Source organism: Tasmannia lanceolata, unplaced genomic scaffold (genome assembly GCF_043159265.1).
Source record: "Tasmannia lanceolata isolate RefF3 unplaced genomic scaffold, GAP_Taslan_0.1 ptg000007l, whole genome shotgun sequence".
NCBI lineage: Eukaryota > Viridiplantae > Streptophyta > Magnoliopsida > Canellales > Winteraceae > Tasmannia > Tasmannia lanceolata.
In genome coordinates, this window is record NW_027518684.1 from 25,846,668 (window position 1) to 25,918,756 (window position 72,089).

At 39.1% G+C, this 72,089-nt stretch overlaps 1 protein-coding gene and 1 pseudogene across 2 annotated transcripts; one reads left to right on the forward strand and one right to left on the reverse strand.

The window, feature by feature from the left end:
* Positions 1-6,384: 6,384 nt before the first annotated feature.
* Positions 6,385-9,273, reverse strand: LOC143881182 (pentatricopeptide repeat-containing protein At3g26782, mitochondrial pseudogene; annotated as a pseudogene).
* A 13,308-nt stretch (positions 9,274-22,581) lies between these two features.
* PARP1 (poly(ADP-ribose) polymerase 2) lies at positions 22,582-54,950 on the forward strand. 2 transcript variants are annotated; one of them, XM_077385871.1, is made up of 20 exons: positions 22,582-22,802; positions 25,771-25,820; positions 25,968-26,148; positions 27,755-27,941; positions 28,289-28,628; positions 29,342-29,537; positions 29,650-29,796; positions 30,308-30,368; positions 30,498-30,561; positions 30,788-31,045; positions 45,031-45,268; positions 45,355-45,470; positions 45,552-45,628; positions 46,125-46,285; positions 48,248-48,439; positions 48,603-48,711; positions 51,863-51,945; positions 52,073-52,210; positions 52,913-53,095; positions 54,560-54,950. In XM_077385871.1, exons 1-20 carry the CDS (start codon positions 22,659-22,661, stop codon positions 54,605-54,607), a joined length of 2,973 nt encoding a protein of 990 aa, XP_077241986.1. In that variant the 5' UTR covers positions 22,582-22,658; the 3' UTR covers positions 54,608-54,950. The 2 variants fall into 2 exon arrangements, with proteins under 2 accessions (XP_077241986.1, XP_077241988.1); XM_077385873.1 differs by having other exon boundaries at positions 27,755-27,911.
* Positions 54,951-72,089: the final 17,139 nt, after the last annotated feature.

Genomic DNA, 72,089 nt, shown 5'->3' on the forward strand with positions numbered 1-72,089 from the left:
CTGCCATAACTCGTCTGTGTCGTGCCCGTGGTCCCTGTGGAACCGACAATACTTCGACTTGTCTCTCTTATTCCCCTTGGAGAGCATTCTGGTCGGCCACCTTACGAATTCTTCTCCTCTGATTGTGGCCACTATGTGGCTCCGGGAAGTGTTAAGAGGGGTAAAGTTTTCTTCCCTCCTCTGGGGGGACCTCTCTCTTCTGGGGGCCTTATCATCCCTACGCTGCTTGGTAGGGTTCTTTTCTTCGAAGGTTCTCCTCCGGTTTGAGTCTAAGGCCGCTAGAGTCTCCTCCACGGCTATATATTTCTCGGCCCCTGCCATCGGATCCGCTAGTGAGTGCGGGTTCTGGCGAGCAACTGATCGGCAGAAATCGTTGGATTTGGCGCCTGTGAGGAGCGCATTCATGGCGGCGGATGGATCCAAATTTGGCACTTGAAGAGCCTCTCTGTTGAAACGGCTGACGAATGTTTTCAGAGGTTTATTATCCTCTTACCGCAAGGCCATCAAGGATGCTGTTGTTTTCCTTGGCCTCCGGCTGCTCATAAAATAGCGGACCAGGTCGTCCCCAAAGTCCTCAAAGTTGCTAATAGAGTTCGGCTTGATCCTTGAGTACCAGTCCCGGGCTGCACCGGTCAGTGTGGTCGAAAATGCTCTGCAGAGGAATCCGTCAGAGGCGCCGTGGAGGAGCATCATAGTCTTGAAAGTTTCCAGGTGGTCCACAGGGTCGATGGTTCCGTCGTATTGTGGAACCGTCGGCATTTTGAACCCTCTGGGTGCCGGCGCGTTCATAACATTATCTGTGAACGGAGGTCTGCTTGAGTACGTCTTCGCAGCGGGCCGGCCTTGATCTTTTGCCAGCTCTTCTATACGGTGATCTATCTCTTCTATCCTCCGTAACATTGGGTCAGCCCTCCGGTCTGCTCGGTCCAACGACTTGTTTTTCTCCACCGATGGGCTCGCAGCAGAGCCAGACTGACTTTCCGAACTCCTTCGATGATGCAGGGATCTTTCCCGCGGCGCGCGGTCTTCTTGGGCTCGATGCTTTTGCGCGGAGCTGGATCGTGACCTCCAAAGGTGGTGAGGCTCTGTATGGGCATGCCTGGTTCTGGATTGATGGACTCGCCTTGTGGAGTGGTGGGTCCGATCTCCACTGTGGCGCGCTGGCTCCCCTCTGTGGGCATTCGACCTTTCCTGTATAGGTCGTGGAGCTTCCGGAGGATGTTGGGGAGGCGCTTGGATCAGGTGTTGGTATTGACCGACAAGAGCAGTCATCTGTTGGAAGAGAGCTCACACTTGATCCGGAGTGGGAGTGGGATTGAGGTGTTCTGAATGAGCTGGGCTCTGCTCTGCTGTAGCAGAGGGAGCCACCACCTTCGAGGCGATTCGCTCGCTCCGGGTCCTGTGAGGTACTACGGCTCGGGTAGTTCGGACAGTTGGTACCCGAGCACTCTTCCGCCCTGCCATTTTGTATAGGGGATTCGAATAGCTTTTAGTTTGGGGTCCCACGGATGGCGCCAATCTGTTAGGCCTAAAATCGGTAACAGATACGGCAGTGATGTAAGAGCTGGGCTTGAGGACCCGAGGAGCGGAAGTGAAGGAGATTGAGTCCTGCACAAGAGCAGACGAGGTCAGAAGACCAACCCAGAGTCATTGCTCCGGACGGGCCCTTTGACACTCAAGTCAGTATGAGCAGGAGTGCAGAGCCAAATTTTAAGGAGTGGTAGCTTAGAAGTTATTCCCCTTGCTTTGAGCCTTGAGAGGCCTTTTATAAAGGGAGACCTGGGGTGGTTGGATTACTTACCCCAGGACAGGTGTCGGCGCTTTTGTGGGTTTAGGCTTACCTACTCTTAGGTAATTACCGGATTGCCCCTGGGCCGATACTAGATTTGTGGTGGGCCCTTCTAGGGCCACGTGTCGACAGGTAATTAGTTGTTGTTTTTCATACCCCATCACCGATGATAATCTATAACTGACCGAAGTAATCGCGCTAAGCGTAGCGAAGGGCGATAGTGATTTGCAAGATAGATTATAACTAGGACAAATTGCAATTAATTTTTTGTGGTATCATTAGACTTGTAGTCGTAGTGAACCGAAGAGTGCGCCAGAGATTAATTAATGGATCAATGTAGATTCGAAACCTGAAGACAGTTTTTTTTTATAGATTTCTAATCTTCCATTATTTTGTTCAACTCTTTTTTGCTTAAATAAAAAAATATTTTTTTCTTTTCTTCAAAATCTAAAACTACTTTCTTTCCATAGCATCTTAGCCTTCTAATTTCCTGTGGATATGATCTTTTTCTTACCACTGTTCTAGTAGTAATAATTAGGTTAATTAATTTATATTTGATCTGATAACGACTCGATCATCCACCACTGTTGCTTTAGATGGTGATGTGCGTGACAAAGTTTGGTTTGGCAAGGATGTCTCCTATAACCATCTAAGAGTATTTGGCTGCAAAGCATTTGTTCATGTTCCAAAGGATGAGAGGTCCAAGTTGGACGTCAAGACAAGAGAATGCATCTTTCTTGGTTATGGTTCTGATGAGTTTGGCTACAGACTTTATGATCCAGTTGAGAAGAAAATTGTGAGGAGTCGAGATGTTATTTTTGTTGAGAATCAGACTATAATGGATATTGAAAAGACAATATCCCAAGATTCTGATATGTGGGTTGATGTTGAACCAGCCCCATCCACCAAGTTGCAGAGACAGTTGCAAGATCAGGTTGAAGACTATACTCAGTATGATGTTCAGAATCAGATTCCGTATCAGATTCAGAATGACCAGCAGAGTGCAAATGACAGTAATGCTCAGGCAGATGGTGTTGTTGATGTTCAGCAGCATGCACCTACAGCTCCACCGCCTACCGCTTTGAGGAGGTCTACCAGAGATCGCCATCCATCCGTTAGATACTCTCCCGAGGAGTATGTGCTACTGACAAATGCAGGTGAGCCTGAAAGGGTTGAAGAACCAATGGAGGATACAAACAAGAAAGAATGGGTTGATGCGATGCAAGATGAGTTGAATCGTTGCATGATAATTACACCTTTGAGTTGGTGACATTGCCTAAGGGTAAGAGAGCTTTGAAGAATTGATGGATTTATAGGTTGAAGGATGATGGGAATACTTCACATCCTCGATGCAAAGCTAGGCTGGTCGTTAAGGGTTTTAGTCAGAAAAAGGGAATTGACTATGATGAGATCTTCTCGCCCGTCGTAAAAATGTCTTCAATCCTAGTTATTTTGGGGTTGGCAGCTAGTCTTGATCTTGAAGTTGAGCAAATGGATGTGAAGACCGCTTTCTTTTATGGGGATTTGGAGGAAGATATATACATGGAGCAGCCAGAGGGTTTCAAAGTGAAAGGCAAAGAGAACTATGTTTGCAAGCTAAAGACGAGCTTATATGGGTTGAAGCAAGCACCCAAACAATGGTACAAAAAGTTTGAGTCTTTTATGGGGGAGTAAGCCTATAAGAAGACAACTAACGATCATTGTGTTTTTGTGAAGAAGTTCTCAGAAAATGACTTCATCATTTTACTGCTCTATGTGGATGACATGCTTATAAGAATGCTTCGAGGATTGAAAAGTTGAAGCGAGATTTAAGCAAGTCATTTTCAATGAAAGACTTGGGGCATGCTAAGCAAATTCTTGGTATGAGGATCAGTCGTGACAGAAAGGCCAAGAGGTTATGGTTGTCTCAAGAGAAGTACATAAAGAAAGTGCTTCAAATGTTTAAAATGGATAAAGCTAAAGTGGTGAGCACGCCTCTTACTACACACTTCAAGCTTAGTAGGAAACAATGTCCATCGAGTGAGATAGAGGTGAAAGACATGAAAAGAGTTCCTTACGCATCCACTATGAGTAGTTTGATGTATTCAACGGTTTGCACAAGGCTAGAAATAGCTCATGCGGTTGGAGCAGTCAGTCGATTTACTTCAAATCTAGGAAGAGAGCATTGGAATCCAGTGAAGTGGATCCTATGATATCTCCGAGCCACTTCTAGTTTGAAACTTTCATTTTGAAGTGAGAAGCCGATTATTGTTGGGTATACCGATTCAGACATGGCAGGGGATGTTGATACCAGGAAATCTACTTCAGGCTATTTGGTCAATTTTACAGGGGGAGTCGTGGCTTGGCAGTCAAGATTACAGAAATGTGTTGCCTTGTCTACAATAGAGGCAGAATTCATTGCAGCAACTGAAGCTTGCAAGGAGTTTCTTTGGATGAAAGGGCTTACACAGGAACTTGGTCTCACTCAAGAAAGGTATGTGCTACTTTGTGATAGTCAAAGTGCTATCCACCTCGCGAAGAATTCCAATTTTCATGCGATGTCGAAATATATGGACGTGAGGTATCATTGGATACGAGACATCTTAGAGTCCAAAGAGTTGGAACTACAGAAAATACATACCGAAGACAATGGTTCAGACATGATGACAAAGGCGCTTCCAAGAGAGAAGTTTGTGTTTTGCCTGCTCTGGCCGGCATGGATTCCACTTGGGGAGTCAGTGTTGGAATCTCCCTCATTGGGCTGGAGGGGGAGATTTTTTGGGTTTAAGTCTAGCCCAATAAGGGCTTACTTGGAATTTGTTTGAACTAGATGGGCACTATGGTCTTTCTATACTCAAAGCATATCTCCAAGTGTAGCCCTAATCTTTGGAAACAGTAGAACAACACAAAAACGGAGGAAAAAATAGGAGAAATTGGCAGGAAATAGGGGTTTCTGCATAGCAGTGATCAAACCGACGATTGGAGATCGATCCGTGGTCCAATTGAGCTGATATTTGGACAGCATGTTCGTGACTTCTTGATCTACATTCTGAACGGTTGGATTTTGATTTGGAGTTCTTTAAATTAGGTTTCTGGGTCTTTTACAGACATCATATTTTGGGTGAGATCTTCACCATTTTCTTTATCTTTTTCTTCTTTGTTGGAGTCGATATTGTTGCTCTATCTTCACTCATATTTGTGGATTCCATTGTTGTTGGAATGGGAGATGTTTATCCCATTGATGATGTTGAGAATTAGGTTTTGTACCTACAGTATTATAGTTGAGATTTGGGTGGAGTCCGAGAAAGGTCCCGTGGTTTTTATCCTTGACGTTGAAGGAGTTTTCCACGTAAAAATTCTATTGCGTTGATTGTGGTTGTTTGTTGATACTTTATTTGTGGTTCGTATATTTCCATTGTTTGTGTTCAATCGTTTCCTCATAGGTTTGATCAAAGCGGGAAAGGGTTTTTTCCCAACACATTGCTCCTTCTTCTCTTTTTATTAATTTTATTCTTTATCATTCAAAAAACAAAATGGAATGAACTACAACAACTTGCTGAGTAACCATTCCTAGTCCATTGATTAGTAAAATAGATAATTGAGAGTAAATACTCTGCATGTAGAAATAGTAATTAATTCAACAAATCAATACCATTAATAATATTTACTTAATTAAAATTATACTAATGTCTTTCTTGAAAGAATTTTCTCAAGGGGTACAACTCCCTTTTTTGCTAATAATAAAATATAACTTAAAATAACTTGATTCACATATAGAGATTCAGGCTATGTATACCAAACCCAATGGTGGCCGACCAAATGGGTTTCTCCATTCTAGAACATCCTTATAGCAGTTGCTCTCATATCCACTGGTAGATCAGTTCACATTCCAACTCAAAGTAATCTTAGGGGTGTGCTCCCCCAAAAGTAAGCCTTAATGTATAAGTTTCTTATATATAACCATGATTTACAATTACTTTGAAATTATAGAAACTATGCTTTTGTCTTCTATTGATGAATTAAATACTTCTGTGAGTGGTGTATAATTAATTTAAAATTGTATCTAAAGTAGCAGTTACAGAAATTTTGTATTATAAATCATATAAGAAAAACGTAAAAAAAGGAGAAAAGGAAAAGTACTTTCATGGATTTATTATTGATGAAACATGCTGAATAGTATCCCATTCTGGATATGGATACACCAATGAACTTCTGAAATTTGAAAAAAAAGTATAATATATATAAGTGAACACCTTTTCTTACGGGGCCCAAACTGTCATCGACATCTCAGTGAAACATCCTTTTGACAACATATATAGATTCAAATCAGACCAAGAAAATACAATTGAGACGCTTTTGAGTGGCTTCGGCAAAATATGCTAATAGAAGATCAGCATTAGGTAAAAACCAATGAGATTGCCAAAGGAAGTCTATGTTTGAATTAAACCAACAAGTATCAAATCTGTAATCACCAAGTAATAGGATTAAACCAAGCAAAAATGAACAAGTCTAAGGGAGACAATTAATCAACCACCAAGAGAGCAATCACATAAGAGAACACCAAAGATTTACAATGAACACTTCCAATGAAGAGTGAAAAAATACGGGGACAAATCTGAAGAAAAGCTCCACTAATTAAAATGGTTAATGTAATACAACATCTCTCAAGCTTTTTGCCCAAAACTTGGAGGAAATACAAGAAATTTTAAGAATACAAAGATTACCTTCATAGGAACAACAAACCCCAATCTCTCACCACAAATATATCCTCCAATCTTTACGTTGGGGAAACCAAATCCTCCTGCAATCTCCGTAGTCCATACATCAAGAGGATTCAAATGGCAGTGAAAATTTTCAAAGAAAAATGCTCAAATGCCATAGGTTTTGATACCCAAAGCCAAACCTAAAAGTTAAACACCCACAACACTTTTTTTGTTTTGTTTTTGCTTCACATTCTACTTTTCCTTTGTCTTTATTCTTTCAAACTTCTTGTAGTTTCTTTTTTCACCCACACAACAATTAAGACCCAGTTGAACTATAAATTTGATTGTAAATTACAAATCATTCATAGTTTAATTTGAGAGAATTTTTTCAATAGCTACCAATAATCTCCGCAAGAACAAGATCCTTCACTGAAATGGTGAAACCTATTGCGGTCCCGTACAATAATTACTCTGCCATATATCTTGGAGAGAAGCTTAGTAACATTGTGACAGTCATCACATATTCTAAGGTTCTTAACAATTCGAATTGTTGTGTATGGAGCTGTACTAATCAAACTAAAAGCCATTGCCAGTTTCTCACTATGATAAGTAAGTGCACTTTCTTTCTCTTCCTCATCTATATTAAGCAACACAGCCGAGGTGTTTGATACATACCCTACCTCTTTTAGTTTCTTGCTCATTTCGGATAGCATTTCACGTATTTCCTTTGTTTGTGGGTGTGAATCATCTCCCATAACAAATTCATGAATAGAGCCATTCAATTCAATTGAACTCAACCCTGGTGCCTTTTTAATCCCTGTATCCTTCATAGTTTTTCTCACCTCTGCAACATCATTCCACCTATTTGCCGCTGCATAGACATTCGATATTAGTACATTGTAACCACAGTTATGAGGCTCTAACTCAAGAAGCTCTCTTGCTGCCAGTTCCCCTAAACTTGTATTCTTATGAAGCTTACAACCAGCAAGCAAAGCTCCCCAAACTATAGTGTTGGGCTTAAAAGGCATACTTTTTATCATTTCATATGCCTCGTTAAGTAGTCCAGCTCGACCGAGAAGATCTACCATACATCCGTAGTGTTCTACCTTCGGAATCAATCCAAAATCCTCCTCCATTCGACTAAAAAATTTGCGTCCCTCTTCTACCAATCCTGCGTGACTACAAGCATGCAAGACTCCTATAAATGTAATGTCATTTGGTTTCATCTTCACTTTCACCATTTGTGAGAAGAGTTCAATTGCTTCCCTGCCATGACCATGCATAGCTAACCCACCAATCATGGCATTCCAGATACATATATCTCTATTCGAAACCTCAGCGAAAATTCTACGAGCTCCCTCTATGTCCCCGCATTTTGCATACATATCAACCAATGCAGTTGCCAGTACAACATCAGATTTAATCCCCTGTTTGTCTATGAAACTGTGTACCCATTTGCCTAGATCAAGAGCTCCTGACTCTCCACACAGTATAAGGAGATTAACCATGGTTACCTCATTGGGCCTCATGTTCTCTTCTTTCATTCGAAAAAAGAGCTCAAAAGCCTGCTCAAGGCATTTGGCTTGTGCATATCCTGATATCATCGCAGTCCACGTCATAATATCCCTCTCATCAATACCATCAAATAGAGCTCTAGCACTCCTAATTTCACCACACTTCCCATACATATCAATCAAGGCAGTACCCAATACAAGAGACATAACAAATCCATGTTTTATCATGTAAGAATGTAGCCATTTGCCCAATTCCGAAGCTCCTCTAAACCCACACTCTAAAACTAGACTTAGCATTGTAATCTCATTTGGAAAGACATTCTCTTCATGCATCTCATGAAAAAGTTCCACTCCCTCTTTTAATTGTCCGCAGCGAAGGTAACCTGCGATCATAGCTGTCCATGACACAATGCTTTTATCCGACATTCTATTGAATATCCTTCTAGCTGGAATTATACTTCCACACTTGACATACATGTCTATCAAAGCAGTCTTAATTTCGACCCTTTCGAAACCGGTGTTCTTTATAACATAAGAATGCATTGTCCTCCCCATCTTCAAAACCCCTATCTCTGAAAAGAGGTTGACCATGTTTATCATGGCAATCTGGCTAGGCTTTACTTGCAAATTATACATCTCTTTGGTCAAATGGAGACCTTCATTGAATAATCTGGTACGACTATAACTTCGAATCATGGTACTCCAAGAGACTACATCTCTTTCAGGCATTTTATCAAACACCCGCCTTGCACAATCTATGTTTCCGCATTCAGAGTACATTTGTATCAAAGAATTATGTACAAAAACATCCCAATCAAACCCAATTTTCAAGGCCAACCCATGAATCTCTTTCCCTTGCTGGATCATGGAAAGCTGGCTGCATGCTTTGAGGACTGAAGGTATTGTGAAATTATCCAAATATGTGTCTGTATTTCTTATGTAGATGTAGATGTTCATGGCATTTTTTGGTCTGTTGTTTTTTATGTAAGAGGTAATGAGGAAGTTGAATTGAGCTGTAAGGCTAAAATTTGAATTGTTATGGAAGTGGGTTCTGATCAGGTGAGCATGGATTTGCTTAGTCTGTTCCAAAGTGGTGTTCTCATGTGGTGGAGAGGAGTTTGGCTGTGGATTGTGGTTAAGTTTGAATTTGAAATTAGAGGTGGGTTTTGGGAGATTTTGAATTGTGAATGGGAGAAGTGAAGAGGAGATATGGGATCTATTGGCAGTCATGAAATCCATTGTATATTTTGCATTGGCAAATGTAGCATTTCCTACTGTCCCATTTGCCACTAGTACAAATATAGAATTGGGGAGGGATGGCAAAATTGGCCGAACCGACACGAACCAAACCGGAACCAAACCGAAATTTTAACCAAACCGATTCAAATTTTGGTTTGGTTCGATTTGGGGATCAAACCAAACCGAAACTGAATATTTCCAATGATCATGAATAAGGGGTGGCAAAATTAGTGGAACCGAACCGGAACCGAAACCAAACGAAAAATTCAGTTTCGGTTTGGTAAAACCAAACTGATTCAAATTTCGGTTCGGTTCGGTTTAGGGGTCAAACCGAACCGAAACCGAACCATTGCCACCCCTAGGTATGATAGTATAAATAAATTATATTCTGAAACTCGGTGTATAAACCATCTCCATCGTTCAATTGTTGCATCAAGATCGATCCAGACCGTCCAATCTATGTAGTCATTCACCTCTTTGCATGCATATGTAGTCCTCACATATATGGTTGATCATGGGAAATGATATATTGTCCCCCTTTTCTTTCCCGAGCAACCCTTTGGTACTGTAAAATGAGTAGTCATAAATAATTTGGAGGGGGTGGCCCGTGCAGGGATGCAACTCGGGGGGGTTGGGGCTGAGCTTTTGCTAAAAAATGAACATAAGATTACTAAAAACCCCCTACATCAAAACATATACATATAATTTTCTTAAGGGCGATGATATTGTCACCCCCCCTGCGTACGCATTCGCCCCCCTTATTAATGCTTTTTGACGTCAAATCAAGCCAAAAGGGGAGCGAATGCGTAATTTAGGGGGGGTGACAATATCATCGCCCTTTTCTTAATTACCATTATCACCATCATCTACCTTTAAATAGCTTTTTTTTTTTTTCTTTACCAAATTTAACCTTAATTTAAGATAAAGCTACTTTTGACAGGCGTAGGCCACTAGGCCCCACCATTTTTATGTTTTGATGGGAAGGGGCCCATTGACTCTCCTCAAACTCATGCATCAGGTGGGGGCCACTATTTTACTTCATGTTCTGATATCGGGTCTCGTGATCTCCACCCAAGTCCATGCATAAGGTGGGTCCCACCATTTTACACCTCATGTTTTGATGTGTGGGGCCCACCATCTACACCAAACTCATGAATAATGTACAACCCACCATTTTAAGCCTTTTCAAAGATTAGTATTTTTAGGGCAGTGATAAATCGACTCCCCTGAGGTATCTATCTCTCTCCTCTTTCTCTCTCCTCTTTCTCTCTCTAACCTAGAGGAGAGAGAAAGACACATGGGGAGTCGATTCATCAGTTTGGGGAGTCGATTCATCACTCCCCTATTTTTAATGTGTTTCTAATACCATCAATGAGGGATTGATTTTATGGATCTGTCTATTATTTTTCTTAATATTTTAAGTAAAGGTAAAGTTTATTTATAATTAAGGGTAAAATTGGTAAATAAAAATTTTAAAATTATTTAAGGCAGTGGGCGATGGTATTCATAATTAAGAAAATCTAATGGGGATTATGGTAGATAAGTTTTGATATAGTGCATTTAGTAGTTTTCCAAAATTGAGTTGGAATCAACCCAAACATGGGCGGATAAATCGCCTTCTATTTTAAAAATTCAAATAATTCACGAGATCTTTTATGTTGTGTGCGCGTGAAGTCCTGTATTTTTATAAGAGTACTCTGGGCCCTCTTCGTAGGATAATCCAAACCGTTCATTTGTTGGGCCAAAATGTAAATAGGCTGCACCGTGTAAATCATCTCCATAGGATCATCCTAACCCTCCGATCTTTAGAGGTTTCTACAACAAGAAATCCCATTGTAGATCAGATGGTTAGGATCATCATGTGGAGATGATTAATGGGATGCAGCCTATTTCCATTGTCTCCCAATAAATGAACAGTTTGGATCATCCTGTGAGGTGGCCCCACAGTATTTTTTGAAAATCCTGGACTACACACATGTAAAATCTTTATATGGTGTAAGCCCATATGGTCCATTATATTTCAAAGAAGTAGTGTACGGCCTACGCATGGGATGATCCAAACCGTCCATTTGATGAGCCACAATGTAAAAAAGCCCAGAAAATTATTACCATAGGATGATCCTAGCCCTCCGATCTATAAAGGACCTGCTTATCATGGAAACATCTATAGATCTGAGAGGGTTGGGCTCGTCCTATGGGAATGAAGTTTTGGCAACAACTTATTTACGTTGGAGCCGACAGTTTGGATCATCCTTTTTTGGCAACAACCTATTTACGTTGTAGCCCATAAATGGACAGTTTGGATCATCCTATGGTGTAGGCGGATACACTACTTTTTGAAAAACTACTAGACTGTGCTGGCTTACACCATAAGGGGTAAGCAAAAATGGATTTCGTTTGGAAGATAAAGCTGAAATACCATGTTTTGCAAGGAGATGAGCTCGTATCCCCACAAAATGTAAAAATATCTTTCTCACTTTTCCCTTTTGCCCTCAAATTCATAATCACCTATCTCATCTCATAATCACCTTTTGCCTTTTGCCACTTCCCTTTGGCTCCTTATCCTCAATCGGTACTTATACTTTTTTCAGCCAAAAATCAGAAATGGAAATTTTAGTCGGTCAAGGGAGAAAAGGGGTTGTGTGTGTAAGTATCTCTATGTGTGTAATATATGTTTGAGTGTGAGTCTCCCTTTCTCTCTGCGTCTCTTTGTTTAAGAGAGTGTGTGTTTGTCTATGCCTATGCCTATGCCTATGCCTGTGTGTAAGAGAGAGAGTGTCGGCTGACATTATTCAAATTTATAAATAATAGCTCCTTAAGGCCACGTTTGGATACCCACAAGATTTAGATTTGGATTTCTAACATTTGCAGGTGAGATTTGGTATTGGATCAGATCGTTAGATTTCCAAATCAGCTACAACAGTGAAAAAAATTCCAATTTTCAAATTTGTTCTGCAAGACATTATTTGGAAATCAATGTTTGTGGCAATTACCTTCACCCTCGCTGCTCTTCGACCTTGCTGCTGCAGCATCCAGCCGTCCCTCCCCCCTCTCTCGTACAGCATGAGCATGATTGATGTGTTTTGTATCCAAAACTCAAATCCAATCCAAATACAAATACAAATACATGAGGTATCCAAATGTGGCCTAATTGAATAGAGCAAACAGACACAAACACATACACGCGCACTTGAAAGAGAGTGTGTCTATGTCTGTGTGTAAGAGAGAGTGTGCGTGGGCTGACACTATTCAAATTTATAAATAATAGCTCTTTATTGAATGGAGCAAGCCGACACAAACTCTCTCTCTCTCTCTCTCTCTCTCTCTCTCACACACACACACACACACTCACACACACGTACACAGACACAAACACAGAGAGACACCCCCTACACACAAACACGAGCACACACGTGCACACACTCACTCATGCTAACGCTCACACACGCAAACACTCACACTCATGTAGACAGACACGTACACAACACTCTACGATGTTGAAAGTTCCAGGTGTTATTCTAAAACCTTACTTGATGATCCTAATGGATCTTTGGCAATGAAAAACAAAGAAGAACTTGAATTTAACGAGATGGGTTTGATGTACCTTTCACCATGACCGCCACTTTGAAGCTTGAAATTCAACGAGTTTTCGATCTTTTCTAAGCACAATGAAGACCAAGAAACACCCCTTAGTTTTTCTCTTTTCTCGCACACCACTAGGCTCAATGCCTCTCTCTATGTGAATTCTCACTAAAGAAGAGCTCTCACTTTGTGAGGTGAAAAGATGGACCAAGGGTCTCCTTATATAGGCAAAAGTTCCTATATACACTTAAATTAGAAAGACAAATTTGAGGTGACTTTCCTTCACCAAACATTTCTAAAGTTAAGGATTCAACCCATTGAATAAAAAGGTTGCTAAAAATGCAAAGCCACTCTCAATTTAGCAACTCTAAAACTTAGAAAGTCATGTTCAAACTTAGGAAACGTCCAACATCAGGGCCCTAAAAAGAGTTTAGAGAACTCTCTGGGAGTTCAGAAGAGAAACCAAGCTTGGGAAAGGCAATCCAACCTGAAATCATGGCCTCAAAGAGCCATCGAACTCGAAAATACTTAAAGTTCATCTGTGACTCAGGACGAGTTCTCTATCTCTGACTCAGGACGAGTTCTGTCTCTGCACCTTTCTACACGTGCGTCGGAGGGGGGGGGCACAATGCGGGCGGGCTCGTGGGCCGACAAGTGCCAGTGCAGGCCACACATGGATCATTCCTAATTAAACTAGGATCTTAATTTAGAAGTTTCTAATTTTGTTTAGGACTGTTAATTTAGTAATTAGGAGTCTTAGTTTAATTAGTTTCTAATTTGTTTTGTTGACTTGTTATAGAATGATCCAGTGCGGGCCACACATGGATCATTCCAACTTTAAGTTTGCCACTCGTCCAATGCTCGATCAAGGAGATGGATTTCTCCAATTAGGTCAACTCGATTGAGAAGCTTAACAACACAATTATCAATATTGAAAATCTTACATAGAATTGTATCTCCAAGGTCAAAATTTATGGGAGATAGTGAATGGTTCAGAAGTTTTGAGGAAGTGGAAGATCAAAGCCGGTAAAGCTATGTTCGTAGTGAAGGCTACCATTCGTAGGATGTCTTTGCCACTTCGTTTTAAAAAATAAACGATGTAAGACTACATATGCTCGAAACCGAGATAGGCTTCATATCTTAAGAAAATATGACGATTCCCGAATATTTCATCAAGGTGAAGAAAATCTGTCATGAAATATTGAAACTCAACTAAGAGTCTAGAATTTTCAAAGATGCTAATGCGGAGGATTATAATCTGAGGATTGAAACTTGAGTACAGTTGTTTCATCAGTGCAATCCAAAGATGAGCGTCTCAACCAATGTTAATTGAATTGTAGAGTTTCTTGGCAAAATCAAGAGAGCCTATCCAAGCAAATGGCAGGATCTACAATAAAAGAGAATGAGAAAGTTCTCTTCACTGGCTGAAGAAGGAAGTTTCAGAATTCCAAGAATCAGAAAGGTAAGGCGAAAGGATGGTCAGAACAAAGGCAAGAAAGTTCTAATCAGGGGAAGCCTCAAGTGATTGTGGTTTTGATAAACAAACTCGGAAGTCGGGACAAAGGGGACGCGCTACAATTGTGGTAAGCCGGACCACTTTGCTAGAGATTGTCGTGTACCAAAGAAGAAGGAAGAAGGTAATGCTTCAACATCTAAAGATTCCCAAATTTATGATAACGATGAGGAGTGGAGTGCTTTTCTCTTTTTCGAAGAAGAACATGATGGTTCATGTGAAGTAGCTTTTACGACTATAGAGATTGTGGATGTTGCCAGTTCTAAGGACACAAATAATGGTGACTGAACAATTGATTCGGGATGTTTGAATTATGTGACAGGCGTTCCGTCCGACAATGACTCTAGTGGAGGTGATGTCAAATTAACAAACCCTCATGAGGAGGTGATGCCAAGGGAAGAAATTGTAATAGTCCAAAATTTGTAAATGTGGCGTATTAGGTGGCATCAATTGAAGAAGTCGGTATTACCAAACCGATATCTTTTGAAGAAGCCCAAGGTGTTTCTGAATGGAAAGAAGCAATAAAAGAGGAGATACTGACGTTGAAGCAGAATGAAATGTGGGATCTAGTTTCACTACCTACTTAAAGTGTCACATATTTTGTGTAACTAGGTGTCCAAGGTAGAGACCAAAGCGGATGGATCGGTAGAAAGGTTCAAGGCGAGACCTGTTGCTCGAGGATTCTCTCAGAAGTACGGGCGTGACTAGTTTCAGACGTTTAGTCCGGTAACCAAAGTTAAGAAGGTTCGTGCTCTTATAGCCCTTTTTGCTTGTAAAGGTAGGAGGTTTTAGCAGAAAGACATGAAGAATGCTTTCTTGCATGGTGAAGTGGATTCAGAAATTTTCATGGAGCAACCCAGGGAATTCGAGAGTACTAAGAATCCACAACACATGTACAAGTTGTGGAAGGTTTTGTTTGCTTGAGACAGGATCCAAGAGCATGGCAAGGTATGATAGCAGAGTTTCTTACCAGCTTTGAAGGGCTGAGCTACAAGAAATTTGCAAAGTTTAGAAAGGAGCTTGGCCTAACTAGTAGAGATTCAGCATTGATAGGGAGCTTGGGCTGACACGGGCTAGTGCGAGCCCACACATGGATTATTCTTAATTAAACTAGGATCTTAATTTGGAAGTTTCTAATTTTGTTTAGAACTGTTAGTTTAGTACCTAAGAGTCTTAGTTTAATTAGTTTTTAATTTGTTTTGTTGACTTGTTATGCAAGTCTAATTAGAATGACTTGTTATACAAGTCATCTTAGTCTCTAATTAGCTTTTAGAAAGTAGATAATCTTAGTCTCTTTAGACATTAGAGTTGTAGAATGATTATGTTTTTGTTTGTTTATAAATTGAAGTGTGCAGAGAAACATGTAAAGAAAAAATTTCATAGAGGAAAGAAGAAGTATTGGTGTAAGGTACTTGTTCTTTAAAAAAATACTAGTGGGACCAACCGTGCTATGCACAGGGTGGAAGTCATTTTAGATTGACATTAAATATGGAGAAATTGAGAATTAATTGACCGATAGATAGTATTTAACAACATATAAATGTGGTATAAATATATAATAATGCCTTCTCTATATTACCAAATATAAATGTATTTCATTTTATTGGTAAACCACTAAGCAAAAGCATACCGAAAGGAGATATCAATTACATATCATAGTACACGTTTTACCATCTGCGTGCTTTGCTTTCAGATCCACCCACATTAGAATTAAAGGGCTTGGTGGATTGGATATATTAGAATTAGAAGAAAGGAATATAGATTCCCATTTTTTTTATTTTTTTGCTCCTATTTTGAGAAGAAAGGAAATAATACAAAACGGTGTAGATGTGATTCTATTGATGAAGTTTTTTATGTGTAATCAACCTTGTGGGGGCCTATGGATGAATGACCTAGATCCCATGCGATCCATGCCGTGCATCCGTTCCTGTTATAAAAAAAGAGTCTCAAATCAACTATCAAATTCTCCTCCCAGACTAATTCTGTTAATCAAAAGAATTAGCGATTAATAATCAGTGAAAAAGCATTCAAGATATAAACAGTAATAGAACAAAATCAATACCAAGCCATATTTTTCATGTACTCTTACCTGCATAGATCGACAGAGAGATCTTAAATCTCTCCTGCTCGGAGTAATTTCTCTTCTAGCAAGAACCTGCTCTCCAATCCACTTCTCTTCCTAAACATGGAAATAACATGTCCTGAGTGTGGTGGTATTTTTCCTTTCTAAAAATAAAGCAAAAGAAGCCTTCTCACTTTCTTCTGGATGATTTGTCCGATCAAAATCTACCTCTAAAACTCATTCCATTTCCATGGCGCCAGTGTCTTCTCTCTATTAAAAGGGAAAAATCTAATAATTAATGGATATGAGGAGTTGGCTTTAATGGATTGAAATCCTTGGGGCAACAGAGAAGGTATCCCAAAGTACCTGGACTCCACAACAACGTCCGTAACCATATATGCTGACCAATCAGGATAAAGGTAGGGAAGAAATGAAATTTTGGGTTGAACTCACTATAACATCATCTATTCGTTTAGGCTCTCATCGGAAATGAGAATGTAATGGCACGGAATTTTTTTTAAAGGGGTTGCGATCATCTTCTTGTCGTGAGTGGGGTTTGATGGGATTTAGGTAGGGAACAAATCACCGAGGAAACCTAGAAATTACATCAAGTTCGTCTTCTTTGTGCCTTAAAAGTCTGCCTTCTTCCCCATCAATCTTGCGGCTTTGGTTTATCGAGGTGGATGCATTCTAATTTTCTTCACGGAGAGAGAGAGAGAGAGAGAGAGATTTCAGGAAGATTTTTGATAAAGTAAACTTCCCATAGGTATAGGGGGAGAGTATATAGGAAGTCCTGGTTTTTTGGTACGTGACTCTTCGAATGCTGATTTTACGTTAAAAAGGAAATAATGTTTGGAATTTCGACTTTTCAAGTCTTTTTTCTTAGGAAAATTACTTGCCAAGTAGACTCGAGGGAGGAAACGTTTTACGTATTTGGGAATTGTAGGTGTAATTATCGATTTTAATGGGAATGGGGCATGAAGAGTTAATTAACATATATTAGCTTGAAGTGGAAGAGTTAAAAGTAGAAACGATTGTTGTTTTTTAATTCTAAAATCCCAATGCCACATTGGAATCTATTTGCCACATAGACTCGAGGGAGGAAGGAGAGGGCTGCCACATCAGCTGTGAACAATAAACCTCCCTTTCCTTTCTCCTTATTATATATAGATTCAAGAAGTCTCTCTCTCTCTCTCTCTCTCTCTCTCTCTCTCTCTCTCTCTCTCTCTCTCTCTCTCTCTCTCCCCCTTCGGTTGTGATTTGTGTTTATCGGTTTTTGCTTCTCGCTTTGATTTTGTGTTTAACTCTCTCTTCATTTTCTTAATTTTTGCTTAGAGGTGAGCCTCTGTGTGAGATCCGAGAGGATTGCACACTTTTCAAGCATATCTTCTCACCTATTTTCTTCGTTTGATTTCTATGCCTTTTATTTGTGTTAGTTTAGTTTCCATGCTTTCATTAGCACTATTTTCACATGTATTAGTTTTTCTTTAGCTTCTATGAATATTAACTAAGAACTATTTTAGCATCGTTTTGCTTCACATTTAAGAACAACTAAATAAAATGTCACATATATGCATAAACACTGATTTTATTCAGTATATTTGGTTCTTAACACCTTCCAACTCTCGTAACCAAATAATGAACCCTTCTGTAGATGTATGCCTAGTTTTCTATAATGGCACGCTCATTTAACATCGAGAACAATCCTCAAAGTTTTTGATAGCCGTGAAACCTTTCACAATGGCATGCGGTGGCGGTAATAAGTGTGATGAACAATGTTGCTAAGCAGTTGCGATCGATCGTAATAGTGGCTACGAGACTAACTTGTTTGGTCTAATTTCCTTTTTCACCCCAATCGAGAGAAGCAATTGCAATTCCTTCACCCCCATGAACATCATATTTAGTTATTTAGTATGCTAGCATTATTCGTTAAAAAAAAATTTCAGAGCTGCTAGGAAGACACCTAATTTTACTAGAAACGATTGCCAATCCCTTCTTTGTTTGGTTGCAGGTATCTAGCTCATATATTAGTGGTGCAAGTAGCCTACAAGAAGGAGACAAGCATTGAATTTTCTTGGAACTTACCTCAGAGAATAGTAGCATTGTTTGGTTGTCAACCTCGTACAGTAGTAGCTTAGGGTGTGTACACACCCATTTTTCCAAGATCGGACTGATGATAGTTTGGCACGATGATGATTCCAATGATGAATCCATGTCCGGAGAAGTAATGCGTATCTACTGATATTGTATCTCCAGCATGAGATCTGGGAAGTTTCGGCATTCCCTGGATGGTACAATTATATTCTATTGTAGGCATAGAAAGTGGAAGAATTCCCAGTTCAAGACCTTTGTTTGATCTCAAATATCATCCAAACTTAGCACAAATTTGACCCAAATCAGTTTGTAATTATAATCCTGAGCTTGCATACCTGAGATCTCCGAGATCTAGGCCAAAAACTAACAAAACAGCAGAGATCTAGCCAGTTTCTGAGCCCAACAACATTTGTTGAATTTTCGTACGATTTATTGTGTAGGAAAATAATTTCATGCATATCTAAAATGTACGAAATTCCAAAAGTTCAATGGAATTTGTTTTGTACGAAATTTGTATTTGCACATCCCCAAAGTGTATGAAATCTCTGTATGAAATCCCAATCATACGAAAACCAGATTTGTAACTACTTTTTGAAATTTGTGCGGTAATTTTCCCCCTCATTTGTGCCTATGGATAGGCCCTAGTTTTATTCATTCAAGGATCTTTTTTGGACTTTTCAAGACTTTTTCATTTTTCACTCAATTTCTTCTCAAAATTTGAGAAAAGTCTCCCTTTTGAGAAAGAAGAGGACGTATTGCCGGAATCCGATCGTAAACTTCTCCGGAGAAATTCCAAATGAGATTAAGGTTTTAAAGGCCTTGTTTAATCTTCTAATTCGAATTCTCCGTCGAATTAGCTGAGAAGTTTGATTGATGAGTGAGAGCACCACCAAAAAGCTCGTAGGAATTCTCGCCAGAGCATACCGCAAATTCACGGAATTCTTCGAACATGTTTTCTTCAATAAAATTTTAGTTTCATTTAGTTTTTATTTTTATTTTGAACTAAGCAAGATGGAGGGAAAGCCTAAGGAATTAGGGTTTCAAACACTAATTCTCAAGGTTTTTTCTCAAATTTAGTAGATCTAGCTTAGGATTTCTACAATTTAGCTAGATTTAAGCTTAGGTTTCAAATTTTCATGAAACCTATTGAAAGAATTTGAGGATTATAGAGATTTTCCATAATTATCAAGAATTCTCAATGGAACTCATTGTAACTTGAAATTTAAAGAGATTCGGTAGGTAATCTGGTAGAATTAGGTTTTCAATAATTCCTAACAATATCATTAGATCTTGGATCTCGAGATTTCCAGAGAATTGCACAAAAATTCTCGAAATTTGGAATTTCGTATGAATAATTCATCAATTTTGCATGTTTATTTTTGTACGAAAATTTCAAATTCGTACGAATATTAAGTTTCCCGGGAAATTTTCAAATTCAAAATCACACAAAAATTTGTACGAAATGATGTTATCTTTCGTACGAAATTACAGAACATGATCAATTCTGTACGAAATTTTAAAACAAAAGCTAAATAATGAGAAATTTCAATAGATTCTTTCAAAACTTGTAGATCTGATTCATAAGACCAGGGTTCCCTGGGCATGAGGGGTGTCTAACACCTTCCACTCGTGTAACTCAGCACAATCGAGTGTTTTGGTTTGATCTAAGCCTTTTACAGAGTCAATTAAGGGTCCTAGGCCTATTCATAGGTGGCGACTCTATAATTCTTATCATATTTGGTTCTGATGAGGATCTTGATTTGGTTTTCTAAAAGGTTTTTCACAAAACTTTGGAATTTCAAATCATTTCAAAAATAAAGAAATCAAAGGACCAAATCCTGTGGGGCTTTCGGAGCACTACATGGTGTCATTACAGAGAGAGAGAGAGAGAGAGAGAGAGAGAGAGAGAGAGAGAGAGAGAGAGAGAGAGAACATCATCCCCAAGAAGTCCAAGCAAAATTCCACCTATTTTGTAGATTTTAGCTTGGATTTCTTAGGAAGGGAACAACGGTGATACATTAGCAGACATGCAATGATTAACCAAGAGACATTTTGGTAGTCTTTTGAATGTAAGGGATTTGCTAGGGACCATCACAGAAGGCATTTCGCAGATGGGCTATTGCATGTGAGAGCATCCACCTCAGATGCATTAAATGAAAAAGACAAAATCGGAGCATGTGTGGCTGCTAGGGCTAGCAATTAAATCTGCAAAAAAGGGAATCCACCTCGCCCCATTCGGGGCGAGGATTGCCTGATTTAAGTGGGGGTGGGGATGGGGGACGGGGATTGAAAAAATCCCCGGAAGCGGGGCCGGGATGGGGATTGCTCTTGCCCCGCCCCGTACAAAATTGATTTTTCTGCTATTAATTTTGGGTTTGACGCTTTTAATTTGGGTAGCCACACTTATCATAGAACAAATTACATTTAGTACTCCTAAATATTCCTTAATATCTTTCTCAAATGTATTTTTAGTGGAATTTTTCAATATGAAAAATCCATTATACGTGTTTTCCAATAGCGTGCGGGGTGGGGGGGGGGCGGGGCGGGGATGAGGATTAGGTTTTCCCCATGGGATGGGGACGGGGATTCCCCGCACATCCTCGAAGCGGGGATGGGGACGGGGAGTGCAACATCCGCCCCGTCCCGCCCTAGTGGCTGCTCTCATATGCAACAACCCATTCGCGAAATGCCTTCTACGGTGGTCCCGAGCAAATCCCTGAATGTAAATGCTATATTGGTGACCAAACAAGGGTTTTCACTAACACGACACCCAAATGCCAATCCAAACCCGTAAGCGACTCAGGTTTTTATGCAACCAAACACACCCGCATCCCTTTTGCTCCTCATGTGGGGAACTCATGAATGAATATTTTTCATGGCTGATACTTGTTGATGAATTACCATTTTACCCCTACTGATACACATGTCAACATTAGGCTAGCTGTTATGGACAATGCTAAAAAGGCTAGTGTCCTAAAAGCGATTTCCATAAAATTTCAGGGAAATGTTATCGACACGACCTTATTTTGATACTTGCACAGATCCAGCTGTCTTTACTTCTTGGAAAATACTTTCAAAACAAGATTTAGTGTGGAAAAGAAAAACGGGAGTGATGTGATTGTTGATTTGACCTTTTTCACAATGTATTTATTGCCTTTATAGGGATTTGAGCTCCCATCCTTTGTGTTTTAGTGGACGTGGCTCCAATGAATGATGCCCTTATTTTTTTTCACAAAATGGATTCCTGTTTTCCTAGCGGTGCTCTTACTTCTTTAATCGGCTCATGAGAGGTTTTTTGGTAAAACGTAATAACTTTTAGACAGCTCTTTAAACACTAAAGGACAAGATGGGTCAGCGAAAATATCAAAATATGGTTGTGCTGATATTAGGGGTGCAAGTTTGGCCCTGTCAGCCCTGACCCGCCTTGAGCCCGAACAGGGTTTGGGCTGGAATTTCCAACCCTGAGGGCGGGTCAGGGTTCATTTTTCAGGCCCTGACTCAGGGCCGGGTCGGGTTCAGGATTAATACCTCGGGTCAGCCCGACCCGACCCTAAGTTTTCTATTATAGAATTGAACCATCTGTGCATGTTTCTTTTGCTAATGTTTTCTATTATCTTGGATTGATGTTTCTTTAGATTATTATTATTAATTGTCTCTGCTGCCTGTCATGTTGTTGAATTCATATTGTTTTATTTCGTTCCCTTTCTATGTTTAGTGATCAATTTGTTCTATATGATATGTAGTTGCTTTATTTTTGGGACTCTTAACAGGTATTTGCACTAGGGTCAATCAGGGCCAACCCGGCCCGGCCCGACCCAATTAGGGCGGGCCAGGGCCGCACTGAGCCCAGTAGGATGGGCAATGGGTTGAGGTTGGCCAGGCCAGGATAATGGGATCCAGGGTTGGGCTAGGGTTTTGAAAAACCCGACCCAATCCGACCCTGTTGAAGGCCTTGCTGATATCATTTCCCAAAATTTTATTAGATATCCATTAAATACTTTCCACGTGGCAATTGTACATGTTGGCTTTTGTCACAACACAATGGACTACTACTCGAGTGTATGCTAAATTGCGCCATGGTTTATAAAAACGCATTCGAGGACAGCAAAGAGGACATAAATTCTCCCGGCCAGATAGAAAGAAAGAAAGGGAACTTTGCAAAGTTCTCTGGAGACTCTTTGGCATGGCGAATCCTCCGAAGCCATGGAAGGCCGAATATGCAAAGTCCTCGAGGTCTTCTTGCAAAACATGCAAGAGCACAATCGACAAGGAGAGACTCAGATTAGGGAAAATGGTGACTGCAACACAGTTCGATGGCTTCATGCCTGTATTTTCTCAACCCCCATTTTCTATTTTTAAGTTTCTCTTATTGTCTTTATGTTTTATTTGGTGGGTGTTCCTTGTCTGAGAAGATTTGTTGTGCGTTTTGTATTTTGTGATGTTTTTGCATATGTGTTTATGGATTTGATTTGGGTTTATGTTTATAGGCTTGTGTTGGAGAAAATCTGCCATGCAAATCTGTTTTTGCATTGTTATTTGAAGATCTAGTTGACTTATTTTCTGATAATCAATGAGGGATTCATTGCCTTTGTTAATAGGAGCTTTTATGTGTAAAAAGTTTGTTCTAGAGCTAGTCCTAGTTGAACATTGATATTACCTTGGGCAAGCGCTGAACAATGATTGTGGGTTGGGGATAATTTGTGTTTTCTTGTCATGGTCCTTTCTTTGGCTTATCATTGTGGTTGCTTAAACTGCAAAACCATTGAACGCATTGGTTGTTGCCTATTAAAAGGCGTAGGTTGAGCACAATTTGTTTGCATTCTTTTCTCCGTAGTTGAAATCATTTCTGATCAATGAACCATTGTCAATATGTCTTTAGTAGGATCTGCTTCGAACTGCCGACTCTTATTCTTTTTCGAATGATGAAAAACTTCGTTAAAAAAGTTAAATGAAGAAGAACAATCTGTGACCAAGATGGTCAACGGCAGAAAGGGAAAAGGAAAACAAAAAAATCCACTTAGATAGACACCTCAGTAGGGAAATGGGCACTAACAACTAGGGAATCTCTAGAAATGCCATTCCTAGCAAGGGAGTCTGTGATGCAAGACAACGTGGCGGGCAAAGGGAATGTGACTGGCATAAGGAGACCCGATCTGAGGTTCAAAGCCCTTTACAAATAAGTACTCAGGGTGTTGAAACTAGAATGATTGAAATTCTCCGAAATTATGGTTTCAACCTCATGAACCCCAGAAAGGGAAAATTTGGGATTTAAAAAGAGAAGTAGAAGAAAAAGAGAGGATAAAAGAAGGATGTTAAAGAGAAAAAATATGATCTTACTTAGGATATGGATAAATACTAGGGCAACATACAATTAGTTTCCAAAGAATCACTCCAAGGTTGGATGTAGGAAATCACACCCAAAGAATCACTCCAAGGTTGGATCTAGGAAATCACAACCACTATCAGTTTGCCGCTGCATCGACTGATTGAGCGGGTGTTGAAAAGTATTCGTGTAGTGCTCACTATGATCCAACACTTCCTCAACAGTGTCTGTGAATCTCCAATAAAACCCTTTCCATCTTTAACCCATTGGATAATATTGAGAGAATCTAGTTCAAGCCCCAGAGAATCAAGGGCATCAAGCTCGATGAGAAGGATGCTATGATAAATGGGCAAGCACTTCCGCCTCAGTCGAATATTTCGCCCTTTAGGACCTGAAAGCTTTTATCTTATCTTGCTGCATGCTCGTGGAGAATCCCTCCCAAATTTGACTGGACCTAGGTTTGATAAGCTCAAACCGTCAAAGTTGAACTTAATAAATCTAGGAGGCAAAGGGGACCGCATAGGAGAGGAGGAGTGTCTAGAGAGTACGCTTGCGTGAATTGCATTCCTACCCATGTTACATGGATTCTTCTAAATGGGCGAAGAATCCGTGTCGGACATCCCTCGGATTCCAATACTTTAGGATTCTTTGAGACACTTCTAGGTCTCTCTCTCTCTCTCTCTCTCTCTTCTTGAATACTACTACCACAACTTTACAATTACTGCATGTTTTCACTTCTACCCATCCTAATAGTAAGTTTCTTAAATGAAAATAAAACATTATATCTACTTTTCTTATTAAAATTTTCATTATATTACTTCTTAGAGTCATATTGTTATGTAGAAAAATTAAAATTTGAGAATTGATTAAAATATTTGGGTGAATCTATGAATCGTTCTTTTTGAGGTTTGCCGAATCTGACACTCGATACCCGCGTCGAATTCCGACACTCGTAGCTGTACTGATGCAACATAGATTCCTACGGAGGTGTAGGGGTGATTCCAAAACATCTTTGACCCCAAATGCGCAACCGTCCAAATGATGATTGAGGAAAATATCATCTTAAAAAGGGCAAGCACTACCTCTCTACTCTTATTTCATTAGGCAATTCTAGAATTTCTTGTAAGGTGATTGAAGCACTCTTTAAAAACACCCAGTTTCAATCATTTGCTCTCTTAACTTGGCCTGAGTCCTAGTTATTAAACAACAGATTGAACTTTTGAAGTACTTGCTCCTGAAATACCTCTGTCTTCATCTGAAGTCAGGAAGCCTATGAGCGTAGGATTGGGATCATGTAGTTGAATGTTTCGCATGCAAATTAGAAGTGTGGATGAGAGTATCTTTTTCCTCACTAGGAGAATTATACGTACATTGACCATGTTGCCCACGAGCTGGTTTATTTTATGATATATATTTTGATATTCAAATATAAATCAATATATATATATATATATATATATATATATATATATATATATATACGTATGTATATACATATAAATACATATACATACATACATACATATAACGTTTTGAGCAAAGGTCTAGATCATGTAGCTAATTATATGGTACATCATCATAAGATCCCTCTTTCCTGTGATTCCGTCAATTCTCTACTTCCCTCTCATAGCTCCCATTCATTCTAGGGTTTTAGTGCCTTTCCCTCTTTTCGTTCCCTTGAAATTACAAAGCAATATTCATATGAGTGCAGAAAATTTCTTATCATGGTCAAGGTCAATCTTGCTACATTTGATGCTTCATGAGAATGTCTTTTGGCTTTTATCTCCAGCAGCGTGTGCCTTTTTAACAGAATGGTTTTGGTAAACTTGAAACTCTGAAGATGTGATCATTCGTTTGATATCTATGCTGAAAAATTTTCTCAATCGTCTTTTAGAAAATTTTATGAACTTTCATTTTTCTCATTTTATACCATATCTTCCAAATTCTGAGCTGTATTTCTTTCTCGAACCAGATGTGGAATCATGCTCACTGCATCCTCAAGAAACCAAACCAGATCAAATCGTATGTATTCTCATATTTGGCCACCATGTCTCTCTTGAAAAGTATTTTTTGACACATTAATTATCTAGATTCATAATTGTTTTCCTAAAGTCCTAAATACTTGTATTTCTGTTCATCTGAGATTTGACTATCTTTGTACCATTTCAGCCTTGATGATGTCGAAGGCTTAGACTTGCTCCGTTGGGAAGATCAACAGAAGATACGAAACTACCTAGAGGATGCATCCTTAAATACAAGTGATGTTTCTGGGAATGAGTGTGCCGTTGAAGTTTCACAGTCCTCTCGTGCTGCTTGCAAGCGATGCAACCAAAAGATCATTAAAGGAAATGTGGGTTTATATCATTGATTGTTATCTCATTTTATTGCAAAATGTTATTTTCAACTTCCATGTTGCTTTTAGACTGTTTGGCGGATATTGGTATCTTATTTCTCATATGACTGATTGGATAACTCTTTGGGGACAAATTATATGGTGCAGGCCGTGAAGTACCGTGTGGGTGGTACGACAAAACTACCACCCATGATGTTTGATCCAACAGCAGCCTCTTAAAAAGTGGGCTGCTGTTGGGTTAAATATCAAGGGTGGTACCACCCATGGTTTTAAATTTTGGTTTCGGTATGTATTTCGGTTGAAATCCGGTACCCAAAAAAAAACAATAGTTTATAATGGGAAATGTTATCAGCACTAACTGTATTTTGATGATCGCATTCCTCAGTTTATTAAAAGTACGGTAGGTATGGCCCTCACTATAGGATGATCCAAACCGTCCATTAGATGTGCGACAGCCTAAATAGGTTGCCAAAAATTATTTCCATAGGTTGATCCTAACCCTCTGATCTTTAGAGGGTTAGGATCAACCCTCTAACATTTAGCCCCTCTACAGATCGGAGGGTTAGGATCAACCTATGGCAATGATTTTGGGGGCACAACCTATTTAGGCTGTGGCCCATCTAAGGGACGGTTTGGATCATCCTATGGTGCGGGCCATACCATACTTTTAATAAAGTGAGGAGTGCGATCATCAAAATACAATAGTGCTGATAACATTTCCCTTTATTATTTACCAATTTTCGACCAAAATTACCGAAATTTGGAAAAATATTAATTTTTTTAAAATTTTGAATTTCTCAAAATTCCAAATTTCTGAAATTTCTGCTGAAATTTGGGAAATCCAAAATTTCGCATTTCGAATTTCGGTTTCAGTCCCAACCGAAATCCGAATTTCGGACGAAATTTAAAACCATGGTACTGCCCACACGGGGCTTCAACCATATAAAAACTCTTTGGGTAATGGAAAAGCACTTTCCTTTTCCTTTGTCAATTGTTTATAATTTACTGTGATTTTACATAGCTTACTTGGGAAGTGTCTATGTGACTCAAGGCTGATAAGGGAATGTGTAGTTCTTATACTATCAACTCAGCACTTTCCATTTTCCTTTGTCAATTGTTTATAATATACTGTGATTTTACATAACTTACTTGGGAAGTGTCTATGTGACTCAAGGCTGATAAGGGAATGTGTAGTTCTTATACTATCAACTCAACCCTTTCCATTTGTGCACCCATCTTACTGTAATTAGGACTATGTATGGTGTAGATTATTTCATTCAAAGCTTGGTTTGGAAGTACCGCAATTATTCAAGTACTTTGTTACATCAATCTTTTCTTTGGGAAGGAGTTGGAGCTTGCTCTTTAGTTTACTTTTTTACTTAGTTTTCTCACAATTATGTCTTTTCTGTCAATTTTCTTTTGGCATGGTGTATGCTACGACCACTTTCTTGGTTCTAAATGTTAGAGTATAAATACTTCCATTATAGTAATATGGTTATTGAAAACTTTAAGGGATGCTATTAGATACAGTCTCATTTTGCCCATGGGGATTGCTCAAAAGAATTTCTTTTTAGGTTTTACCCTTTGCTGTATTTTGTTTTAGGTTCGTGTATCAGTCAAGCCTGACGGGCAAGGCAGCAGGAGTCTTGCATGGCACCATGCCAACTGTTTTATGGAAATGCATCCATCAACCAATATTGAGAAGCTGTCTGGTTGGGATAGCCTTTCTACTCAAGACAAGGACACTGTTCGTGCCCTAGGTAAAAAGGATGCTTCAACTGCCAAAAGTGGTACGCAAATCATTAATTTTGTGAGCATAGTTTTAAATTTCAGCCGTCGAAATATTTCAAAAGTACATTGAATCAGATTTTTACATGATTTCCCCAAAATTTTGCCGAAATCCGAAATTTCGTTTTTCACCCTGATTTACAAAATTTCTCCCGAAATGTTAAATATTTCCATTGAAATTAAAGATTTCTACTGAAATGGCTGAAACTTCCACCGAAATGGCCGAAATTTTCACCAAAATTTTATACATTTCGGTGGAAATTTAAAAAAAACTTTGTGAGATGGAAGGAACCTGATTCTGAGGTCCTTTATATCCTTTCTGAAGCTTTAGATGTGTTGTTCTTTTCAGTTCCAAAGGCTGAAATAAAAGATAACCGGGAACTTCCACAACAATCGACTTCGAAAGGCACTAAACGCAAAAAGGCCGTGAACGATGATCAAAAAGCAAAAATTCCAAAATCCGAAGGAAATATGACAACTGGCAAGGTGACTAATAGTAATGCCAGGGATTCTGGAAGCCTTAATTCAAGTGCTAGTGATTTGGACAAAAAGCTGGAAGAACAAACTAAAGCGTTATGGGCTGTAAAAGACGACCTTAAGAAGCATGTGACCACAGCAGAGATGCGGGAGATGCTTGAAGCTAATGGGCAAGATACAGTTGGATCAGAATTTGATTTACGAGACCATTGGTAAAGCTCTTGAAATGCACATCCAAGGATGCTTCCTACTTCCTAGTATTTGTCACTTTTGACAATTTCCTTGGCTACAAGGATATTATTTATGAAGCTGTATACTTGGGAATGGTCCTATTGCCATAGTATTAACTATGTAGGTTATTATATATAAAAAAAAACTATATAGGTTGATTCATGAGAATTCTCAGGCTCTCTGGATGTTCTTTTTCTTCTTGCAAACTGTTATGTATTTTCATATATTCAGCATGTTTACTCTTTCTCCCTGATATTTGTTCAAGTGTCATACATTTTAATAGTGCCTATTTCCCAGCAGCAGGAATGGAAATGTGTTTACTGCAAAGTTGATTGATTCAGAAGTCTTTGATATATATATTTTCTTGAGCACATGAGATACATAGAAATAGAAGTGATGGAAATTTGCATTATGTTTGTAAATCTAAAAGATAATGTATGCGGTTATTCCCAAAAGCTATTCCACTTTCTTGGTAGTGGGACTACTATATTATTTTGAGAAATATATCAGGTTCGCATGCTGTATGAATGAACATCTTGCTTTTTTTGGTTATGGCACCTCTGCACTGCACTTTATTTGGGATTTTTGAATTTATGCATAGCAGGGAAAAAGATGTTTTATTATTATTCTCATTCATTAAGTTCCCAACAGTATATGTAATCTGACTTGATTCTTTTCATATGCCATTGTCAAGCGCGGATGGAATGATGTTTGGAGCCCTGGATACCTGCCCTATCTGTTCTGGTTCTCTACGTTATGTTGGAGGCAAATATCATTGCCACGGGTATGTATCAGCATGGAGCAAGTGTGCATTCTCAACTATCGAACCTATACGACTCAAGGAGAAGTGGAAAATTCCAGAAGAAACAAGTAACCAATATCTTTGCAAGGTATCCTACAGTTAGAAATGCTATGTAACAGTGGTGTTTGATCACAAGTTTACAATATATGATTTGCTGCAGTGGTTTTAATGACAAGTTTACAATATATGATTTGTTGTAGTGGTTTAAATCACAAAAAGGAAAGAAACCTGAACGTGTTCTGCCTCCACCATCTTCCAACAAATCTTCTGGAAGTGAATCCGGTGCTAAAAGTGAAAGATTGGAAGATTTGAAAGTTGCCATCATTGGTTTACTCAAGGAATCCATGGTACGATTCGTTCTTTTGTAATCTATTCTTTCCACAAGCTTGGATGGTGATTTTAGGGTGAGCCCTGACTTTGATTGATTATGAAATTAAAAAAGGACTAAAATCTATAGACCGTATAATTTATAAAATAAATTACTGAAAAAACAAAAAACAAAAAGATATGGATAGATGGTGCATTTGGTGCTGAGAATCCTAGCAATGCTGCTTGGTTTGGGGTCTGTTAGCTTATAAAAAAGCGAGGGGTATGCAAGTTAGGATGTCCAATATCTATTATTGGACTTGGAAGATTCGAAAGTTGCCTTCGCTGGTTATTCAAGGGTTCTTTTTGTAATTTATTCTTTCCCCAGTGCACATTTTTTTTTTTTTTTTGAATGATAGTGCACAATTTTACTAGCTATAGGATCATGACTGGCTGTTACGCTGATGTTGTGCATGATACTTTTCCAAATATTGAAAATTTATTTTTCTGTTGTACATATGTTATATTCTGTTAATATGATGCAATGCTCAGGATGAATGGAAGAGGAAAATTGAAGGAGCTGGTGGAATGGTTCATGCGAAGATCAAGAAAGGTATGATTCAATTTACTAGAATTTGATTTGAATGTGTTCCCTGCCATATAAATAATTGATGGAAATGGATATACACTCTCTAAGAAAATAATCATCTATGCTATTGTAATTCTTGGTTTCTGCTTGCAGACACTAATTGCTTGGTTGTGGGTGAAGAGCTGGATGGTCATGACCCTGAGATCAAGAAAGCACGGTGAGAACTGCTGTTAGAATGGAGCCATGGATTGAAATTTCAGTTTCGGTGTCAAAATTTTTCGGTTTCGGACAAAATTTGGTTAAAAAAATAATAAAAAATTTAGGATATTTCCAATATTTATTCCGAAATTTCTGAATTTTTGGCTTTGAAATTTAAAAAAAAAATTAAAAATTAAATTATTCAGAAGGTTTTCATGATAAGATACTGACAATATTATTCACAGGAAGATGAAATTACCCATAGTAAGGGAAGATTATCTGGTTGACTGTATTAAAAAGAAGAAGAGGCTTCGATTTGATCAGTACAAGGTTGAAGCTGTTAGTGAGGTTTCAAGAGATAATATGATCACTGTGAAAGTCAAAGGGCAAAGTGCCGTGCACGAATCCTCTGGTTTGCAAGACTCAGGTCACATTCTAGAGGACAGGTCAAGCATCTATAATACGACCTTGAACATGTCTGACCTTTCCACTGGTATTAACAGGTGGGCCCATTTCAAAATTTTTACTTTTATGTGTATATTGATGATATCCGTGCTTCATTGTTTTAATAATGCCACTTTCTTTATTTTATACTTTCTATTAGCTGCTATTCTGTTATGGGCTGCCACAACTCCAAAAGGCTATCCACAACAAATCCGGAAAGTTGTAAAACTATTGAATCATGACTCATTTGTTTCATTCTCAATGTCTTCAACTCAACTCAACTAAACCTTCATTCTCAATCTCTTAAATGAAAAAAAAGGACAATGGTATTAAGTATTAACACACAAGCCCAAAAGTTTAATTCTTATTTCTTGCCATTTGATTCATCGGCTGACTGAGGATCGCTAATGAGCCATGTATCTCATCAGCATTCTCTATCCAGAAAGCAACCTTCATGATTGTACTAATTAAACCTTGCATTTATATGATTAATAAGGACTCATTGATGAGTTTCCTTTTTTCACCGTATAATTTTTGCTATTTTCTTATAGTTAAACTATCATAATCTTGCTAGAAGCTTCTTTTAGTTTTTTTTTTGAAAGAATTGACATACCAATCTTTTTGCTTCTCGTTATAGGGTAACTTCTTGTATTCAACCAAAAAAGTAAAGGTGCTTACACCAAAATCCAACAATGAGAATATAAACCTAGTAAACCCTCTTTCCCATGAACTCCAATCCTCTTCTATGGTCACTAACCACTTCCCAGTCTGTGAGGATCTTCAAAGATGAGGAAGCAAAGAGGAAAACCAAACTGGATTCTACCCTTGACCAGCACCCCCTTCCCGTGTCTCTCCCTCTCTCTGCTTGAGCTCTCAGACCTCATCTCCCCTTTGTTATGCTCTTTCTCACATCTCCCGGACATTCTTTAGAGTATTCGTAGCACTCTGCCTGATGGGGACCATTCTATATTTTAATTCAAGTGTCATTTAGGTATTTTTGTAGGTCCTTAAAGCTATTGTAGGGGTACCCCAATCTTTTCCCATCAATATCACTTAGTTTATTTATGTTATAAGTTTTTAAATTGGGGTCCAGAAGTGTATTACAAAAATCTTAAGTGATAAATATAATTAAGTCATTTGTAATTAGTTACTTAAGTTTAAGTGATCCGAAGGGCCCACGCTTGCAACTTAAAGAAGTCTTTTAGTCTATTTGTGGTAGGAGATGTCTATGTAGGGATTTCTAGTTAAGCTAGGAGTTCCAATTTGTTCTGACTTGGTATTTGGGTTCGTTTAGAATTAGTGTATTAAAACTTGAAGTCTATCTTTTATTTATCTATAAATGTAAGGCCTTTTGCCACTGTTGAGAATATATTATACAAAAAAAGATTGCAATTTGCTCCCAAGATTGGTTGAACCCTTTTCTGAGCTTTATTTTAAATCTCTTGCTTTAATCCCCTTTCTTTTCAGTTCTTGACATCTACATAATATCTTTGATCCTTGTGTCCCCTTAATCTCACCAAAAACCCTCGTCTGGACCTTTCCGGCTTACATCCAAACATTCCTGGCATACGTCTGCACATTCCTGGCATATGTCTGCACCCTTCTAAACCTACCCTAAACCTGGTAGAAATACTTTTCCAATCTAATCACATATTTTAGGATCCAAAATCCTATTTTTCACCCATTCTTTTCACTAGTCAAGTCACGGGTTGACAACTATGATCAGGGCTGCATGTATACTGATTTTCTGTGCCCGTCCTGCATAAATTTGGTATCAAAGCTACATGTATCTTTCCGAAATCTTTGGATCATTTATTCCTTCTCTGTCCTTTCTCTTTCCAGATATGGATGGGCATCTTCAAATTTTTTGGAATGTCTTGGGTGCTCCCAAATAGTATTGTGAAGGTTATTTTAAGTTGGCGGGGTGCACATTTCATGGCTGCCTGGGACAATCGATATGGCGGTCAATACCGGTCGATACCATTCGCAATCACTTGGCACATATGGTCGAAACGTAATGACCGCATTTTCAATGGTAAGGGCAGGACGTGGCTTCATACGGCGCTTGACATCAAATTGTCCCTGATTGCATGGGCTCACGCTAAGGGGGGGATACCCTACTCTACGGGGGCCATTCTAAACATCTGGACGGAGGTTATTCAAGAAAAAATAGCTGTATCTAGTAGGGCTGCAACTCGGGTCGGGCTTTGGAGAACCCAACCCTACCCGAGAAATATTTCGGGTCGGGTCGGGTCGGGTTTGTTTTCGGAAAACCCACGATTCCCAAACCCGGCCCTACCCATGATAAATCTCGGGTCGGGTCGGGTTTTTTCACGTTGACGCAATTTTTTAGGGAAAATTCTTGTTTGGCAAGGCAACTCAACTCATAGAAGCAGAAATTACGCTCACATTACACTTGAATCAAACAATGATGTAATTACACTCACATTACACTTGAATCAAACAATGCTGTAATCAAACAATGTTGTAATTACAATCAAACAATGCTGAATCAAACACTTGAATCAACTCAACTCATAGAAGCAGAAATTACACTCACATACAATAACAGTGGGTGCGTGGGTTTTCACTTTTAACTTTTAACTAACAATAGAAAAAAATGTACATACTATAACTTATGTAACTCGGGTCGGGTCGGGTCGGGCCCCTTCAAACCCGGCTCGACCCGAGATTCATCCGGGCTTTTGAATGCTCAACCCGGCTTGACCCGAAACCCATGAAACTTGAACCCAACCCAAGCTATTTTCGGGTCGGGTCAGGTCGATGCGGGTCGGGTAAAACCCGGCTCGAGTTGCAGCCCTAGTATCTAGAATTACTCGACGCTGGTCTCCTCCGCCAGAGGACTGGCTCAAACTCAACTTTGATGGAAGTTCAGTCGGGAACCCGGGTAGAGCTGGGGTTGGGGGCGTTATTAGGAATCATTGCTGTAATATTATCATGATATATTCGGGCCCAGCTGGTGTATGTGATGCGAATGAAGCTGAGGTGTCTTCACTCTTCTCTCCTTTTTGGGCTAAGATGGTATGGGAAGAATAACTTGGGTCCACTTATTGTTGAAGGCTATTCTTCTAACACCATTGCTTGGGCCAAAAACAGATGCAGTGGTCCTTGGCTGTTAGCAAGCAAGGTCGACGAAATCCGTGACTTGGCGAGAGCTATTCGCCCTCAGTTCGTTCACATGTGGAGATCTGCGAAAGTGCGAATACCGTGGCCGATGAATTCGTGAAACAGATTTGGTCTTCCATGCTAGTGGAGTGGCCTAGCTTCTCGGATTACTCTTCTGTTATATTTGGATTGGGGATCTTTTCTTTTTGGGTCTTATCATGATGACATGTAAACCAGGGACATCTTGTCCCCTTTTTTATGTTTCCATGATATTTTAATAAAATTTCATTACCTTTAAAAAAAAATGTATAGTGATCTTTCCGTACTTATCTTGTGCAATTGCCTCACATCCCTCACACAATAGCAGGCGTTCTAAATCTATCCTTCTCTCCATGTCTGTCCCTTCTTTCTCTTCTCAAACTCTTTCCTCGTTTCATTACCTTGATTCATTTTTTTTTACAATGGGCCATTACCTTGATTCATTGATCCAATGATTTCTGAATATTAATGTTTTAGGGTGATAAAAGACATCAAGTTGCACCAGTGGAGTGCATTATATTTATTGATAACCTAGAAATAAAATTATTCATTTTCAACCAAAGAAATGCAATGTAATCTATTAAGATAACATGTCGATCATGGTCACATTTGGAGCCCGTTTCACTGGGTGAGAATTTAACTCCGTTGATACCCTTTCATATTCCTAAGGGAGGCTCGAGAAAGCCAAGGAGATGTAATGAACATTCCAGAAGTCTAAAGAGGTGTAGAAGACTGTTGGAGGCTTGAACGTGTGTGCACTTATATTGTAGGGATTCCATAATATTCTTGTATTCTCTTTGTAGAGACATGTAGAAGGTTCGAGGAGGGTCCTGGACCGTTGGATGAGTTGTTGTCGCATGATCCAGACTATTGGTGTGTTTGAAGAGGGAACCTATAAATAGGTGAGGCATCCCCTTTTGCAAATCACCTCTGAACCTCTAAAACCTGTGAACCAAGGTTGCCAGGGCGGGATTCGATTCGGGATTCGAAAGCGGGATTCGAAGGTTCCAGGGATGGTTGGGAGCGGGATTCGATTTTTCGCCGGAGATTCGCCGGGGAGTCGCTGGAGAGTCGTCGGAGAACGATAAAAACTTAATAAATGATAAAATTTAAGGAAAAATACTTGAAAATCAAAATCTAAGCATTCAACTGTACACCATTAAACATAAACATGATTCTCCAAATACCAAAATTATAACAGTTTTTCATTCAGGAGCCAGGAGGCCCAAGACTCCACCATTAAACAAAAAATTCGGTTTACAAAAAGCCAAATATCAAAATTATTACAGAATTTCTCCAGTATTTTCAAATAAAAAGAAATAAGGTTAGGCTTTTCTCTTCCTCTTCGAATAAACAAGATCAGTTCGTCCTCTTCCTTCTCCTCTTCTTTCTACATTTTCTGTAAAGGAAAAGTTTAAATAAATGAATTAATATTTATAAGACTGATATCTTCACTGGGAAATTGAAGTGTTAAAAATTTTAAATATTTCTCTTCAAGTGTAAAATTGTACCTCCCACTGTACGTTCTCCACGCCCTAGGAAACTAGTAATACGACCTTGAGTGTTGGATGGTCGTCTAATTTCAAGTTCCGAGCTGCTGACCACTCTTGGAGTCCCAGATCCTGCAGCTTCGTCATTGTCGTCTAAGTCACGAATAGTGAGTGAAGGACTTGAAGGTAATGCCTGAGATGACGCACGAAATGTAGAAGGTCTAAGGAAATCATCATCGAGATCCTGCCATTCCATATCCTTCATTCTGATAGAGGAGTCATCCATAACTGGGAGCTCTGGGTTGATGTCCCATTTCCTATTTGGTACTTCTTTGTATGCAGCCGCATTATATCTAAATAATAGATTCCAAATTAAATAAATAATCTAACAAGTAATGAAAAACAATTATTACATGCAAAAACGAAACAAAGAACTTAAACCTGGATAGGAGTCTAAGATTTGAGTGGATGTACACAAGGGTATCAGCACGATGTGAATTTAAGCGATTAAGCTTTACGTTGTGAATGAAGCTATACATGATCCACACTCTCTGCAGAATATGTGCTGGCTGTGAGAGAATTTTGATGGCCACTGATTGTAACTCCGGTACATGACTTCCATGAAAGTTCCACCATTTGGTCACAGACATCATGGGATCTTTCGCATCCTCCCTGGCAAATTTACTGGAAAACCTTCCAACCCTTCCTATGAAATCATATAATTGACGTCTAATCGTACCACTCATCTCATCATCAGGGAGAGATCCTTAATTGCTTCATAAACAACATCCATGATTTCAGGGTCTTTATCTGAAAATAAAATAGAATAATTAATTAGTCGGCAACATAAATGAAGATAAATACAATTACATTATGAAAATTCACAATATGAGAAACAATTACATACCTGGGGTGACTCGTTTACCACCATCTGGTGCTGGAATACTGAGATATGCAGGGTCATAATATTTTGGAGTGAGTACACGAGCCAAGGCATGCATTCGAACATTCATCTTCCCCCATCGTTCCACCACAATACCATGAATATGATTGTACATGTCAGGCACATCTTTCAAGTTATCTTTTATTTGTCCTAACATATTGTCCATGCCTTCGTACACTTCTGATATTGGACAGCCTTCCTGATATTGGACAGCCTTCCTGGTCAGTGAACTTAATCATTTGATAGATGGGCTTCGTAATTAATAATGCCAATCTTATGTTTGTCCAAAATTCATCAGAGACTATACAAGTAGTTGTCATCTCGCCCCTCTCGATCATCACTTTGTCGGTGCAAGCATTCAACCAATCTTTCCAAGCATCTGTCAATACTGTCATCTGCAACGCCTCCTTTACATCAAGAAGTCTCTTAAGTATAGTATAATGAGTTGCAAATCTAGTCTTCTCAACTTTCAGCAACTCAAACTTCGAATTGCTTCTAAATATAGCAAGAGCCTGCGAATGATTGGTAATATGTTTGACGACATCCTTGCAGGAATGGTAAGTCTCTCCAATCCAACCTAGGTGCTTATGCTTGGTCAAGTCTTTGAATATCAGATTTAATGTGTGAACCACACAAGGAGACCAAAATATGTGAGAATAAACTTTATTAACCTCTGTCCCAGCAAGCTTGCAATTGGCTGCATAATCTGTCACCACTTGCACAACATTAAAAGGCCCTACTTCTTGAATGGCATCCAACAAAAAGTTTGCAATGTTTTTCCCTGATTTTTCCACGGCAGAGAAGTCGTGCGCATAGAGAAACATCGAACCGAACATATTCGATGCCAGTACATTAATCAGGGCTTTGTTCTTCACGTTTGTCCATCCATAAGAGACAATAGAAAGCCCATGTTCAGGCCATTTTTCTCTTAGAACACCTAGATCTCTTGTTACATTCTCTTTCTCATGATCCAATAAAGTTGTTCTTGCTTTCAAATAAGAAGGCAACTTGTATCCAGGCACAAAATTGGCAGCAGTTATCATCTCTTGAAAATATGGAGATCGGAGGACGTTAAAGGGAATCCCATTGGCGGCAAAAAATCGCAGCACTTTATGATTAACATCGTCTCTATCCTTTGCTCTAAAAGACATGCCGATTGGTGATTCAACAGCCTTACTTGAAGAAGTCGCACAAGAGCTGGAAGACTTGGCAAGCACGTCTAACCGTGATTTCTTCAGTGGCACTCTTCCGGATAAATTCTTTGCTCGTTGGACTTGGCTTTTGATATGCTCTTGTAATTCTTAGTCTTTTGCAACTACACTGCAATATGCTATTCCTTGACCTTGACCTCTTGGTACTTTCACAAGGTGTGCGTGCACCCTTATATAAGTCCCAGCGTAAACCTTCTTACAGTGGTTATATTTCCACTTTTTGGTTCCCCCATGTCCTTCCCCAGCTTTCCTTCCTTTGACTACGTGTGACCATAAAACTGTTGCTGACCTTGCGTTCGGACTCAACACTATGTCCTCATCATAGTCTTCTTCCACATATTCTTCATCATAGTGGTATTCTAGGTCCCCTTAAAAAACCACGTCATCATCACCAACACCTCCTTGGCCTTGAAATTCTTGGTCGACAGTCTCGTCCATCTTCACTCAATTGCCTCTGAGAGAATCAAATTGTAAAATATTTGGCTAAGTATGATAGAAATTTTCTACCGTGAGTGTCTTACATGCATGTATGCAGGGGTAGGGCCAGGGTTGGGTTTCCCGTGGCGCAGTGTCGAATCCATTGGATTTATCCAACAGACCGTCTTATGTTGGAATTCCCGAGGGTATTGGTATTCACTATTTTGCAAGGGTAGGGGGTAGGGTCAGGGTTGGGTTTCCCGTGGCGCAGTGTCGAATTCATTGGATTTATCCAACAGACCGTCTTACGTGGGAATTCCCGGGGGTATTCACTATTTTGCAGGTATGTTGTACTTGAGAGAGTGTATAATATTTATCTTTCATCAAAATATAAAACTACATGAAACGTTACAAAGATAAGAAATAACATGAAGCAATAATTGCACAATACAGTTAACTACCCATTACATAAGCACTATTTGAGAATACAACATAGTAATCAACTAATTAACTATTACATAGATCTGATACCCGTCCAACAAAATACATCATCAAAATACAAATAAATCACCCCCTTGCACCGCTCTCAGAAGCAGCACTTGCCTCAGGAGCACCACTTGCCTCACCAGTCCCATACCATTCCCAAAAATAGTCGTTCACCTCTGCAGGCGTGGGGTTGTTCTGAACGACAACGATTGTTCGCCGATTCCAGTCTCTATCAATCGCATTCATTGTCTTCATCTTCAAGGGTTGAGGGCGAAAGGAGCCCGGTACCGAAACATCCATCATCGCTATGTGATGTTGGGCTCCATAATACTGTCGGAGGATCCGCAGAGGCAAGTAAAATGAAATGCTCTGGAAACCCATTATCCGAACACACTTTTGACCAGAATCTCGAAGACTGCAGAGGAAATGGGCAGCCATGGGAGAGTCCACTCAATGTCCTTACTTTCGCGACCCTCAAGCCATATAGCCCAACTGTCGCGATCATCGAATGAAACCAACACCTCCCGAGTATTAAAACTCCTCGTCCAGGCTCGTATTGGCAAAGGTGGTGGAGCCAAAATTCGTAATCTCTCCACTAACCAAACCTAAATAAAAAAAAAGTTATGAATAATAATTATCCATCTATAACCAAGCACATCATTCAAGCATTTTTAATAAACCATCTAATAATACTTACATAAAGAATGACGGAACTTCCCGAGAAGTCAGATCTAGTAGATCGACGAGCACTATCTAGGCTATCAAAAAGTTAGGCTAAGACAGTAGGAGCTGGATTTGCACCTTTGTGAACTTGATCAACCAAGTCTACAAAATATAGCGGGATCAAATCCGATGACTCTGATCGGCCCGGAAAGAGAAACATTGGATAAGCACATAGTGCTAAGGCATTTTCACGGCAACGACTATACGCCTTATCCAGTTCTCTACTTGGTGAAAAGACTTGTACTGGCTTGTGCACGAAGATACTACTCGCCTGACGGTAGTGAGCTAGGGACTTCTGTGGCACACCAATCAGACGGCTCAATGCCTTATCATAGCCCTCCTTAAAGGAAGGCTTGAACAAGGGACGATCAGCAGAAATGCAGAGCATCATGCAAATATCTTCATGAGTCGGACAAAGCTCTTGCATTCCAAAACGAAACACATGCAAATCTGGATCCCAACAACTGATTGTGGTATGAATCAAACCCCAATCAACACAGATAGTGGCAAGATTGCGTAAGCTGCATAGGCCCACCGTGCCAAGATTAATGCCTTCCACTTGTTGCAACCCATTGATCCATGCCATTAAACCATTGTTGGAGACTTCAGCCATTCCGCTCGCCATCACTCCTAAAGGCCCCACGTAGGCTCGTATGTAGTCTCGTACTATTATCGAATGACAAATGATAAACAATATCTTATTAGTTCAAAAGACAAGCTAGGATAGCATTGAATATCAAAATATGGCTGGGCTAAAATCATATCCCTCCTATAATTTCCAACACATATCTAGGGAAATGATATTATCACTGTAATCTTTTTTATCTCAATAAGTCAGAGACAAATTGAGTTTGTACTCTGATGCTCTCCTAGCTTGTCTTCTTATAATGGGCTTGTGAGAGGTTGTTGGAAGTTGGAACCTTTTCAGTCACAACCCATTAAATACTAAAAAGCAAACAAATACTTATCATTCCCAGATAATATATCAAACCCATCTACTGTTTATACTTTATTTGCACAATCACAATCATCAAAATATTATTTTTAATAAAAAATCAGCACATTCAATCATAAACAATATTTCATAAAAATATATTTGCACAACAATGAGCACATTCAATGTAATAATATTCAATTTTGAACTCAAACTCAATTCTCAAATTCTAAAATTAATTGGGCCTGAATGCACTTTTGAATCAGTAAACACTTTTGGAATTCAAAATTTACATCTCATGTAGTGTGTGTCAAGTATAGTTTTTTTTTTTCAAAAAGGACAGTGGGGCTAACTTCTTAGGATGATCCAAAGTTCCAAACCATTTGTTGGGCAACTGAATGTGTACCCCATTGATCATTTTCACAGGATGATCCTACCATTTGTAGATAAAAAAGTTCATAGATCAGAGGTTTGGTCATCCTATTGAGAGATGATCCATGGCGTACTACACGTTATGGCCCGACAAATGAATGGTTTGGATCATCCTATCAAGTGGGCTCCACTGTACTTTTGAAAAATGCTGGACTTGATATAAAAATTCCAGAAAATTAATAATTCCCAAAAACCAAAAGCTACTGACGTTGGATTGGAGCTACCATGTTTTGATAATTGCACTAACTCATCTTGGCTTTTATTTTTTAACGACATTAGAAAAGAGTCAAAAGACAATTTAAATGGAGAAAAATGGTGCAATAATTAAAACATGGTAGTGCTAACTGCTAACATTTTAGGGGGGGGGGGTGGTGTTCATTTTCAGAGAAACTGAGAATGGTTTCTGTGTGAGAATGGTTTCTAAGAGAAACCATCCACAGAAACCGTGTGGTCGTGCGGGGGGGATAAAGCTTTTTTAGTTTTTTTTTAAAATAAAAAAAAAAAATACCTGCAAAGTTCTTCTTCTTCTTCTTCTTCTTCTCCTTCTTCTTTCCGGCGAACGGTCGGACGGCGAGGAGAAGGGGGAGTGAGAGGGGCGGCAGTGAAAGAAAGAGAGGAGAAGAGAAGATTTCGGTTTTTTAGGGTTTCACTCAAAACCCTCATTTTATAAGCATTTTTAAGGTATTAAAATGAAATTACAAACAAGCCCCCACTGAAATACCACCCTTAATACAAAAAAGATGGTCAGAACAATAATTTAACGTCAAAAAGTTGGGATTCACAATTCCCATCACTTAAAGAACGGATTTTATGTAATGGGAATCGCGGTTTTAATTTTTTTGATTCCCGAATCCTAATTACGTAAAACCGCGAATTTTATTATAATAAAACGCGTATCCCAAATTTAAGAATCGCGATTCCGGTGGAAATAGAATCGCGATTCCCAAATTAGGATTTGTGATTCCGATTCAATCGATTCGGGATTCCCCGATTCTGGGGAATCGTATCGAATCACGATTCCGATTCGCGATTCGGGGAATCGCGAATCCCCACCTTCAGGTACGAATCCTGCTTCCTTGCTGTGAACATTCAGAGTTGTAAACTTTTCCACAACGTGATATAGGTCTTCTTCCCATTCCACTCTTGTGCAAACTGAGCCAACAGAAGTGGCTAGGATTCACATATTTGGTTCCGTGGCATAGACTGAGAGAGTAGTGGAATAAGTAGTCAACAGTGAGGATACAGGCATTGGATTTGCCTGAAACTTATCTCGGAGAATAGTAGTTGTAGTTTGGTTGTCAAACTCGTAGAGTAGTGGTAGGGGGTGTCATTACCAATATAGAGAGAGCAGAGAGAGAGAGAGAGAGGGGAGAGAGAGAGAGAGAAAAAACATCTTTCCCATGAAATCCAAGCAAAATTCCATCCTTTTTATGGTTTTGGGCTTTGGATATTATAGGGAGAGGACAAGGGTGCACAGCAGCAGACATGCAATGATTAACGAGGAGACATCCGTGGGAGTCTCCAGGGATTTCAATGCTATATTGGCAACCAAACAAGGAGTTTTGCTGATGTGGCACCCAAATGCCGAGCAAAATCCTTAAGCCATCCCGGTTTTTCTGCAACCAAACACACCCATAAGGATAATTCACTAACCCATTACGTTATAAGCATGGGGACTAGTGTTATATCAGGACTCATGAGCCAACACAGCCCTCCACTTAGACGTATTCATCTTTTTCTCAAAAAAATTAAGTCAAGAACTCTGTTAACCACCCCACTTTAACCTTTACAGGTGTCTGCTCTGTTCATCATTTCTCTTCATCATTTTTTTGAATTGATAATTCATTAAAAAAGGAAAAGCCAAACATGCGTGTAATCAAGGAAAGAGAACAACTACAAAAAGAAAGGAAGATGAAGAGAACAACACGAAAACGAAAGAGAAAATGAAAGAGAAAACAAAGCTAAAGCTACTACTCAGGCATCTCATGCCATATAACTTCGTTTCTACAACTAGTACCAAAATTTGCAAGTTTTGTCGGCATTTGAGTCTGAGCAATCCTTGAGTATAATACTTCTAATTCTTAAAAAAATGCTATGGAAATCTTGATCGAGGCTTAGAATCTTTCTTGATCCAATTGATCGTGAATGTGATAGAACATTTGCCTTCTGTCCAAGCTTTATCACCGCTAATCTCCGCCAAATGAGATGTTCCAAAAGAGGTAGCTTTCATTATCCATGAATGATTCCACTGCAAGCTACAACCCCCTCGTGTTTCGAGCAGAACCAAGCGGACAAAAAGAGAACAAAATGCCTAAGATTGAGTAGTTCATTATATGATCTTCAGGAAATTTAGAACTCTCTCTCTCTCTGTCTCTCTCTGTCTCTCTCTCTCTCCCAATTTAGTTTTTGTATAGAATGGTAGCGAATTTATCTGCTTGATAGTCAGCCTTCTTTTTGTTGTCATCATTGTTGCGGTTGACAAGGTGAAGTAGAGTTCGGAGCATTTTCTGGTTTTGTGAGGGGTGATAGAGGAAGAAGACAAAGTTGGAGAGAAATCCTTAAGAAAGGGAGAGAATGGAGATCTTTAAGGACTCGGAAACAGTTTGCATGGAGGCTTTTGTTTAATAAGATTTGTTACTCTTTGTTAGAAAAAGCTTACTCCGGCCTTAGGAAACCATTAACTGAGCTCATTTTCATTTACTTTCATTCATCAAGTCTGTCTTTTCCTCTTATTCTTTTGTCCTATTCACTGGGGCCACTTCCACTTATAGATGAGCCCACTCATGTTATCGTACCCCTTTCTTCTATTCACTCGGTCCACCTTTACTATCTCGCCCTTTTTTCTTATGTCAAGGCCCACACTCTTATCCCTTGTCCCCATTCTTTGAGTTCACTGTTGTTCATTAGACACCAATTTTATAGAGATTTGTTATTCACGATATCATCTTGCTTTGACGACTAATATGGTCTGAATAAGGAAACCATCTGGGTGGTAAATGCCAAGCCCCTCGTCTATAAATAGCATCACGATGTATAAAGAAAGGCAGTCAAAAATTTTCAAGCTCCCACTTAGAGTCTGAGCTGCTGGAAACATTTTCTCCATTTCCAGCTCTAAGTTTTACTTCCATTCCCATTAAATCTCACAACCCTTGTAACTTTCTTTAGTTAATTGAATTTTTAGTTTACTTGCCAATCATCACCAAACAACTCCTCTTGCCCTCTCTTTGTTACCATTCTTTCTGTTCATTCAAGGTCATTCAAATTATCTTCACCTCATTCTCCCATACGGTGATTAGAGATAAATGACATTTGTTCCTTGCGAAATTTATGGTATACATTTTTCATTATATTAAAAGGAGCAGGTCTCACCATTAAAAGATTTACATTGTCTCAGTTATTGGGCTTCCCCGACCCCCCCACGCCAGCGTGCGCGCGCGCGCGCACACACACACACACACACCTTTTTTCAATAAAATTTGCACCACTCAGAAAAAGGGAGCAGGCACCCCCTTTACTTTGTGCTTACTACAAAGTACCTTTGATGATTACACCCTCTCCAAGCACGCTCCTGGAATTTACTTCCTTATTTCCAGTGGAAAACCCCTTCTAGTCCAGTGACTCCTAGTTCCAAGACTGCTTAGACCACCAAAACTCTTGCCACAATACTGCCTACTAGTGCTCTAGTGGCTTTATCCATGGCTAGAATGAGAGAAATCATCCATATGAATCATTGTTTAAAAATAACATAAAATGTAGAAAAGGACCCTTCCCTCTCATAGTTACCAAATTGCAAGCACCATCGAGGAAGAAAAGCAAATACACTGAAAAAAAGAAGAGCCGTTCTAAATAAGGGTGCCTGTGACACCAACCTTTATTATACCTTAACATAAGTTACAATAATTGAGTAACTTGCCCAAATGTTTGATGCGAGCCCCAGTTTATAGGTGGAGATCCACATGAGATTGGTTCACTCAACCAATTGCATTATTACATTTTACAAACAGACCAAAAGTCATAAAACAACGACGCCACTGGTCCAAATGGAAGAAGTCAAGATAAATTATGGGTCGCCACATTTACTTCTAGCAACTCAATCATATATTTAGATGTCGCTTTCAGCGTTTAATGTTGTCACTTGTTCTCATAGTATCTGGAAATCTTTTATAGTCTTTGTCTGTCATTATCTTGCGGTCATTTGTAGCCTTAATTTTCTCCAAAAGTCCTGACTGCTTTACCTGTGAAGTTACTATATCCTTCAGATTATCCAAGATGATAGAGGGTCGGACTGCTATGTATTCCGCAAGTGGGGAAGAGTTGGAAATGATAAGATTGGTGGAAACAAACTGGAAAATATGTCAAAATCTGATGCAATTCAGGAATTCAAACGTTTATTCCTAGAGAAGACAGGGAATCCTTGGGAGGCTTGGGAAAAGAAACAAAACTTTGAGAAGCACCCTGGCAGATTTTATCCTTTGGACATTGTATGAACTTATGTGCTCTCCTATTTGAAATACCCTCTCTCAGAGGCTTATCTTTTAGATGATTTATTGTACTTTTTGATTTGTAGGATTATGGGGTTAACAGACAAGCACCTAAAAAGAAAGATCACGATGTTTCAAAGACCAAACTTGCTCCTCAATTAATAGAATTGGTGAAAATGCTCTTTGACGTCGAGACTTATAGGTATGAAATAGTGCTCTTCTAATTTAATTCTGGTTCAATTTAGTATAAGCGTATGCATCAGACTAACCATGCATTCCACAGAGCTGCTATGATGGAATTTGAGATTAACTTGTCAGAAATGCCACTTGGAAAGCTGAGCAAACGCAATATACAGAAGGGTATCTCGTGAAATCTCATGTCTATTATTCTATGCGGTGCTATTCCAAAACAAGGTTTAAAATTTCGGTTTCGGACATAGCCGAAGCCAAAATATTGAAATTCCGGCCGAAATTTGGTAAAAAAAAAGCAAATTTCTCAGCTGGAATTTTGGAAAAAAATTACATTTTCCCGAAATTTTGGATTCTCGCCAAAATTTCTGATTTAGTTGATTTTGGTGTTGGTCCCAACCAAAATCTGAAATTTAGGTATTTCAGCCGAAATTTAAAACCATAATCCAAAATGCTGGAGTGATGCTACCCTTCAGATCTTATATTTAATTCCAGACTGTAATTTTGGCTTTTCGTATGTAGATACTTGTTCATTCAGGCTTTGAATATCTATTAGTCAATGTAGTGCTATTCCGAAATGCTGAAGAGATGCAGCACTTCTTTTCTGATATTTAATTCCAGACTTTAATTTTGGCTTTTCACATATAGATACTTGTTATTCGTTCAGGTTTTGAAGCGTTAACGGAGATACAAAATCTATTAAAAGGTGATAAGTATGAACCATCTGTTAAAGAGAGCTTGATGGTTGATGCCAGTAATCGCTTTTTTACCGTGATTCCTTCAATTCACCCACATGTCATTAGAGATGAAGATGATTTTAAGTCAAAGGTATGTGTACTCTGTCATATGTTGAATTTCATGTCTCCCTTTTTCTTCTTACTAATGCTATTTGTGCTTGTCTACCAATTATCTATGGTTTAGTTTGGTGTCAGTGTTGCTCGTCATATGAATTGCCGGGAATTATGAGAAAAAGCAGAAAAGTTGGGGTTTAATCCTTTCTTTTACATTGTCTGTTAGACCTACACACGCGTTTTTGAAATACTGCAATCTTTTTTATGTTCTTCAATAAACAATTATTAATTCAAAAAAATAAAATGAGGTTGATATTTTTAACTCCTAGTTCAACTCAAATGACCTTTGTACCTAGGTTCCGAAAGTTTTTTTTTTTTTTGAATAATTTTTCTCTTAAATTTAAATAAATTAACTTGATCTATCTTCTTTAAATTTAATCATGACATATAAGATTGGGTTCATATTTGATATTTGATGCTTTTCTGTGAATTTTCAAGATGCTTGAGTGCTAGCAGAGGATGCCAAAGAGATACTCAGATCTTTTCCTCTGGATACTTCAATGTTCAAAACTCTGTATTCTGGTGGTAACGAGCTAATTCAAAGAGATTTTTGTTTTTGGCACATAGGTGGGAATTGAGTCTTTGACTCTACAGTTGAGGTGCAAAGCTAATTCAACAGATCTTTTGACCACTAATTACATGTTTTAATCAATTTCTGGATCTCTCTCTCTCTCTCTCGTGTTCTCCCTGTCTTTCTTTCTGTTGTGCTTGCATGCTGATATTGGCACCGACTGAGATGAGGACCAATGCTCGATGTTGATTTTTTTTAAAAGCCATGTTAGTAATAAGTTATTTTAATTGCAACATTTTGCAAAATGATGGCCTTTCTAAAAGACAAAGTTGACATTCAACATATCAATGTACATGGGATCCTGGCAGCCCTAATGTGGCATCTACGATAACTAAAAGCGTTGGTATGAGTAAAATACCAAATTCCAGAGTCCAATTATGGTGGGTTGACAGCCATGCCGTGTCATAGAAAATGTTAACTATCGGCGATGTCCATAATTCCTTATGACTGGAGACAGAATAAGGAAAAAAAATTAAAAAAAATCAATTTTAGAGACCAATTGGGAAAAATGTTTTTGATGCTTTAAATTACTTTCTGAGTTTCCGTTATGAACTCTACTTTAATGCAAGTAGGGACGTCATATATTTCATTATCGACTTTAGTCAGCAGTTCTATATTGAAGGTTCACATTACACAAATGCTTCAGATCAACTTTTGAAAATCACTTGACACCCCAAATTTCAAAGTTGTAAAGGTGCCCCCTGACAAATTATGAAAATACGCACCAGGTCTAAAATCTGTACCACAGGAAACTAAATTTATATAATTGTAACATGTGTGGTATTAAAATAGGTAACTTTCCCACACTTGCTCACAATGCCGCCTCCCCTTTGTAGAGACGGGCCATGGTGAGGCAGTCATTTGGGGTTTGGACTTCTGACTGGTAGTAATCATGGTGTTGATGTGGAGCTTTCTAGGATATCTTTAATCCCAACATATGATTTGATTCCTTTTTTTTTCGGTTGATATTTTTCTTTCTAATCATCTCTGCTGAGGAACTAAATTAAAATAACAGTTCTTGACATCAGATGTGATAGTGCTATAATCTGAATTTGCTTGAGTGGCTGGTTAGCAACTAGATTATTTCTTTCTTTGATTTTTTAAATTTTTTTTTTTTTTTGACAATTGAGTTAGCATCTCTTGCAGAAAAACAAACAAAAGTGCATGACAGATTACAATTTTAATAAATAGGTACTGCATCTCATATTGGTAATTATGAACTCCAATTTGCAATCCTCCATCTGACTTTGATCTTATCTTAATTTCAAACAACAATAAGCCTCGAGACCAATTACAGTTGCATTTTTTTGTATGATTTTGTGATAATGAATTATATAAATATTTCCTCTATTATGTATCCTATTGCAGGTGAAAATGTTAGAAGCTCTTCAAGACATCGAAATTGCTTCCAAACTAGTTGGCTTCGATGGTGAAAGTGATGACTCACTTGATGACAAATATAAGAAGCTTTGCTGTGACATTGCCCCACTGTCTCATGATAGTGAAGATTATCGGTTGGTCGAGAAGTATCTCCTTACAACTCATGCCCCTACGCACAAGGTTATATTTATTTTCCATCGTTTTTTTAATGTTAATTTATTTATTTTCCATCTTCAAGCATGGAATACAGTCTTTTTTATCATATGACTGGATGAAAGTTATTTTCTGAAATTTTTTGTTTGAAAATTGCTATTTTCTGACCTCTATCTCAATTGATTCTTAGGATTGGACTCTTGAACTGGAGGAAGTTTTTGCGCTTGATAGAGAGGGTGAAATTGACAAGTTTGCACCTTACAGAGACAAACTCGGGAATAGGATGCTCCTGTGGCATGGTAAGTTGATGCTTTCACTATAGAATATAGAAACATATTCTATTTTCCTTCTAAAATTTATCTGCACTTTATAGAAAGGGAAACATATCCCAGATGGACTCCAACGTAAACTTAGGTATTGAATCCTACCAAAAACTCAACTCTCTAAGCTAAGGATGTTATTGCATAAATTAAATTTCAATCCAAACTCCTAAAAGGGGTATGCAAGTCACGACCATGGATACTCTAAAAAATAGGGTCCACGGGCATTCCGAGTTGTTAGAAATGCATTGGATGAGATTGTCAAAGTGTTCTTTGGCCTCATTGTCATAAAAGACTCCAATAAGGCAGTAATTTCAGCACTCTTAACTGGCCTTTGATTCCTAAGGAGGAATTTTTGGGCCATTTATGGAGATTACGTTCACGATGATTTGTGGTTGGGTTGTATGATGTTATGCTATACTTTTCCAACTCTCTATAGGTAGGTCACGGTTAAGGGATGGCTTACAAAAGGGGTTTTTTTTTTTTTTTTTTTTTTCAGGGACTGTTTTTTGCATAGAATTATAGAAACGTAATTGATGAGGAACTGGGAAGTCTCTTACAGATGTTTTCATTGTAAAAAACTGTTTATAATCTAAAGAACCCAATACCCTATTGGGTTCTTGAGATTGGCGAGTATGGATTAAAGATTCAAATGGTATAGATTTTCATTGAGGTTCTTTTCATTTTCAAGTTCCTTTTGGAGAAGATGATTCCATTTGTCTAATTGCTAGTTTGGAAGGCTCGTATTCCTCTTAGAGTTAAATATTTTAATTGGAATAAGCTTTTGGACCAGATCAAGATGCTTGGCACGTATATGAGGAAATGTTTTTGCTTGACTAATAGATGCACGCTTGACTAATATTGTCGGCTCCTCTAGGCTCTCTTTTTGCCACATTAGAAGATCGGCAAACGAGGTGGCAGACAAGTTAGCCAAAAGGGGAGTACACTTGGATTCTTTGGGATAATATGACTTCCTTTCTCCTTGATTTCCCATGTTGTTTCTTGTATTTATTCTTTCTTGTATTCTTTGACCATCTTGGTCCTATTAATGAAACAATTACCATTCAAAAAAAAAAAGAGAGAAAAAAAGAAGAAAAGATGCACGCTCTATAAGGAGGAAGAAGAATCATGCAACCACATTGTCACTCTGTTCGGTGGTGCTACAGAGTGGAGTGCGTTTTTGTGTTGCTTTGGTCTTAATTGATTATTTTTTAGTTCTGCTTTCAATGTTTTAGTTAGTTGGAGAGTTAGGTACTTTGGTGACCAAGATACCATCCTGTTGGTCCAAAGGTGTGGGACATTTGAGCAAAAGAGACAATGATATTTAGGAGGAAAAAGCTTCTTCAGGACCATCGTTGGAAGTATTAATGGCCCTTTTGATCTATTGGGCGCATAGGAGGAATTTTTTTTGGAGCATATCGTTTCTTGATGTCTATAGGAATTCGGTTTCATCGTAAAAAGTCACTAAAGCTTTACGATCGACTCTCTCTCTCTCTCTCTCTCTCTCTCTCCACACACACACACACACACACACACGGCTACTGTTACCAAACTCAAGTTTGATGGTAGCCCTTTGCGTAATCTGGTACCGCATGAGTGCAGAGCGTATTTAGAAATGAGAAAGGAGATGTCTTGAAAGTATTCTATGGTCCGGTTGGTGTCAAAGACTAACAGAGCTGAATCTTTTGACCTTCTTACAGGCCTTAAGAATCTTTGCTATGGAGATGGACAGCAGGCTTTTGGTAGAATTAGAGTCACTAAGGCTCTCAAGTGGGCTTATTCTCACAACTCGGGTCTTTGGAGGATAACTCATATCATTAATGAGTTTAATGACATTTATAAAGATATTGTGTCTTTAAGTACATTTTAGAGAGGTAATGATTTAGCCGATTGATTAGCTAAAGAAGGTGAAGCTAACTCATGTTTGTATAAGGGAAACCTCTCCCTCGATATCAACTTTTTTTATTTTAACACATTTTGGACAGTATATATTCTAAACAACAATTTTTAAATTTGATAAAATTCATGGAAATTCATTGAAAATCAAAGTGGCACGGTTTCTTGAGTTCGGATGCAAAACAAAGTTGAGGTGGACCATATGCTGACATCAGTGTGATTTCATGAATCAAGCCATCCCTATTTGCGTATGTTTTTTCTTGTTCTTATTTATCTTGGAAGTCGACCCTTGGGTTAGATGGGCCCACTATTTGCATGACAATTATTGTTTTACAGAATACTTTTGTTATTGGTATATTATGGCCAATATTTTCTCAGCATGTTGTCATAATATTTTTCTTGGGATTATATCGCATATATGTATGTAAATCATGAATATGAAAAGGAATCTTCTCTATTGATAATGTTAGCAAGTTATACTTAGATATGTATATGACAGTTTAGTCATAATTCCTTAACCATACTATATATTTTAATTCTTATTTTTTAATGTAGATATTTTATTTCTTTTATAGAGAAGGGTTGGTACTCGATGAGTTTTATATGCTGTAGATTTTATTTTCCAGTTAAAAAGAGCTTGACATGTTAATTTGGTAAATTTGCCTTGTCTTTTAATGCGATCTAATTTTCTTTTTGAGTGTCAAAGCCAATCATGACAAAATATACAGAAGTTAGTGCAATTGTAAACTGTGTGATTGTCTCCTTTTAGCTTGTCTCATTTTCTGTTTTATAAGAAGCTTTTGAATTGAAAGACAACTTCTCATTTGCAAGCTCGATATTATTGTGATTCTATGTAATCATAGAAAGCCATCCTTTAATATATTATCATGATAACATCAAAATAACATGGGAGTTAAAATGGTCGCAATATTAGCTTATAAATTGTGAATTTTCGGTACTGTTGAAGTACCTGACCCACCTTGATGAAATGCTGATATGCGTCCTGTTGTCGAGCGATTTGGCCAACTCTCCTTTTGGGTTTTGATAGATATTTAATGAGCTTTGTTCCATTGTCATTTCCCTTGTCTTCTATGGTTTCTCAGTTAATTATAATTAAATGTGTTACTTATCTAATTTTTCTAATTGAAATTATAGCCTAATTGTGTTCCTGGTCCACACATTTTATGCCATGCTTTGAATTAATTTTCTTAATCTTATAAGTTGTGCTCAACAGGTTCTCGTTTGACGAATTTCGTGGGTATTCTAAGCCAAGGACTGAGAATAGCACCCCCAGAAGCCCCAGCAACTGGCTACATGGTCCTCTCTCTCTCTCTCTCTCTCTCTCTCTCTCTCTCTCTCTCTCTCTCTCTCTCTCTTCATATTATTTTTTAATAATACAAAAGCATGCCATCGCTGACTAACATATTTCCATCTTGGTAAATAGTTTGGAAAGGGGGTTTATTTTGCAGACCTGGTAAGTAAGAGTGCACAGTATTGCTACACTGATAAAAATGATCCAGTAGGTCTAATGCTTCTCAGTGAAGTTGCCTTGGGAGAGGTCTATGAACTCAAGAAAGCCTCGGTATGTCTATAATCTTTGGAAATCTCTCTCCTCTCATCTATCCATGTATTTTGGAAATAGAAGTGACCCAATGTGGAACTATTTCGAAGAAATGTCATTCTTTCTGTGTCTGATCTTAAAAAACTAGAGGTACATTCTCCATCACCATCAGATCATGAATCACGATCCCATGTCACAAATATCACAGAGAAATTCATTTTCTCGCGAGAAAGTCGCGATATTTTGATTAAAGATTTCTCTCTAGATAAATTGAATTTGTCGCGATTTTAACTTGAATTATCACGATAAATTGGGGAGTTGACTTTAAAAATATCTTGAACTTCTCATTTACTCTAAAAATCTCTCAAACATCCCAAAACTTTCAACCTAACCCTAATTCCAAATTTTAAGTGTATATTTTATATTTTATTTTTTTAAATTAATTTATTGATTTTAACATCAATTATCATGTTTGCAAGTATATGTACTTACTCCATGTACAAATATATTCATTTATATCAGTATATGTATGAATGGGTGATTAAATTTCATATTTATTCATACCGGGGTTCCTATTGCACGCGGAACTTTCATTTCCCGTTCTCTGTTTTATAAGTACTTTGATTCATTCTTGGTGATGATTAATTGCTAATGTCCAATGTCGTTCCCTTTTCTTTTCTTTTTTAAATTATTATATTCGTCATCTGTGTTTCTGCCATTCAGTATATGGACCGTCCCCCAGATGGGAAGCACTCTACTAAAGGACTCGGGAAAAATATACCCCAAGAATCAGCATACGTCAAATGGAGGGACCAAGTGGTCGTGCCCTGTGGGAAACCTGTTTCTTCGAATGTTCGAGCCTCCGAGCTAATGTATAATGAGTACATCGTTTATAATACAGCTCAGGTTGGTAATTGAACAGCCTAATTTTCTATTCTTATCTATTTGTTATACCAAAAATGCCCTCACCCATTTGGTTGCATATTTCCTGCACTAGTATATGACTATGAGTTTAGCCCCCTAACCACCCATAGGTTGCAGAATTGTGGCCACATTTAAGAATTTATTCAAGTTATTCCTGAAATGCTCCCACTTGTTTTACTGCAAAGTTGGCTGCTGATTAGATGCACCATGTTTTCATCAAATGCTCTCACCACCCATTAGATTGCTAATGTATCTCCCTATATAAGTTCTCTATACCGTTTTTTTTCTTCTCAAAAGTCTCCCACCTAGTAGATTTAAAATGGAGGCTAAGTAGTTATGCCATTTATTCAAAACATGCAACAGCCACATTACAAATTCTTGTGCCATTTATTCCTGAAGCAATGTTCCATGCAGCGTGGCACTCCACCTGCAGCATTCGGGCTTGGATAGCTGAACATTGTCTCGCAGTAGTTCAAACCAAAAAAATATGACTCATGGCTTAGAGCCGTGTGGCAATGGCTGTTGTGCAACATATATCACTTGAAAAAAGCATTATTTTTCAAAGGGAAATCTTATCAGCACTACTGTATTTTGATGAGGGCACTCCTTACTTTATTAAAAGTACGGTATTGGCCGCACCATAGGATGATCCAAACCGTCCATTAAATGGGCCACAGCCTAAATAGTTTGTGCCCCAAAACTCATTTCCATAGGTTGATCCTAGCCCTCCGATCTGAATGTTAGAGTTTTGATCCTAACCCTCTATAGATCGGAGGGTTAGGATCAACCTATGGAAATAATTTTTGGGGCACAACCTATTTAGGCTCTAGCCCATCTAATGGATGGTTTGGATCATCCTATGGTGCGGACCATACCGTACTTTTAATAAAGTGAGGAGTGCCCTCATCAAAAGACAGTAGTGCTGATAACATTTCCCTTTTCAAAAAGAAAATAACACTCAATTACTTTACTAAACGGTCCCATGGTAGTCTTTTCTATGTATGCCTTCTTCCGATCCTTGTTTTGGGTCTTGCAAATTGTTTTTTGAGTATACGAGGAATGATCTTACTGTGAACTAACCAGGGCTAATTTTGTGATAAACTGATAATTCACATCTAAAAACTTGGTAGTCTTCTGTATGTTTTCTTCTGATCCTTGTTTTGGGTGTCGCAAATTTTTTTTTGACTCTACGAGGAATGATCTTAGTTTGAACTAACCAGGCCTTATATTGTGATAAACTGATGATTCACATCTAAAAACTTGATAGTCTTTTGTATGTATGTTTTGGGTCTTGCAAAAACTAAATTGCTAATTCACATCTAAAACTGTTGGATGATTTGGTTAAAATGTTCAACATTTTCTTAGAGCATACTTCATTGCAGGAGCTGATGTTAACTATACTCTCTTTAGTGTTACAGTTGAGGTCTGGATTTGGTTTTTTGGCAGGTTAAGATGCAGTTCTTGCTTAAAGTGAGGTTTCATCACAAGAGGTGAAAAGAAAGGGAGGCTCTTATATTAGTTTTTTGGGTGGTTATTGCAAATGCTATATTGTTGTGCAGTTGTAGAAATGGAGTGTCTCAAGAAAGGGAGGTTCTTATTTTAGTTTTTTGGGTGGTTATTGGAAATGCTATCTTTTTGTGCGGTTGTAGGAGTGGAGTGTCTCTAGTTATTAGTGTTCCATGTTTTGGCTTCCTAACAACATCCAAGTTAGGACAAGATGCATTTTTTTTTGGCCTGTGGGATTCATGAAATTCTGTTGGGTTGATGGAATATATAATCCATGTAAATATTCTACTGCTTTTCTTTTGCATGTGAGAAACAACACTTATTCCTCTGATTTGGGAGCCAACTTTAGAATAATGATGCAGTGTAAGGCTATATACTAGATTATCAGTGTATAGCAAAAGGACCTGTTAATAAACCCAGTTCTGTTGGTGCATACATGGGAAGAACCCATCTATACACTGCGATCCACTGCATACACAATCCACTGTATACACACTGCGCTGCATAATTCTCCGTTCTTTTTTTCTGAAATGAATTTTTTTTTTGAAATGTCCATTCTAAAACATACCTTTTGCATATTATTTTTTTGGAAGGTAGCCAACTTTTAAAAACTCCTCTTACTAGGCTATATGCCACCTTGTTAACGGAGCGGCGAACATGATGAAACGAAATAGTGGAAGAAGCCACCCAATTTTGCATCTCATCAAAGAACTTATCTAGGGTTCTTTTGTGGATGGTTTTAAATTTCAACCGAAATTTTGGATACCGGTGGGGACCGAAACTCAAAATTTCCGAAATTCAATTTTTTGCCATTTCTGTAATTTCGGTCAAAAAATTTCAGTTTAATGACATTATTTATTTAAAAAAAAAAGTATTTCGAAATTTGGGTCCGGAATTTGGAACCAAATTACCAAATTTCAGACGGAATTTTCGGCAAAAAATGGTTTTTGGTGGGTCCAAAACAGTTACCGAAACCGAAATTTTAAACCATGCTTTTGTGAGCCTTTAGATAACATTCATTGAGTCCCATTATACCATTACATTGTGCAAGTGATCTCTTGCCACCAACTTTAAACCTTGGTGGACCTCCGCTTCCAAAGCGTCCGCCTCACCTATGGGTCCATGAAGGCCCACAGTACTTTTACATGCTCATTTCTTAGAACTCCATTGATCTCTGCTTGACCGGGATTTTCCAAGCTTGAGCCATCAAATTAAGCTTTAATAATCCGGAAGCTAGGGGAGTCTACTCTTGCACCTTTTTTTGCTTGATCTCCATACTACAACATATTTCTCTTCACCCTTCCCATAGGTCATGGGCAGATACAAACTTAAAGCAAGGAATAGATTTTGACCCATGAAATCGTTAGGGCAATTATTTTGATATCTAACTAGAGAAAGAAAAAGGGATATGATCAAATGTTATTAACAATATTTACTAATAAATGCTGACAATTATCAATAGACATTATATTGGTTAGATATGGTGGGCCCCTGGCCCCATTAAAGTGTGTAAACTGGCAAGGCCCACCTGTGCCATGCACAAGGTTCTTTGAGATCTCCTTAAACACTCGGGCATTCCTTTCTTTCCAAAAAACCCAAATAGTGGCTCCGAAAGATTCGTTCCACATGATTTTTCCTGTTTTCCTCCGCCGTTTGAATTCTTTATCTTAAAGCTGTCCAACCAAAGGTGGAAACTCTACGAGGAGCATGGGTTGTCCATACTTTAGCCACGATGGAAGATGCAGGGGATGCCACTAGATGCTGATAAAACGACGTGACTGAGAAATCACCAGATGTAACGACGTGACTGAGAAATCACCAGATGTATTCTAGATCCAAATCTGTTTGTCTCCCCCGCTTGCTTAATGATTACACTTCTCACTCATTTTTCTATGGAAAATATTTATTGGATATTTTTCATGGAAAATTTTATTGAATTTTTTTTCCTATGTATTTTCTTCAAATTTATTCTCTATAAATTTTCCATGGAAATTATTTTCCAAATAGAAAATTTTCCCTATTTTCAAGGAAGAGTGCAAACCTGGACCTTGGATTTTTTTTTCATGGAATTTTTTTACATCTTGTGGATGGCACAGGTGGGCCCTGCCAGTTTACACACTTTAATGGGACCATGGGGCCCACCATATCTACCCAATATAACGTTTATTGATAATTGTCAGCATTTATTAGTAAATAGGGAAAATTATTAAAAAAACGCAAAGTTTTGTCTAAATTGTGAATAAAGGGTAGTGATTTGAAATTTATAAAAAAGGTGTTGTCAAATGAAAGAAGAAGGCTTTTAGGACAAATATACCCCTCATACCTCTTTTTTCTCTCCACCTTTTTGCACTTATCCCTATGCACTTATTACCTTCTCACCTACCACCTTCTTCTTCCTCAAGACTTTTCTAACGTGGAAAACTCCATGTAAGGGTTTTGAAGGTTGCCATTTACAACAGGATTTGGTAATCATGAGGGTTTATTCATGATAAACTTATCGAAACAGTGTTACAAAATGCAAAGAAAATGAATTTTGAGCTTAAAACTGAATTTTGTTGTTTTCTCCATTTTGAAGATAAATCCATTTTCTTTGCATTTTTTTATTCTAAAACATCAAAATCAAGCTTCAATTTATGGTTGCTTGCATGACACTAAGATCACAATGTATATCCCTATTATCCTTCGAATTTTTACTCAATTTGAAAATAAAAATCTTTGGAATTATCCCTATTCTACTGGCTTCCGTCGGAAGTCCGAACAAAACTTCGGACTTCCGAATGGAAGCCAGTATACATAACCAAAATATTGGTTCTATTTGGAAGTCAGAAGGTTTGTTCGGACTTCCGAACAAACGTTCGGACTTACGACGGAAGACAGTCAAACTTTGTAGTTCGGTAATTGTCATATGTTAGTACATCTTTTTGGTATTTTTTTTCGTAATTTTAATACTTTGCTTCCATTTTTTCGTAATTTTTCATTTAAAACTTAGCACTTTAGCCACAAATCCCTAATGATTACTATGATTACTATTTTTTGCAAGTAATGATTACTATTTTTTGCAATTATTCTTTTGCTAGCCACCTTTGCACCTATATTACTTCTGCCAATCTTTGCATAAAAGGATGGGCCACAAGCCGAGAAGTTGCCTCGGCAAAGGTGGCTAGCAAATTCCCATACAAAAAAAGGAAAATGTTATCCACACTACTGTATTTTGATGAGGGCACTCCTCATTTAATTAAAAGTACGGTATGCCCCACCATAGGATGATCCAAAGCGTCAATTAGATGGGCCACAGCCTAAATTGGTTGTGTCCCCAAAATCATTTCCATAGGTTGATCCTAACCCTCCGATCTATAAAGGGTTAGGACCAACCCTCTAACATTCTAATCAGAGGGTTAGGATAAACCTACGGAAATGCTTTTTGGGGCATAACCTATTTAGGCTGTGGCCCATCTAATGGACGGTTTGGATCATCCTATGGTGCGAGCCATACCGTACTTTTAATAAAGTAAGGAGTGTCCTCATCAAAATACGGTAGTGCGGATAACATTTCCCAAAAACATCTTAAAAAATACGGTAAAAATTCGGGTGACACGTGGGTCGACCCGGCCCGTACGGGCCTGGTGTGAGAACTACATTTTCTACATCGAAACCACTAGGGAACCAAATTTTATACCTCGGAACCACTAGGGAACCACATTTTATACCCCGGAACCACTAGGGAACCACATTTTCTACCCCGGAACCACTAGAGAACCACATTTTATAGGCTGGGACCACTAGGGAACAACATTTTATACATCAGAACCACTACGGAACCACATTTTATACCCCAGAACCATTACGGAACCACATTTTATACCTCGGAACCACTAGGGAACCACATTTTATACCCTCGAACCACTACCGAACCACATTTTATGCCTCGGAACCACTAGGGAACCACATTTTCTACCCCGGAACCACTAGGGAAACACATTTTATACCTCGGAACCACTAAGGAACCGCATTTTCTACTCCGGAACCATCAGGGAACCACATTTTCTACTCCGGAACCACTAGGGAACCACATTTTCTACTCCAGGACCACTAGGGAACCACATTTTCTACCCCGGAACCACTAGGGAACCACATTTTATACCCCGGAACCACTAGGGAACCACATTTTATACCTCGAAACCACTACGAAACCACATTCTATACTCCAGAACCACTACAGAACCACATTTTATACCCCGGAACCACTAGGGAACCACATTTGATACCCCAGAACTACTAGGGAACCATATTTTATACCCCGGAACCATTACGGAACCACATTTTATACGCCGGAACCACTAGGGAACCACATTTTATACCCCGGAACCACTTGGGAACCACATTTTATACGCCGGAACCACTAGGGAACCACATTTTATACCCCGGAACCACTTGGGAACCACATTTTATACGCCGGAACCACTAGGGAACCACATTTCATACCCTAGAACCACTAGGAAACCATATTTTATACTCCTGAACCACTACGGAACTATATTTTATACCTCGGAACCACTAGGGAACCACATTTTATACCCCGCAACCACTACGGAACCACATTTTATACCTCGTAACCAATAGGGAACCACATTTTATACCCCGGAACCACTAGGGAACCGCATTTTATACTCCGCAACCATTACGGAACCACATTTTATACCTCGTAACCACTAGGGAACCACATTTTATACCCTGTAACCACTAGGGAACCACATTTTTAACCCCGGAACCACTTGGGAACCACATTTTATACGCCGGAACCACTAGAGAACCACATTTCATACCCCAGAACCACTAGGGAACCACATTTTATACCCTTGAACCTAGTACGGAACCAAATTTTATACCTTGGAACCACTGGGGAACCACATTTTATACGCCGGAACCAGTACGGAGCGACATTTTCTACCCCGGAACCAGTACGAACTAAATTGGGTAGAAACAAGTAATGGTCTTTTTCCAACAGAGAAAATGGTGGTTCTAACTTTCTTTTAAAACCCAAGAAAACAATGAAAACAATTATACAACCAACATAGAACAACTTGGGTAATTTCTCTGTTTTTTTCAACACAAAACAATGAAAACAATGAAAACCTTCATAAAATGTTAAAACCCAACAAAACTGAAAACCTTCATAAAATGTTAAAACCCAACAAAATATAAAAACCTTCATAAACTGCTAAACCCTATTCAAGTAGAGGAGCATGGACCTACTTGGAGCTATGTTTATCACCGAAGCTCAAATTTGTCACAAGTAATGGTGTTTTATTTTTAACAAAATACAATGGGATTGGAGCTTCCAAAGGATGGCAATGGCTGCACTAGGTGTTTTTTACGTTGGATGGGTGAGGAAGAAGAAAGAAAAATGTGAACATAGGGATTAGAGTATAAAAAATGGTGGGAAAATGAAAGTGGGGGTATATTTGTCCTAAAACTCATACTCTCTCACCTGACAGCCCTTTTTTTACAAAATTTAAATATCTATCTTTTATTCACAATTTAGCATAAACTTTGCATTTTTTAAATCATTTTCCCTAGTAAATAATGTTAATAACATTTGATTCTAACCCTTTTTCTTTCTCTAGTTAGATATTATTGAGGGAAGTAAATCTCCATTCCCTTGTTTTTAATAATTACACATCTCCAAATATCAAGTGCGGCCTTGATATTTGATCCAACGACTCTTATGAACTGGGCTGCTGTTGGATCAAATATCAAGGGTGGCACCTTGATTACACGTGGGTGCATCTGGATACCGTATAAAAGCTCCTAAAGAAAATTGAAAATTGATAGATTTATTAAGAAAAAGACAAAATAATAAAATACAAATAGAAACATAAGACAAATGACAAAAGGGAAATGAAATATTCAACCCCTTTTCTTCCCTGAGCCACCCCATTCTAGTGTGAAAATTTTAGTCATAAATACACTAACAGGTGGCCTGGGAAGAAAAGGGGACCAATATATCACTTCCCATCCGGCATCCCACAGATCCTGATTGTCGATCGAAGGGGTCATGGGCCGAAAATGCTCTGATCTGATGATCCTGACTGTCCAAATGGTGGACTACAGTGGTTTGCTTACAATTCATGTTCAACTCACATTGGGCCCATTAGTGAGGGCTCATCTTCCATAGTTTAGGCCATGTTTGAGAACCATGGAAAAATAAATCCATGGTTGTCAAACATGGCCTTAGAATTTTTTTCATCACCCCTAAATTGCAAAATTGAGTGAAGTAAAATATACACTAGATCCATCTCCTATGTAAATGAGTTCCCCTGTTGCTTCACGTAAAATTTGTATGGGTAAAACAAATTTTTACACCCATTATACGTGGAAGGAGAGCTGTTAGGAAGCCTAAAACCCATGTCCCCCTACAAACACCATGCTCTTACATGTGACAAAACGATAAATACATTTAGTGGCCGTTTGGATACGTGGATTTTAGAAACAAGGGTTTTAGTTTGAAAACAGTGTAAAAGAGGGTCATCATTAAGCTGCCGGCCGGTATGCTGTTCTGGCAGCGTTTCTTGGATTTTAAGTAAGCAAACCAGGTTTTAGAAATCTTTCCGTATCCTACGATTTCTAAAACCTGGAAACATAGAACGATCGCTAGCTCAGAAAACGACGGCTGTTTTCTTTTTTCTCGTCTCCTAACTAGACCCCTGCAAACGGGTAACCAGCGTGGGTACGGGTACGATACCCGCGGGTACGGGTAAAAAACACCCACGATTCTAAGTGTAGGTTTTTCATGTACCCAGACCAAGCCCGCGTGGGTGGGTAAACCCGCGGGTAACCCAATAAATTTATATTTATTAAAAAAAAAAAAAAAATCTTTGCGGCAACGACGATTTCATTCATTTCGCAGCCTATATTGTTGTTAATTGTTGTAAGTTTACCAACCATTCGATGCAAATTTCAGCACCCAATTAAAGTTAATTAGGTGGATCAGTCCCAACCATTGAAATTTGGGTCCCACACACAGGGACATGTAAGTGCAATTAAGACTGTTGGCCACTCACATAGTCTGATTGCTTTGACTTGTTTTGTTGGCCACCCACATAGTCTATATTTTACCGTTTAGTGTTTAGGCCTTAAGAATAAAAAGTTGAAAACCGAATGGTGGGTAACCTACGGGCACCAACGCCCGACCGTGACCCACCCGTGGGTGACGGGTATGGGTTGGGTGCTGGTATTTTTCTTCGCGGGTAATGAAATTGGTACCTGTACCCCTGCGGGCCGGGTGTACCCACTGGTACGGGTCCCATTTTGCCAGGTCTACTCCTAACTACAATTTTGAGGAAATCCAAGATTCTAAAATACACGAATCCAAAAGGCCCCTTTGTTTTCAAAATGAATTTCTCGTTGAAAACTTTTTCCTGAAAGTGAAATAATGACCTCGCCCTCTACTTTTGATAATGGCACTCCTCATTTTATTAAAGACTTCTTCGTTGGCTGATATAATCTAATTGGAAATTGTAACAGCCTATTCTAATTAATTATCTTGAAAAGTATAAACCAGTGTGGAGTGGCATTATCAAAAGCAAGGAGTGCATGTATCTTTGCCCTTTATAAATAGGTAAATGTTACCCGCACAACAATATTTTGATATTTGCACAAACCCAGCTGTCTTTTTTATTTAATTGGCTTGCGAGTAGGGGTGCAACTTGGGCTGGGCTCAACCCGAACCCGACAGCTTCAACCCAATTTTGGCTCGGGTTGGGTTGGCATTTCCTCACGCTGGGTTGGGAAAGGCCAAACCGATTTAATTTCTAGTTGGGTTAGGGTTGAGGGTTGAGGCCTTGGCGACCCGAACCAAGCCCGACCTCTGTCCTATAATTTTCTTGATTTTCTTTGGGTTTTGTATTTTTCTTGTACTTTTTTAGTTTGGCCCTAGGTGTACCAAACCCGACTCAATCCAACCCGATTTCGGGTTAGATGGGTTTGGGTTGAGAAATTTACAAGTGGGATGGGTTAGGGTTGACCATCCTCAACCCGAGGTTCAGGTTGCGTCGGGCAGGGTTGAGGGAATGCTATCTCAGTTTGGCCTCAACTTGATCCAGCCCGACCCGACCTACTTGTTAGAGCATTTTGGGAAATGTAATGACCTTTTGACAGCTCTTTAAATGATAAAAGACAAGATCGTTTGTGAAAGTATCAAAATATGGTTGTGCAGATATCATTTCACTGTAAAAATAGACATTCAAGGAACCAAAAAAACGGAAAAATAAATAATCTAAAGAAAAGTACTCCAGGTCGCCGGTAGATAAATTGCCGCCAGGTGGCGGTAACATCTTACCATAAAGCAATAGATTGCGCCATAGGGGCAGTGGTGTTACATTGGGAAGCGAGGGTTTGTGTCTTTTTGCTGGGAATTAAATTGAAATTTATTTTTCTAATAAAATATTATATGATTTTCATTTTAAGCTTTTATTCTTTCTCAAATTTCTCTCTTTCGTCGTTTCGTTCCAACAAATAAGAGGGAGAAAGGGGGTAACAAGTAGAAATTTGGGATTTTGGTTTTCTTGATAAATAGAAATTTAGTCTTCTAAGAAGTATTAAATGATTTTCTAGCTAAGGTTTTAATTTGTTTCTTTGTTTTCTTGGTCAACAAGTTCATGCATGAGAATATTTGTTCTTTTTTTTCTTTATGATTAATGATGAATCGTCTCATTCTTCTTCTTTTATGGAAAGGGTCCATGATTTTTTGGGAATTATATCCCCCCCCCCCCCCCCCCCCCCCACGGATAAAATGCCCCCTTTAACGTTCTCTGTTAAGTTTTTAAGGCAAACAAAAACGTTAAAGAGGTGAATTTCGAATCCCTCTCTCTCCGTACCTTAACCTAATTCACCAACGTTACCGACTACAATGCATCAAATAAAATAACAATTGATACAGTATTTCAATCGTACTTTATTTGATATAGATTCTCTATTCCTAATTGCTGTCGTATGGAAAATACCAGAACGGAAAGAATGGACAAGGAAGTGCACCATTCTCGCATGAACCATTAAAAGGGGGGGATTTTATCCGTTTAGGGGGGGGGGGGGGGGGTTGAGAATATCATTTCCCAATTTTTTTGGTTTTCTTAGAACTTTCATTTTCCACGGGTTTTAGATGATGATGGCGTCTGAATCCGGGTCTGCGATCGCGCGGTCGGTAGAAGGCCTCCGCGGGGTCTGCAATCACAAACAAAGAGGGTTAGGGGGTCCGGGGTGGGTTCCGGATGACCACTTCGACACCCAAGTCAGATCTTTCGACCAATCAATATAAAGGACAGCGAGAAGAGGAGAGGGTTCGATCAGGTTTACCAGGACCAAGGTGCGGGTTCTTTTCTGGGTGTGGGGGTGAGTGGGTCGGAGGGGACTAACATGGAGAGGGGGATTAAGTTCCTAGTCTCCTCTGTTGTTGCCTCGCCTCTTTTTTCGGTTGTTATGCGGGAGCTGAGAAAAAAGGATGTCTTTTAAAAAACGTGGATCCCTCTCTTCTTCCCTTCCCTCCCTTTTAAAGGGAGGCGCGCGGACCTTTTCATCATTATGGAGAGAAAACCTTCATTTACAGGATTGGGCCGTTCTCCTGCTCCGCCGGCGCGCGTGGCTTTGCTGGATATTTCGTTCCATAACTTATGATGATGAGGTCTGGACGGCGAGAGAGCGACACGCGTCGTGATCGTATGGTCTTGCCATTTCCCAACGCCTTTCTTTATGATGGTTAGGCTTTATCAATGCATGGACGACACGTGGCGAGATCTGAGAGCAACGCCGTATTTATGTTCCATCATAACACCCCCTCACTCCTTTGGTCCATTGAATGGGCCAAGGGAGTAACGTTTTGGTCGAGCGACGTCATGGTGAGGGCATTTATGGGAGTTCCGGAGTACGAGGAGGCGTGTCGTTTTATTCGGCGGCCATCATCGGGAAGTGGTAGCATCATTATGTGGGTCGCCTTGTTTCGAGACACGAGGTTTTCTTCTTCGAGCTTGAAAAATGAAGATTACCCCGGCGCTCTGTTGTGGCCTCTCTCCCCCTCTTTTTTTCTGAGGCAGGTGTTTCTCTGTGCCTTTTTTTTTGGCAACATGTCCGGTTCCCCTCCGCGAGTTAGGGGCAAGGCCTGTCTTTCTCAGGAATCGTCGAGTGACCCCGACTTGTCTTCCGATCCGGAGGAGGACCTTCCGGTTAGTCGGAAGAGGGCTAGGAGAGACTCGGGCCCTTCCTCGGGCTTTCCCCCCTTCGCCTTTCCTCCTTTCCTAGGGAGGACAAGTCATCTCGGTCCCGTGTTGCCAGGGAGTGGTCTTTTTTCTCCCGAGCCTATCACCAGGGAATGGAACTGCGTGGCCGTGTTTCGAAGATGGGTAAGGAGATCGAGGACTTGAAGCGGGAGAATGAGGCTTTGCAAAAAAAGGTTCACTCCCTCAATGAGCAGCTGCTGGAATATGAGGTGGACCCCCTGCTGGAGAGCTCCTGGGAAGAGGAGGGGAACCCTTCGGGAGAGGAGTCTTCTTCCGATTAGCTTCTAGCCTTTCTTGTTTTTCTGTGTGTGTGTGTGTGTTTTTTTTTTTTCTTCTTCTTCCCCTTTCCTATCGGGGATTTTGGGGCCTGCGTGCCCTATGCTTTGTTTCTTATTCCCCCTCTCTTTTGTAGGCATGTGGCTCAGGAGGATGTGAATGGACGATCTTTATGAGTTTGTACCGTACCTCTTTGTGTTGCTTTTTCCATCTGTTTGATTGTTTTTTTTTTCCATCGTGTTTGGCATTGATTATCTTTGTTGCGAGGAATTGTGGCATTTTGTTCGAACCTGTGCGGGATTCCGAGCCCATTCTTAGCGCGTTTAGTTTCCTTCGCCTGTTGTGTTTGTGCGCCGTGGTCTCGTGCCGGGGCTCTGGGCCTGGGCGCACATTTTTCCTCTAGTGGAATTGAGGTCGGACCTCTCTGCTTGGTTTCCCACCTCCGGATCCTTCCTTTTTATTAGGTGGGGAGGAGTTGGAAGTGATTTGTTTTGAGGAAGTGACACGTGTCGAACTCGTACGGTCTTGCCGTTTTCCATCGCCTTTCTTTATGATGGTTAGGCAGTGTTGGTGCATGGGCGGCATGTGGCGAGATCTGAGAGCAGCGCCTTTTTTATGTCTCATCATAACACTACCTTTGGTCTGTTGAATGGACTAAGGGAGCAGGCTTGTTTACCTGGTTAAGGAATATCGTGACGAAGGCATTTATGAGAGCTTTGGGATATGAGAGGACGTGCTGTTTTGCTCAAACATGGTGCCATCACACGTGTCGGGCAAGTTGCTTCATTTTCCTATCTAAGGGTTTCCCATAGGGTTTATAAGGGGTGAGTTCTCTTGCTTTTTATGCAGATCGCCCTTTCGCTCCTTGTAGACACCCTATTTTGACTGCACCCTAAGCCTCCCGTGTTTGAGCAAAAACCCAACCAAATCAATCAGCTAGGATCCCAAATTTTGCCCCAAGGTAGGTTGGGGTCCCACCAAGGTCCCTGTAAAATTTCGTCGAATTCCGAGCGCGTTTGACTAGCGAACGAGCCGAGGGAATGCCGTAGTATAAACCAGAAAAGGGGGGTGGATTATCCTAGAACGGTATCAAGCTTGGGCCATATGGGACATACGAAACCGCACGTTCATCAAATTGTCGCGCGCTCATAAAAAAAACCACGCCCCCATCATTTTTGGAGTGCCGATATCAGTCCCCCAAAATTGCTATACATACTAAGCTAATTTTCCAAAAAAGAAAAAAGAAGGGGAGAAAAGGATTTTTAGAGAGAGAAAGCAAGAGCTAGAGAGAGAATCTAGATCTCGTCCGAAACCCTAACTTTTTTTGATCATCTTCTCCGGCAAGTTTTGCTGGATTCTGATAAACTCCGGTTGTTTTATGTCTTCAAGCTGCTGTGCTTCTCCTTCTATGCAAAATCTCATCTTCTTCGGTCGAAATTTTTGCTCTGGCCGAGCACTTGATCGTCCAATCATCTAATTTTCCTATTTTTGTGGACCTCAAAACCAGTGTTCTTTCTTTCAACCTTTCTAAACCTAGTTCAAAGCTTTCTAAGACCCTAGAACCTTCATTTTCTTAGTTAAAACCCTAGATCCATAGCATTACTACTCTAGAAACCCTAACCTAAATCCATCTTTCATTCAAGCTTAGAGTTGATAGATCTATCATTTTAATCTTCTTCTTCTTTGATTTTTACTTTAGAATTTATACAAATTAGAGAGGGAATTGAAATCTGGAAGAAAAGAAGAAATCAAGAGTAGCAAGAACTATAGAGAGAAGTCGGATTTACAGACAGTAGGGAAGAGAATAAAGAGGAAAGAGGGGCTGATCTTCTTTCCTGGTAAGCTTACTTGAGCTCCGATCAATCCACAGAGGTAAATTTTATTTTATTTGATCAGTTAAATTCCAATTTACTTTCAACTTGTATAAAAAATGGAGTGAATTATTTGATGTTCGATCTGTTTCTTGGCATTCGTTTCTTGCATTCTACCTCTTATTTTGCTTGAATTGTAGGTTCCTATTGTCTCATTTGGAAAAAAGAAAAGAGTGATGTTCTCTTCTCAGTTTTAATTCTTTGTTAACTTTTTTTCTTTTTCTTTTTTGTGTGTGCGCTAAGAAGGTGTAGTAGTGGCGACAAATTTTAATCCATGCTTATACTGATTATTTTTGAGATATCTATGATTATTTTTGCATTATCAGTAGGTTGTTCAAAATGATAGAATGAGATAAACACATCATATTTTTTATTTTAGTTTGTTCATGTAATTCACTTTGATCATTTTAGTTTTGTATATCTTAAAATAATGCTGCCTTTATTTGGTTCAGAGGACTGTAATGTATTAATTTCTCTTATCTAGTTCAATCAATACTTAATTATATTTGGGGTCATAGTAGCCTTTAGTGTATAAACTCAGTAGCAAGAAAACATAGTTTTTTTTATATAGCCTCATTTCCTTATCTTTTGTGCTAATGCCTTCAAGACTCTGAACCAAGACCCTTATGTAAAACCTGAGATTCAGTTTTATTGTCTTGGCCTTTGATGTTTACACTCAAAAATCTGAAGTTATAAAGTATACTTAGAATGTTGTCTTGGAATGTGTAATCTAATTTTGTCATGAATGTGTCTTTGGGAAAAGTAAGGAGAAGAATCATCAGGACTTCTTTTGATCTCTATTATATGTTCACAGGCATCACAATATTAGGTTATGACATTTTGGGTTACATTTTTCGATTGGATCTAAAGGTATCTTGATGGCATAGATTTATAATATAAGCTTTTAGCAAAATCATGTGAATGTTTAAGGTTAACTGGTTCGAATTTTCTCTATTGGTTAGATGTAAAGTACTGTTTCATCTTCCTCATTTTCATTTAGAGTCTAATCTTTTGCAGGTAAATACAATGGTTTTGTTTCTTATTTGGATCTTGATCATGACATATCAGCGAGTATCATGGGTAGTTTGGTTTTGTACAGAGGAATTTTCATCCCTTCACATATGAGAGCATTTTGATAATGAATTGGTGGAATAATTCCATTAGAAAGATTCTTTTTGAATGTAGCACTTCTGTCTTTAAATTGTCAAGAAAATCATTTTTGCAAATAAAGTAAAGGATCGCTTCTTTCACATTTATATACAGGTGAGGTAACAGTGTGAATGTTTGGTTCATGGGAGCATGATGTTATACGCATTTTTATTTATTTATTCTATCTATGTTCATTCCCAAATTCTATCCGAAAGCCTCTCTTACACCATCCTTTTCAGCCCATTGTCACTTAATTTAACACCTTAAAATCCTTCCCAAAACAGCCCCTGTTTTGACACAATTCAGCCTTTGTTTTAGCACAAAACAGCCCCTGTTTTGGCACAATTTAATCCTTATTTTGGCGTAGAACAGCCCTTGTTTTGCATCGATTCAGTCTATGTTTTAATTCAGCCCACGGTTCAGTCCCTATATTACACTAGTTCAGCCCTCCCATTTGTTAGCATGTCGTTTCTTTTGAAGGAAACATGGTATTATCTTCATATGTACCTGAAATGAAAACTATGTTAGTTTTCTATCATTGTGCTGAACAGAAAACTATTGTAGTTCATTTTATGGTGTCAGAGCATTGTAGTTCATGTTGTGGTGCCTGAACTAAAAGTATACATAGCTTATTTTTTATTTTTTATTTACTTTTATTTATTTTTTCATTATGTAAAAAATGAAAATCTTTGTAGTTCATTTTCATCATGTTCAAACTGTCATTGTAATATCCTTACATACCCATTCCAGGTCTTGCTCACACATATTTAATGACATACATTATTGAAATAAAGATGAATTGTTCTGATATAAGAATTTAATGCTATATATGCATGCATTCACATTATACTTCACTTTACCAATTCTTGGGGATTCCTAGCATCAAAACCCATTTAGTAAAACTTCAGTACTTCTCATGGATTGTTTAGCACACCTAAAAGCTTGTACATTATTCTACATTCCCAGTTCTTTGTAGTATATGGTTAATGTTTCTAACCTTATTCTGAAGCAAGAATGTTAGTCAAATTCTATGCAAAGCTTGTGTTACTCTTTAGTTGACTTTTAATTTCTTGAGGCCAATTTTCTATTCAGTTTGAACTTATACTTCTTTACATATTAAGATGAATTGTAATGACTGATTTGTAATATGGGTTGAGTTACTATCTGGGTGATTATTAAAAGATAAGAAAGTGTCCATAATTGCTCTCATTAGAATTTTAGAATTGACATTGCTCATTATTAATGACTGCACAACTCCATGCTTAGTTTTTTAAACCTTTTAGCCCCTCCTTTGCCAAGACATGATAGTATCTAGTACAGCCCTCTCCTTTGCCAAGACATGAGAGTGTCCATAGCAACCCCTCCTTTTGCCAAGACATGATAATACACGTCCCTCATTTAGTTGTTGAGACATGAGAAGCCCATCTTTGGAGGGACTTACCCGTCATGGTAGTACCCTTTTTCTTTAGATAGAGATTTCTTAGACTTTTAGACTCCCCTAGACATTCATTAGTTTCCTTCATTGCAAGGGCGATGAAGGCGCTAGCCCAAGCCCATCCATAGGGGACTTGCTTAGTCCAAGTAGCACTCCCCTCATTTATTTTAAGACTTGCTCAGTCTTTTGTATCCCTTAAAACATAAAGTCCTTCTCATTGCCATGGCAATGAAAGAGTCATCTAGAGCCCACCCATTTTTAAAGAGACAAGCTATGTCTCAGTAAAAAAAGTCAAATCATTTGGAGACATGCTTTGTCTCATTAGCACATCCTTCTTAGAACTTCTAATTTTAGAGTCAGTCCTTAGCATAGGAGTCTGTCCTTAGCTAGAGATTCAGTCCTTCTTTCAGGAGTCAGTCCTATCATCATAGGGGTTAGATTTTCGTCCAACCTCTTATCAAGTCATGTGATTTTATCCACTCTTGCAAGGTATAGGATGCTGTCCAACCCTTGCAGAGTTGTTATTTTGTTCATTCCCCCTGCAAAGCATAGGATGCTGTCCAACCTTTGCGGGATATCAGGAGTCTGTCCTACCATTATGATGATAGAATTATGTCATCTTGTGTCAAAAATTCAAAAAACATCTAAAAACCAAAAATTCTCAAAAATCTGAGTCTTTAAGAGTAGTTAGGAAATTCTATTCCGAACTACGTTGGCTTGATCCCTTTTCACAGGGTACGTAGTGCAGCTTGGGATCCACATCCCAAGTCCAGCCAAACCTTTAAAAATAAACATTTCAAAACCTCCAAAAATACAAAAATTCTTCAAAACCTTTTCAAAAAGATCTTCCCCTTGTAGACACCCCATTTTGACCGTGCCCTGCACCTCCTTGTTTTGTGCATAACTTTTTCAAATCAGTGTGTATGGACCCCAAATTGCACCCTGGGCTAGCTTAGGGTCCCACCAAGGTCCCTGTGAAATTTCGTCAAGATCCGTGCACGTTCGCCTAGCGAACGAGCTAGGGCAGTGTCGTGGTGCAAGTTCAGAAGGGACGGGTGAAATACGTCATTTCCCATGTGAGGGAGGGCATTCTTGGCAATTTTATATTGCTTCATTCGCAAGCAATCTTTATTGGCCGCTGGATCAAATCAGAGGGTTAGGATCGTATAGAGAAAGGGGATCTTTGCCCCTATTTTCTGCTTGGGACCCCCCCTGCTAGTACAAAAAAGATGTTTGTAAATGGATTAGGGAGGGCTGTTCATGGAGGAGGGGGGGGGTGTGAATTTATCATTTCCCTAAATAAGACAACGAATTAGGGTTTGAGAAAGGGGGAGGGGATTTTCTGCAGCCGCAAGGGAGAAAAGGGAGAGAAGCGGAAGAAGGATTTCAGCCTTCTTCTCCGGCGATTCTGTCGGAGATCCGACGAGCTCGGCCACCACCATAACCATTTCCACCCCCCATTGCCGACCATCCCTATTTCCTTTTCCTCCTTGAAACCCATCTCACACCTTCATCTTCTCCAACAGCCCATTTCAAAAATCTCTACCCTCACCTCTTCCATTCTCTGCAGAACCACCACGATCCTCCATCTTCCATAGCCACCACCACCAAGCCACCTCCCATCACCGGTCGGCCTCTCCACCATCATCTTAAAACCCATCTCATTTTTATTTTTCCTTCCCCATCGAAACCCACCATCGGCCACCATTTTTCCTTGGTTCCCACTTCATCCCAAATCCCCCATTGCCATCACCATCAGAGAGAGAGAGAGAGAGAGAGAGAGAGAGAGAGAGAGAGAGAGAGAGAGAGAGAGAGAGAGAGACAGAGAGGGAGAGAGAGGGGTTTTGCAGGTTCTCTTCTCCGGCAATCTCGCCGGTGCCGGCTCCCCACCTCCGCCATGGCCACCCACCTCCTCCATCTTCTTCTCCACCGGAGCTTCTCCACCCCAGCCACCGTCACTAAGGCCATCTACCCCAAGTATCACCACCATCTCTTTCCACCCCAACTCCTATTCACGAGCAAGATCCATAGATTCCGGCCCGGAATCCGTCCATCTTCTACATTTAACCCATCACTATCATTTTCAGTCACCTAACCTAGCCCTAGACCTCAACCATCAAACCCTCTTCTCATTTCACCATCCCCACCCGAGCACCATTGGCTCAATCATCCATGAAACCACTTCTCTGCAAATCCCTCTCCCTCCTCAAACAATCTCACGCTCGGCTGTCAAAAACACCCTCTCCAAACTCCCCCAATCTCAGCCTCACAACCAAATTAGTGTCCTCTTATGGAAAATTAGGTGATTTGAGCTCGGCTCTTTTAGCTTATGGTTCCTATCCTCAAAACCCAGAGATGCTCGAAAACGATGTATTTCCAAATAGATTCACCTTTCCCCTTCTCTTGAAAGCTTGCTCTTCTTCTCTTATGCTTTCACATGGAATCCAGATCCATACCCACTCTGTAAAATT

Coding starts and splice junctions, on each gene's coding strand:
- PARP1 (XM_077385871.1), top strand. CDS start 22,659: ATGGCGAATCCTCCGAAGCCATGGAAGGCCGAATATGCAAAGTCCTCG. Junction 48,440..48,602: donor CTCATGCCCCTACGCACAAG/GTTATATTTATT, acceptor ATTGATTCTTAG/GATTGGACTCTTGAACTGGA. Junction 53,096..54,559: donor TCGTTTATAATACAGCTCAG/GTTGGTAATTGA, acceptor GTTTTTTGGCAG/GTTAAGATGCAGTTCTTGCT.